Source organism: Vicia villosa, linkage group LG7 (assembly GCF_029867415.1).
Source record: "Vicia villosa cultivar HV-30 ecotype Madison, WI linkage group LG7, Vvil1.0, whole genome shotgun sequence".
Lineage (NCBI taxonomy): Eukaryota > Viridiplantae > Streptophyta > Magnoliopsida > Fabales > Fabaceae > Vicia > Vicia villosa.
Genome location: NC_081186.1, coordinates 21,162,015 through 21,234,103, shown reverse-complemented (window position 1 = coordinate 21,234,103; position 72,089 = coordinate 21,162,015). Strand labels below are relative to the sequence as shown.

The 72,089-nt window shown below is 36.7% G+C and overlaps 2 protein-coding genes, 1 non-coding gene and 1 pseudogene across 3 annotated transcripts; 1 reads left to right on the top strand and 3 right to left on the bottom strand.

Moving 5' to 3' along the window:
* Positions 1 to 19,740: 19,740 nt before the first annotated feature.
* LOC131620374 (malate dehydrogenase, mitochondrial) lies at positions 19,741 to 23,083 on the bottom strand. The gene is made up of 7 exons (XM_058891431.1): positions 22,692 to 23,083; positions 22,295 to 22,468; positions 21,179 to 21,347; positions 20,857 to 20,918; positions 20,622 to 20,743; positions 20,347 to 20,467; positions 19,741 to 20,191 (listed from the first exon to the last, which is right to left on the bottom strand). The coding sequence occupies exons 1-7, from the start codon at positions 22,941 to 22,943 to the stop codon at positions 20,054 to 20,056; spliced, it is 1,038 nt and encodes a 345-aa protein (XP_058747414.1). The 5' UTR covers positions 22,944 to 23,083; the 3' UTR covers positions 19,741 to 20,053.
* Positions 23,084 to 24,756: 1,673 nt separating this feature from the next.
* Positions 24,757 to 24,863, top strand: LOC131621150 (small nucleolar RNA R71). The gene has a single exon (XR_009289479.1). It is a non-coding gene; the product is annotated as a small nucleolar RNA R71 (small nucleolar RNA).
* A 7,794-nt stretch (positions 24,864 to 32,657) lies between these two features.
* On the bottom strand, positions 32,658 to 48,525 carry LOC131618750 (uncharacterized; annotated as a pseudogene).
* A 19,687-nt stretch (positions 48,526 to 68,212) lies between these two features.
* LOC131618748 (uncharacterized) lies at positions 68,213 to 69,101 on the bottom strand. The gene is made up of 3 exons (XM_058889913.1): positions 68,919 to 69,101; positions 68,306 to 68,759; positions 68,213 to 68,220 (listed from the first exon to the last, which is right to left on the bottom strand). Exons 1-3 carry the CDS (start codon positions 69,099 to 69,101, stop codon positions 68,213 to 68,215), a joined length of 645 nt encoding a protein of 214 aa, XP_058745896.1.
* Between the last annotated feature and the right edge of the window lie 2,988 nt (positions 69,102 to 72,089).

Here is a 72,089-nt window from a genome sequence, read left to right as displayed (position 1 = left end):
TAACCCCTTTTGAGCCTAAAAGTAGGAATTTCTTTTTTATACGAAAAAACCCTCACATTTACCTAGGGGCAGGATAGATGTGAGCTAATTTGATCGAGCATTCAAATTTCAAAAGGAATATCCCATCATAGGACCATTACACTTTATCCCTCGCATCAAGAGGTCGAAAATCAAAACCACAATGGTTGTCCCTCGCATCAAGAGGTCGAAAATCAAAACCACAATGGTTGTCCCTCGCATCAGGAGGTCGAGACCGACGTCAAAACCACAATGGTTATTCCTCACATAAGGAGTTCGCGAAAAACGTGCAACCACAATGGTTATACCCTCGTCAACAAAGGAGTGAAGCTGTCACTACCATTTCAACAAGTCAAAAGACTCAGGATCACACGATTTGTTCAAAAAAGAAAAGGATGAATCAAAAAAAGAAGAAAAAAAAGCCCGCTAAGTCGAAAGCTTGAAAACAAGTGACTTTGGCAAAAGTTAGGGCATCCCGCTAGACTTCCAAATCAAAATTCAAAAGAATTTGTCCAGGAAAAAAGTTAGGGAAACAAAAAAGAATGAAAATCCTGAAAAGGAGAGATTGCAAAATGAAATCCACATCAAAAGAACAAAGTCCTGTGATCAGACACCAAAAACGAAAGGTAAAGTGACTACCATGTCCAGAAAACCTCGTTGATTCCTTAATCATTCCAAATTCCTTTGGAGAGATGAATTCTCGCGTCAAGTTAACTAAACTTAGGACCGGAGAACACCACGGAGAATGGGTCGACACCAATAAAATTTTGAGCCTAAAAATCTTTTTTTTCTAAAAAACCGTGAACTTGACCACATTACAACCCTAAAAAGTCCTAATTGAAGCATGAGTTAACTCGAAAGCATACTATAAACGAGATACGGTAAACTGACTCCAAGGAGATTTGCTAAAATTGTTGAGTTGGTGTCACACCACCTTTCTTACAAAAAAAAAACGATGTTACGGCATCCTTTCAATAAAAAGTTTATTTTAACTTCAAAACAAACATGAACTTTGCATTAGAATTATATTTCTCATAATAAATATTCATTACATATGAACAAGTGGTTGACATCAAGAAAGTTTTCATCATGATTAATATCGCAGAACCTCCACTTATGGAATTGCAACGCTTTGCTGAGGAGGTGGGAGTAGAGGTGGTTGATTGCCCGCTGCTTGAGCTACAAAAGTGGTGGCAGCTTCTCAAGCAGCAACAGAACGAGTATATTCAGATTTAGCCATCACTTGGAAGTGTAAGAATTAGAGATTTGGAAATTCCGGAAATCAAAGTTGAAGCGATGCTTGATTGGATCAAACGCGATGTCGTGTTCGATTTTGAGTATTCTCATTTCGATGATCTGAGATAGTATTGAAATGATGAATCAGAAAATGATCATGAAATCGTAGAAAATGCAAAAATTAGAAGTCGATTCGCACAAACGAAGTCACAGTTCTGTTTCTTTAATCATAAATGGAGTGAAGATCGGAAGTGATGGTGGATATGTGCTTCGAGAGCGGTGAAAGGGGACCTACAAGGTTAGTACTTTAACGCTCAAGTGAATATATGAGAAAGAAGAGTGGATTGAGATTGAATTTAAAACCTCATACCTAAATTTGATGTCATCTCTATATATAGTATCGAGGGAATAACAAACTTGTTATTTGTTAGGAGTAAATTATAGATAGCCGTTGAATGTGCATGCAATTAAGATCATTAGGAGGAGAGTCCTCGTGTACAGAATTTTTTTTGAAAGGATTATAATTCCTTCAGAGTGGCCGACCGTGGTCGCTCTAGTCGGTTTATATATATATATATATATATATATATATATATATATATATATATATATATATATATATATATATATATATATATATATATATATATATATATATATAACAATTTTAATAAGAGCTAATACTTATATAAACCAAATGCTGAAAGAGATATTGTGAAAGGAGCCTATTGAAATGTGCACTAAAGTAAAAGTAGGCATTTCAGCTAAAAATAGTGATGATATTAGTGTGGAGAAAGCATAAAAACTTTTCATGACATAGCACATTGACGATACTCGAAATATTATTGATGGATTTGTAAAGATGGACCAAAATGTAAAGGGTTATTTGTCGTAACTTGTGTTATCTTAATCTATTTAAGAAGAAAGACAAATTAAGGTGAATAGGTTGGGTGGGGTTATGTTAGAGTAAAGCACCCAAATTTGCTAAATCCATAAAAGGGTCATATCATTCAACATTTGTCATTTATGAGGTCAAGTTGAATTTGAAACCGAAAGAGCATAAGACAAGGTTTGTTTGGATTATAGTTATGTCTGCTTACACGACTTTCCAATAGAACTTTTGTAATACAAATCCTTAAATTAAATTCATTCATTCCATTGAAACAATCCTCAACGTGTTTATATAAAGTCCAAGCTACTTCACTCATTGAAATACTAATAACTAAGCTAGTTACTTGTTTTCTTTGCAAGAGCATGGCTACTTCAACTAATTCAAGAGAGATTGTTATCTTGATTATTGTTCTGACATTGCTTGTAGTGAAACCAGAAGCAAGACTGGAGCCTATGTTGTTCTCATCAAAGAACAAAGTTGTTCATGTCAAGTTTGGATTGCGTGAAGCAATTAACGATGTCAAAAATAGTGAGTGGCTACGGAAGAGGGCAATGCTAAGTGGAAAGCCTGAGAGAGTGTCGCCTGGAGGGCCAGATGCTCAACATCACTAGATATGTCAAATTAGTGTTTGTGTATAGGCATAGCTTTTTCACTATATGAGATCAGATCAGTGATAATAAAATCAATAAAACGATGTCATTAGAAAATGGTAAGGTGCTAATAGTAATCACATTTGTGGTTTCTCTATGTCTGAATAAATGAGTCAATGTAGTGGTAAGTTTTGCTCATTTAGTGGATTTTATTTTCATTTCCCTTAACAATTGTTGATTGTCTTTGTACCCCAAAATAAAAGTTGATGATCTTGAAATACATATCTCTTACTATGTGATGGTTATAGAGCACTTCTAGGTTTCTTTCCAAGTTCTTAACACAATAAAGCATGTTCTTCAACTATTGTCCCAATCTGTAAGACAGTAATCCGTTACAATCTAGTTTATTTGACCCCTAAATCTATAATATAAGAAAATTAATTGTTTTAGAAAATATATTTTTACTCTTTTTATTTAGTCTGCCACCTCATCATTTTAGGAGTATTTTGTGTTAAAAATTTACTTTGTGCAACCAAACTATCAAATTAAACAAAATAGTTTGATTTTGCCTTCCACTTTTGTATATGATGCCCACTTTTTACATTCAATGATTCAAAACAAACTACCCATTTTCAAATTCTACAACTTTTTTCATTTTCCAAACTATCCACTTTTCACTTTTCTTTTTTAACTTTTCTTCCCTCTTTTCTCTCACTTTTCACATCTCCCGAAACTTCTCTCTTCTCTTACTTTTGTCAGTACCGAAAAATCTTTCTATTCTTCTTTATTTTCCTATCCCTCTTCTTTCTTCTTTCTTTTTTCTATTTCAAAATCAAAATATAAATCGAAACGAAAATAGAAAAGTGGAGGGATACTCATCAAAATTAGAGGACAAATTCGTGAGGTATTTTCATATTTGGTGCATGTTTATAGTTTCTCTTTTTAGTATATTTTGATTTTATTTTTCAAATCTATATTTTCGTTATTTTGTTTGTGAATGTCCAGATTTGTATTATTTTCTACATTTTTCCAGTTTTCATTTTTCTAAATCTGTCTTTATCTGGTTTTCTTTTCTCTTTTTCTCTGTTTCTGATTGGGCGCTACGTGAAGCGAGGGACCCAGTTTGACCGGTGCTTTGAAATCTCCAATTGACTCGTTTGTTTTTTTTATATATTTATTAGAGTGTGAGATAATAGCAAGTGAAGCATGTGGTTCTGTTGGCAGCGATGCAAAGAGGTATTACTAGAAAAGTCTGGGCTCGATCCCCAGGGACTAAACGGTTATGCTTTTTTTTACTAACCCCTTGGATTACCAAGCTTGTGATCCAGCGCTCTTTGCCCTTGCGCGCTCACGATGCGCCATCAGCCACCAGCCACTGGAATCAATGTGAGACCAATCCAAGGACCCAAAATGAAGGCGCACCATAGACCTTCTTTTACTAACCCCTTGGATTACCAAGCTTGTGATCCAGCGCTCTTTGCCCTTGCGCGGCCACGATGCGCCATCAGCCACTGGATTCGATGTGAGACCAATCCAAGGACCCAAAAGGAAGGCGCACCATAGACCTTCACAAATTAAACGCACCCAATCCAACTCCCCGGGTTCTTTTTCCTTTTTTTCAGTTTTTATTATTTCGTTTCTCTTTTCTTCCTTGTTTTTTTTAGTTTTATTTATTTTGTAATTAATAAGTTAATTAACTGATAACTAGGTTTTAATGATTAGAATTAGGATTAATTCATTATACACTTAGGATAATTTAAATAAACAATTAGGATTAACCTTTTTAATTAATATTAACCCTTTAATTTTTAAATATTAATTAGGATTAGGTTTACATTAATTTAATTAGAAAATGCCATTTTTATTAGGCTAATATTAATTCAACAATTTAGTTTAGTAATTAGGTTTTAATTTTAAAATAATAATTTTAATTATAATTAGATTTTAAGGTTTAGCCTTTAATCAAAAACCATAGATAACTAAAGAAAATCTTTATGAAGGTGTTACCCATTAACCTAGGCTTAGGTTTTTAAGCCTGTAGATTTATTTTACCCATTAGGTTTTTTAGCCTTTAAAGGTTTAGGTACCCTTTTGTAACCAAACATTGAATTTCTTCAAGCACGATTCCCTTCTCACCTCATATTCCCTTGTTTGTCGCATGCCTTTAATTTTTAATTGTTTATTTTATTTAAATTTCGCTTTTTTTATTTATTTAAATTATTTGCCTTTATTTTAATTTATTAATTTTATTATTATTTAAATTCTAGGAACTATGTATAGGTCGCAAAGTTTTTTGATGTAATAGTAATTAGGACCTTTTATTTTCCGCATTTATTTTCCGCACATTATAACTATGTTATTTTGTTTACTATTAACTGTGTGGTTAGTAATCCTAGGGAGTGCAAGCCTTGTTAAAATGAATTAGACCACTTATTTATAAGATAAATATCTGAACTTAACCACATGATTGTGCCACACACACACCTTTAGGGTAACCTCTTTTGTTGCTTGTTGCCTGTTGCCTTTCAATATTTAAAATAGTCAAGTCCCTCGAATACGAAGATACCTTAGCAATGTTGCCCTTAGTTCATTATCATCATCAATTTTGTCCCTCGATGTTGCCTCGAATAAAATGATGATCGCCCCTTCGAATGCTAAGGTATCCTCATTTGTTGCCTAAAATGACTATTATATCTTTCCCTAAAGACTACCTGCCCTGTTTATGGTAGGGACAGTCTTATAGAGAACGATAATTCCGATGACCCTTTTCAAATCCAATGAAAGGACTACGCCCTCTTTATGGTATGGATAGCCCTTTCAAACAAAAGTCTTAAAGAACAAGAAAGACGAACTTAGGGTAGATGCTCTTAAATGCTTACTCATCATTCAATTTCAAATACTTTTTCCACTTCTTTTCAAAGAATATTTTCAAAAAGGCTACACTCATTTACGAGTTAAAGTCCTTATTCAAAAATCTTTTCTAATCACACACTACACTTCAAACTTTTCAAACAATTCAAACAAAGTGAGCTAAGCAATTTAGAGCCCATGGATAACCATGTATACAAAGGGTGCTTACACCTTCCCTTTGTATAACTTACCCCCCGAACTCAATCTCTTTTAAAAGGTCTTTTTCTGTTCTTTTAGCCTTTCTAAAATTGGATAAAATAAAAGTCGGTGGCGACTCTTGCTATCCGCAACATTTCTAAAAGTCAGTTCTCCCACCATATTACACTTGGACACGTGATTTCGAAGAATGGTATAGATGTTGATCCTACGAAGATAGAAGCAGTATCTCAGTGGGAAGCTCCGAAATCAGTGTAGAAAATTCGTAGTTTTCTTGGTCTCGCAGGTTATTACAGGAAGTTTATAGAAGGCTTTTCAAAGTTAGCATTGTCGTTAACTAAATTGACCAGGAAGGGACAGGCTTTTATTTGGGATGCGAAATGTGAAGAGGGATTCCAATAGTTGAAGAAGAGGTTGACAAGTGCTCCTATCTTGATTTTGCCGAACCCGACAGAATCGTTTGTGGTATATTGTGACGCATCACTGATGGATTTAGGTGGTGTATTGATGCAGAACCAATAAGTGGTCGCGTATGCGTCGAGACAACTCAAAATGCATGAAAGGAATTATCTAACTCATGATTTAGAGTTAGCAGCTGTGGTTTTTGTTTTGAAGTTGTGGCGACATTATTTGTATGGTTCAAGGTTCAAAGTGTTTAGTGACCATAAGAGTCTGAAGTATCTTTTCAATCAGAAAGAGCTTAATATGAGGCAGAGGAGGTGGCTGGAATTCCTTAAAGACTATGATTTTAGTTTGAATTACCATCCATGCAAGGCAAACGTAGTTGCTGATGCATTGAGTAGGAAGACCTTGCATATGTCTATGCTAATGGTGAAAGAGTTAGATTTGATTGAACAGTTTAGAGATTTGAGTTTAGTATGTGAAGGCACACCTAATAGTGTTAAATTAGGTATGCTACAGCTGACTAGCGGCATTCTTGAAGAGATCAGAGAGGGTCAGAAGGCTGATGTTGAGTTGATCGATAAGTTGACTTTGATTAATCAAGGCAAAGGCGGTGAATTCAGAGTTGACGAGAATGGTATATTGAGGTTTGGTGACAGAGTTTGTGTTCCTAATGTTGCTGAACTCCGAAAGAATATTTTGGAAGAAGGACACCGTAGTGGATTAAGCATTCATCCTGGTGCTACCAAGATGTATCATGACTTGAAAAAGTTGTTCTGATGGCCTAGAATGAAGAAGGAAATTGCAGAGTTTGTTTATTCTTGTTTGACATGTCAGAAGTCAAAAATTGAGCATCAGAAGCCATCTGGGTTTATGCAACCAATGTTCGATCCTGAATGGAAGTGGGACAGCATATCGATGGATTTCGTTTCTGGTTTGCCGAGGACGGTTAAAAATTGCGAGGCTATCTGGGTTGTTGTAGACAGATTGACGAAGTCTGCACATTTTATACCGGTAAGAATGGATTATTCGATGGAGAAGTTGGCTCAATTATATATCAAGAAGATAGTTAGTCTACATGGTATTCCTTCAAGTATCGTGTCTGACAAAGATCCGAGATTTACGTCTAAGTTATGGGAAGGTTTGCAGAAGGCTTTGGGTACTAAGCTGAGGTTGAGTTCTGCTTATCATCCGCAGACTGATGGACAGACTAAAAGGACGATTCAATCGTTAGAAGATTTGTTATGTGCTTTTGTGCTAGAAAAAGGAGGTGCTTGGGATAGTTATCTGCCTTTGATTGAGTTTACCTACCATAATAGTTATCATTCGAGTATTGGTATGGCTCCGTTTGAGGCTTTGTATGGTAGAAGATGTCGAACGCTGTTATGTTGGTATGAATCAAGTTAGAGTGTTGTGATCGGGCCAGAAATCGTACAACAAACTGCGGAAAAGATTAAAATGATTCAGGAGAAGATGAAAGCTTCTCAAAGTCATCAGAAGAGTTATCACGACAAGAGGAGGAAGACACTTGAGTTTTAAGAAGGAGATCATGTGTTTATGAGAGTTACTCCTATGACGGGTATTGGTCGGGCGCTAAAGTCAAAGAAGTTGACACCGCATTTCATCGGTCCATTTCAGATTTCTGAAAAAGTGGGAGAAGTAGCCTATCGTATTGCTTTATCACCGATGCTTGCAAATTTTCACGATGTATTTCATGTGTATCAGTTGAGAAAATACATTGCGGACCCGTCCCATATGATCCAAGTAGATGATGTCCAGGTGAAAGACAATTTAACAGTTGAAGCTTTACTTGTGAGAATTGAAGATCGGAAACTGAAGCAGTTATGTGGCAAAGAGATAGCCTTGGTCAGAGTAGCTTGAGAGGACTGGCTGATGGGAATGTTACCTGGGAGCTTGAAAGTCAGATGAAAGATTCCTATCCGGAACTCTTTACTTAAGGTATGTTTTCGAGGACGAAAACTCTTTAGTGGGGGAGACTTGTAACACCCCGAAAATTATTATTTATTAATTTAATTAAGTTTTAAATTAATTATTTGGAGTTAGCATTTTATTGGAATTATTGGGAAATTATAAAATGTTAGTCGTTGGGCCAAATGGTGGTGTTAGTAATGTGGGGGTGCTAAGTGAGTGAGCTCATTACTAATTTATTTTATGTTTCATAAAACAAAGGGGAAATAAGAAAAAAAAGAGTTAGAACGTGAAAAGAAGAGAAGCTGAAGGAGAGAACTGAAGAACGTGAAAGAGGAACCAAAGAGGAAGATGACCAAATCAAGAACTTGGCTAAGGTAAAGGGGGATTTATCTGGTTAACTTCTATTATCGTGTTATAGGATGATAGTACAGAATAGGTGTACAATTTGTATCAATTGGGTCATACAATAGATTTAGGGATTTGGAATGTTTGGATGATAATTGTTCATTTTGATGAAAACTAAGATGTTAGTGATGTTATGATGTTAATTGATGCTTGATATGTGTATGATAATGTGTATCATGTGTTGTATGTGAATTCTGATCTCTTAGAATCGTTCTGGTATGATTAGAGTGGAATTGAAATGTTTGGATTGCTGTAAATCTGCATTTTTGGGGTTGTAGGTACGCAGTAATCGGTTACCGAGGGTGGGGTAACAGATTACCACTGTGTGAAAAGGTAGGGATTGCTGCCTGGGAGGCAGTAATCGGTTACTGAAAGAGGGGTAACCGATTACCCATACAAAAAACAGAATTATGAGTTTCGTGAAACACGGTGACCGGTTACTGGCCTTTGGGTAACCGATTACCACTGATGGTTTTTGAAAAATGAAAAATCTTATAAAACTCAAAACTTTTGAACCGTTGGCCTGTTTTGTGTGTCGTTTCGAGCAGAGCAAACCTTGTGAAATAATCTTTGTGATGATTGATGATGTGATTGTATTTGAATGATGCATATGTATGTATGTATATATATATATATATATATATATATAAACATGCTTGATGATGATGATGATGATGAAATGAGTATTAGACGATGTTGCTCATATATTTGACGATGGTATAAGTATGTTTCATATGTGTTGCATGCATTAATAATCATTGTGAGGTTGTGTCCATGACGATGTGTTGGAACAGTGAAGGGCATGATTCCCATTGTGTGGAATTTGTGCTGGTAGGGCCGTATCTTGACGATGTTGGATCGGTCGGTGGGTTATTCCCATTGCTGATGTTGGTACCACATGCATAGAGTCAGTTCATTCATATGCATGATTTTTATAACATGATTGGATGTTTTCCAGTGTTATGAATATTGATGATGTGTTGGTTGTTTGTGATGATGAAACTTGTCATAATATCTATTTATGATGCAATTGGGTGAATAATGCGACTATGATGTGTTATTGTTCATAACTCTATAAAATTTGTTAATTATGATGAGACTCACCCTTACATGTTGTCATTTTCAGATTGAGGATAGCGGCTTTTTGACTCGGTGAGGATTAGCTCATGAGTCAGTGCGTTTAGTTTAGTGTCAGGTGTCATGCTCTGATATTGTAGCACTGGGGACGCAATGTTTTGAGTTTATGTTTTATACTCTAGTTGTTATTTGATGTTTGAAGGATAAAGTTTCAGATATGTTAAACTTATCCGGGTGATTTAATTTCCGCTGTGTTAACATGAAGTGTTCTAATTTTATGATGATTCCCTCAGTGAATGCATGACATGACATATGATGATTTATTAATTATTGAATTGTGGCACCCTTATTTTCATGTACTCTGAAATAATCTACTTAATTGCTGCGGGGTTTTAGAAGGGTGTTACATGAACCACCTAGATTGTGAGATGGTCACTGATTTGTGCCTCGAAGCCTATAGGCAAGAGGTTTATTTTACTCACTCAGAAGCTGTGAAGCAATGAGTGCAGTTTTGTTCTTGGAGAAAGCTTGTAAGTAACTCCAAGTTATGTTTGTTTGTGTGTTTAGAATGTTGGTAATTAGGTCGTTGTTACAGTTCCTAGGATTGGAGGATTGTACAACATCACTGAGGTGATTGGGAGTGGAATGGAGATATTCCATATCTAGGAAGAACCTAGGTAGAGATTGCATTGGATAGGGTTTAAGTGAGAAGTTGTGAATGGAGAAGTTCAACTTCAAATTAAGACTATTGGTAATGAATCTCATTCCTGGCTTGGTAGCCCCCAGAGTAGGTATTGTTGTATACCAAACTGGGTAAACAATTTTGTTGTGTTTTTATTGCTTTCCTGCACTGTTATTTTTATTCCTACCTTGTCTATTTTTATAATGTCAGATTAGATGTCAAGACATACATATATGACATTTGAGTCTGCTATAACCAGAATTTCAATGAGTATGCGTAACAGAAAGAATAAAAGCATAATATAAATAACACATGAATGGGTAACCTATTTCGGTGCAAAATCACCTACGTCTGAAGAGCGTTAACCCAATTAAAGGAAATTCACTCTTAATAGTAAAAAGAAAAAAATTAGGATGATTTTCACTATCTCATTTCAATGCCTCTTTTTCTACGACTACCCGTAAACTTTGATCCAGACTCTCACTAAATCTGAGATCCCTCTCACTTCCACTCAAACACTCTCCCAAGTATTTGGACGGTTACAAAAGTATATGAATGATAAACTAATGATACAACCCAAATACTTTATTCTCCTAACTTGTAAATATGAAACAGGAATAGAGTATTACAAAAATAGACAAAGACTCAATATAATAAAACACATCAAGCTTAGTAGTACAAGGTCTGAGTCTTCAAAAAGGCGAAAGACTCCTTAAATAGCAACAAAAGTCCAACTAGGTTTTTTTGGTATGAGATTTGGTTGAACTTCAAAAAGAGCATAGGATCAATCTTCATAAAGTTGATTGCAAAAAAATGTTGAATAAATATGAATCTCTAGAAAATATGAAATTTAATCTTGCTCAAAAAGACTCAAATTAAATCTTTCTTAAACCAAAACGTATAACATAAAAGAAAACAAATCTCCAAAAGTGCAGGAAATACTTCAATCTTCTATGCACGCCAAGCAAACAGAGCGAGACAGGATATCTCCCACAATACAAGACATTCTTGTAACATGTTGTTTTCTACTAAAGCATCTTGATCACTTTGAGACATGATGTCTCACAACTTGACAGAATATCTTTCTACACATATTACCTACAAAATATTTCCAATCACATGTAATGACAGTATTTTATGGGCTACCTTTTCCTGTGTGTTGTTCATTGTTGAATAAGTGATCGTGTATTTTTGTTGTTGAACAAGTGACTCTAAGCACAAGACATGGGTAAATTGTGGTATTCAAAAATTGTGATTAAGTTAAAGTTAATTAATTTAAACATCAATTTGTGTTAGTATAGTTAAAAATCCAGAGACAAGAAACGAAAAATGGAAGGATGGAAATATCAAGGAAAGTAAATACCTTAAAGTAGAGAGTTTAGAGAGATAGAACTAGAATTTATAGAGGTTCATCCGATCTCTTGGCCTACTCCTCTCCTCAAGAAATTCATCTTAAGAGTTCCACTAAAATAATATCTTTGAGATTTTATCAGGTTATGCTCAAGAACCTTCTTACAAGAAACTAAGAGATTTTAATAGGTTTATACCTCAAACAAAAAAGGAGCATTTAAAAAGTTAAACTCACAAACAAAAAACAAGATTTTAACCAACTGATCTCAAAAACCAAACAGAGGTTTTACCAAGATAACTTCAACAAGTATATTCCCTCACAAAGGTAATAAGGCAACTTTTAGTTAAAGAAAAATGAGAGAGAGAGAGAGAGAGAGAGAGAAAGAGAGAGACAGAGAGAGACAGAGAGGGAGAGAGAGAGAGGTGGGTTAGATGAGAAAAGGATTATTGAAATTCGAAATAGGGTGAGGATAAAATTGAGGAGGCGCCCTCCTTATATAGGAGAAAGTATAACTCAAAAAGGAAAATGATTCATGAGCTTTTTAATGCTCATAACAGATTATGCACATCACATAATCGATTATGTAGTATAAATATGGAAATTTTTGAAATGGCACCGTCACTAATCGATTATAAGCCCTAATAATCAATTATGAGGCGTTACAAAAGAGGTAATTGACTAAACTTAATTTTTAATCGATTATCTGGTGTAAACCTCACACATAAAGGATTATTTGAGCTAGTGACCAACTAACAAATTACGTAAATTAAATCACATATTTTTTGTGGTTTTAACAAAATTATAGGATCCTCAAAAACATTTGGTAAGTGTGTGAGATTTGCCTTAGTAACTTATAAGTTACTCTAACACTTTTACAATACTACAGTCACTCAGATAATGATCTAAGCGCACGCCTGACCAGGAAAGCTTTCACATTTCCTCTCTTTCACAATCTTGAAGCTTCAAGTTCCTGGACAAAGAGATGTGATTCCTTTGTGGATGATTGAAAATGTGCTTAGAGACATACAACAAACATAGTATCAAGATAATACTCGGCGAGATAAAGGAGAGAGTTAATTATACCTCAGTACCTACTTTCCTTAATTGGCTTTCCTACTTAATCCTTGTCCAAATTACATGATGTAGCCATTGGATTATCGATTACTTTTTACTTCTCCATACCGAACCTCTTTAGAATTTCCTTGTAGTACTTGGCTTGACTTATGAATGTCCCTTCTTTTAATTGATAGATTTGCACTCTTACTAAATAATGAATTTCCCCCATCATGGACATCTCGAACTCGTACTACACCATATAAGAGAAATCCTTGCACAAGGATCTGTTAGTAGAATCAAATATATATCATCCACATAAATTTGAACAAGTAAAATTTTATGCTTAAATTTTTTGATAAAAAAACTTTTATCAACTTCCCATATCTAAAACTTGTTCTCTGGTAAAAATTTGCTTAGATAGTCGTATCATGCTCTAGGAGCTTGTTTCAGATCATATAAATCCTTTTTAAGCTTAAGGACATAATCATAAAAGGTTGAGTTGGAAAAACTTTGAGGTTGATCAACAAACACTTCCTCTTGGATTTAACTATTTAAGAACGCGCTCTTTACATCCATTTGAAAGAGTTTAAAAGTCATGACCATGAATAAGCTAGAAGCATCCTTATGGCCTCTAATCAAGCTACATGAGGATCATAATTGCATAAGTATGCAATAGACATGCGTTTCATTTTATGTTCATGATGCTTTCTACAAAAAAAATATGGTATTATGATCATTTTTACTTTCATGAATTTTCATGATAAATTATAAAAAAGCAATGTGATCGTTTCTATTGCAATGGCTGCATTTAGGAGTTTTTCATTTGGGAATTTTATGATCATGGCAAATTTTATGAAATTTCATAACATTATTTGAAGATTCATAACCTAAATTGGCTTTATAATATGATGCTCTTTGATTTCCAAGAAAGAGGTTCAATTTGTCTCTTCCATTAGTGAATCTTTCAAGTGTTTTTTTTAAAAATTCATTTTTAATTTTTCAAAACGTCGCATTAATTACACTTGTCAGATTCAACAAAAACTTCATGAGAATGGGAAGAGACTTAAGTCAAAATACTTTGCCTTTCTCTAAGAGTTTCCACTTTTTTCATAAGGTTTTGATTTTCAATTTCAAGGAAGGATAAGGTCTCTTTAGAATTTGAAACAATTTGTTTCACCTTAGTTGTTTCTTTTTTAACTTCTTGTAATAACAAAACTTGTCATGATAAGAAAAGTGGGAAGTTACCTCGTTATCTTCGTGGTTTGTCATGAGACATATATTGGCTTCTTCGTTTGAGGAGTCCATATCATTATCGTTCCAGTAGATGTAAGATTTTCTTTCTTCCTTCTGAATTTTATTTGCCTTTTTTATTTTAATTTTTCTTCTGATTTTGAGTTAAGTTTGGTCTTATATGCCCTTTCTTCCCACATTGAAAGCATATGGGAGTGAATGACGATTTTCCTTCATTTTTGCTTTGTCCTTCTTCTTGTCTTTCACACTTCATGAATCTCTTGAATGTTTTCACTATCAGTGTCATCTCCTCATTGTAGTCAGAATCCTTCTCTTCTTAAGCCTCAAGAGATAGACTTTTGTTCTTCTTGTCTCCTTCTTCATCATTAGCGAGTCTTTAGTTCCATCTCATGTTCCTGCAATTTTCCAAATAAAGTTGTCATGCCCATGGTTGATATCCTAACTTCCTTAAAGTCGATGTTAGCACACTCCTTCAAAATATTTTCCCTGATTAGGGGGGTGTAAGATAAGAATCTGAGTTGGGGCCCTTGGTTTCCCTTATCCTAGCAACGAATGAGGTTTGTCTCCGTCGGTCAGCTATTCATTGCTTCTTGATCCTAGGCTCGTTTCCTCTTCTTAAATTAGGAGTTGCTTTTCATAGTTAATATAGGGTTGGTCCCTAGTCAAGAGGTTGTTCAAACTTCGAGCCTCTTCTAACCCTAACATTTCGCAAAACATATAGCCTATCCTCAATCCTTTCTTGAATATCCATCACTTCAACCCATCATTTGTTACTCTTACCTCTACAACTACTTTGGTGAATTAGTCTATGTATTCCCATAGAACTTCCTTTTTCTTTTGTTGGACTATGTGAGAACGATTATTGTTGTGGATTCACTCATACGAATAAGTGATTTTACCTTGGCTAGAAAAGGAGTTTTATCTAACAATAGCATTTTTATATCATGGGGTTTGCTAAGTTAGCCTTACCATTGACAAAGCTTACGCGAAAGGAGGTTGCTTTTGAATGGGATTCCGAGTGTGAACAAAGTTTCCAGAAACTTAAGAAGAAGTTGACTACTGCACCCGTGTTAGTGATTCCGGATCCAAACCGATCCTATGAGGTGTTCTGTGACGCTTCTAAGAAAGGTTTAGGTGGAGTATTGATGCAAGATGGTCAGGTGGTAGCCTATGCCTCTCGGCAGTTGAGATCTCATGAAGAGAATTACCCGGCCCATGATCTTGAGCTTGCTGCAATAGTTTTTGCACTTAAAGTGTGGCGACATTACCTGTATGGCGTTCACTTTGAAATGTTTAGTGACCACAAAAGCTTGAGATATCTCTTTGACCAGAAGGAGTTGGGTATGCGACAAAGGAGATGGATGGAGTACCTCAAGGATTATGACTTTGAATTGAAGTATCATCCAGGAAAGGCCAACAAAGTGGCAGATGCATTAAGTAGGAAGGAATTTCGAGTTGCTGAGTTGATGATGTTAGAACATGGATTGTTGGAAAGGTTTCGAAATCTTAACCTTCAGTTTGAATGGACACCCAATGGTGTGTTGATCAGTAATTTGAGCATTCAGAATGAGCTACGAGAAAGAATTCGGATATCCCAAGGGTATGATGAGCAATTGCAAGCGAGCGAAGGCATGCCTGATTTTGTTAGAGCACCTGATGGGGTAATCTTGTTTCAGCAACGGATGTGTGTACCAAATGATTCTGAGTTGAAGCGTCTGATTCTGGATGAAGCACACAAGAGTAGATTTTCTATTCATCCTGGATCGACTAAGATGTATCAAGATTTGAGGAAAGACTTTTGGTGGCCAGGGATGAAGAAGGAGATTGCAGAGTATGTGGCACAATGTCCCATTTGTCAACAGGTTAAGATTGAACACCAGAGGCCAGGAGGAATGTTGCAACCACTGGAGGTACCAACGTGGAAATGGGATTCTATCTCTATGGATTTCATTGTGGGATTACCTCGTACTCGAGGCGGACATGATTCTATATGGGTAATAGTGGACAGGTTAACTACGTCTGCTCACTTTTTACCTGTAAAGACCACTCACAAAGTGATTCATCTCGCAAGGCTTTCATAGCAGAGATTGTACGGTTGCATGGAGTGCCGTCCAGTATAGTGACTGATCGTGATCCAAAATTCACTTCGAGATTTTGGAAGATGTTTCATAAGGAATTGGGAACTAGATTGGATATGAGCACGTCTAACCATCCTCAGTCTGATGGGCAGACGGAGAGGACAATCCAGACAATTGAAGATATGTTGAGAGCTTGCATTTTAGAAGAAGGTGGGAGTTGGAAAGATCATTTGCCGTTGGTAGAGTTCGCTTACAACAACAGTTACCATGCTAGTTTGGGTATGGCTCCCTATGAAGCTCTATATGGGAGAAAATGTCGATCACCACTATGTTGGGCCGAAGTAGGGGAGAAGAGTATTCTTGGACCAGAGATTATACAAGAAACTACCGAGAAAGTTAAGATGATCCGGGATAATCTCAAGAAGGCCCAAGACCGACAAAAGAACTATGCGGACAAGCGAAGGAGACCTTTAGAATTTGAAGTTGGTGACCATGTGTATTTGAAGGTCACTCCAAGATTGAGATTGGGAGGACCGTTCAAAACGCGTAAACTCAGTCCGAGATATGTAGGACCGTACCAGATTATGAGACGGGTAGGTGAAGTGGCTTATCAGTTGGCATTACCACCTTCACTATCCGGGCTGCATGACGTATTCCACGTATCTCAGCTCCGAAAGTTCGTGCCCGATACCTTTCATCCTATCCTTCCGGATTCTGTTGAAGTAGAACCAGATCTTTCCTATGATCCTCAACCTTGCTGTATCATGGAGCGTGCTAGCAAGTCCCTCCGGAGTAAGGAGATACCTATCGTGAAAGTGATGTGGGATGAGACGCGTCCTGAGGAAGCTACTTGGGAACTTGAGTCAGAGATGCGGGAATCTTATCCTCACTTGTTTTGGTAAGTTTCCTTTGAATTCGAGGACGAATTCTATTTAAGGGGGGGAGAATGTAATACCCGATATTATATTTATTCAATCTTTATATTTGCTAATATGATTAGTATGAAATAAGGTGGATAAATATGGTATATATATTTCTACTAATTGGTTTATGGGACTAGCTTAACCTATTAGTAGCAATAAGAGGGGCATATTAGTAATTTCACCCTTAAATAGAAATGGGGCATGTTTGGTTGCTCATCTTCTTTCTTTCTAAAAAAACCAGAATTTTCGGTTAGAGAAGAAAAGGGAGAGAAGTGTGGAAAGAAAGGAAGAGGAGGAGGAGTCCCATCTTGGTCCAAGCTTCAACTCTGCATGTACCAGAATTCTGTCCCATACTTGTTCTCATCATCATCATCATCTTGCTTTCAGCTCTGTCATCATCATCTTCTCCAACTCTAAGGTGAGTCCATAGTTAGTAACCTTGGGGGTTTTGCATGTAAGGGTTCAATTGGGGTTTAGGGATTATGAGTGAAGTGTTAATCAATGATGCTAAATCTGTTTGTTTTGCCCTATTCTCTGCATGCTAATGCTTCTATTTGCAATTAAGTGATGCAATTTCGTTTGGACTGTTATACAAGTGTAGGGGATCATCTATAGGTTGTTTGGGACTGGTTTAGGGCTTCTAAAACGCAGAAAATTGATTCTGCATCAGAGTAATCGGTTACTGGGACCTGGGTAACCGATTACCCTGTGTAATTTGGCGTGGATGGGCATTTTTGAAGCCAGTAATCGGTTACTCTGGGACCAGTAACCGATTACCCTGGGCGCAGAGGGAAAAACAGCAAACTTCGGAAATTCATAACTTTCGGCTCGGGTATCGGAATTGCGCAAACTTTATATCGTTGGAAAGCTAGCGATGTGTACTTTCTAATAAAATTGGTCCCCAAACCAGAATGCTTGATTTAATTATATTTGAACCCCACTTAGTGTGTCTTGTCGAGTGAAATTGTATGTTGCTATTTCCCCCGAGAACAGTTTCGTTCCGTAAAGGGAACCGGATGTCTCCTTAGTCATGTGAGACTTGTTTAATTGGTATTTAAACATGCTAATGTCATATATGATCATGGATGTGGTAATTTTAATATGTGAATTATGCATGATTAGAATGAATTAATCTCATTGCACTTAATTGCTATATTATGTTTAAATGTGAATGCTATATTGTGATGAGACATGAATATATTGTTGATGCCCGTTGTTTCGGTTAAACAATTGGGATTGTGTGCTTGTGTGATTGGCGATTGATGTGTGTGTATGCTTGAATCGAAACGGGCCGGGGGCTAGGTTGCGTTATGTCCCGGGCTTTGTGACCAATGGGACAGCCACGATCGTGTGATCTTGGGCTCACACCTGAGCTACCGTTGCAGTGTGCTTGTGAGGGTCTTGAGGCATTTCCCACTTGGCATTAACACACTTGCGTGCTCGGTATGGTGGCGTTATGCGGCCAAGTAGGCCTACGCATGACAGGTAAACCATCTCTAGTGGTGCCATGTAGGCTACATCACTAGGCTTTCGCCCGATGGACCCATGTGTCAAGATGGCGTATTGTACTCGGCGTTAACACATGTGCGTGAAGATGGTTAACGGGACAATGACGCCAATTAGGCTAAGGTCATCTCGCGGCCATTTAGGCTTGTGCGAGCCCGTCTAATCATCTTGCGGTGTGCTTGTACAAGTCTCTTGACAATAGGCATGGGCGTGATTCATCGAGGGTGTGTTTTTATAACCTAGTCGAGGCATTAACGCGTTTCTGGATTCCCCGTATATGGATGCGGGTTTTGCATACTTGGTTTCTTATATAATTGTACATTTGCATTATTCGTCCAATGGCGGATGAATTGATTATTTGCTCCGTATTTGTACCGGAAGTAAGAATAACCCCGAATCAATGGTGGATTCGTTCATTTATAGTATGTTCCCTTTAGATCCGAGTGGACTAGTAGGATAGGCGGACTCACTGAGATTTAGTAATTTCATCCCATTCCAATTATATTTTTTTTTTCAGGTGGTTCGAGACAAGATCGCGGTAAGGGAAAGATGGATTAGATCTCTTGGTGATGCTTGAATGTTTCTTTTAGTTCTTATCGTGCTTGCTAGTTTATGTATTTTGGACATGTACTATTATGATGTACTTGTATTTTGGCCATGATACATTCGGCTTTTGTATTCGTACACTTCTACTTTCCGCTGCGAAACATTATGTATTTGTCGTCTTATGAACCATTTATAATACTTTATGCATATTATTCTAGACAAATATGTGTGAGGTGTTACAGTTGCAATTACAAATATTAAATGTCATTTATATCATTTAGTTAATGAAATTTGTAATATTTAATAAAGTTACTAGTTAAATTAAATTACAAATATTAAATGTCATAAAAAATAGATTTAGTTTATTTTAACTTTTTTTAAATTAAATAATTTACGTATATTGAGATACCTTTTTTTAGTTAAGATACCTAAGGTAAAATTGAGAAACAATTCTTTTTTGAACTGGAATTATATTAACTTATAAACCCTGAGACATGACAATGAAACTGAGACATTAAGCTATAAACAGTTCCTTAGTTTCTTCCGCTAAGTCAATCCTTGATGGTAAAGTCAAGTAGATTGTATGATATTAGGCCAGGTAATTTTTCATCTCATTCAAACCCCCCCTTCCCAAATAAATGTGTATATAGGTGAAGAAAAGAAACAGTTATGAGCTTTAAAAAGCCTAGCAAATTATCTTGGTAAAAAAAAACTTGAAAGAAAATTAAATGAGAGAAAAAGGGTGCATCACTCTTCAATTGCACATAATGAATGGAAAGGCCATACATTGGTGAAGAAGGGCCATTATGAATGGAAACGCCAAAATCTAAAACTGGTTTTAACTTCAATTCATGCTGAGCTATAAACCGCTCTCACAGATTTAATTATTTATCTAAAAGTATACCTGCTCTATAATTAAAACAACAAAGCCACCACCTATGCAGGCAGCATTACAAACAATGGTTCAGAATTTGCAAAATTTGATTGGTTTTAAATGGGAGGAAAAAACCAGCAACCTGCTGGAAATGTATGACATGTTTGATTACTGGGAGGCAAATTTGATTCCCTTTTCAATAGATGATTTGAGTTCAGACTTGAGCTTTTCGAGACCTTCTTGCTCGAAATCTGAGAGTGAGCCTAAGCCCAGAATTTCCTCAACACCATTCTTTCCAATCCTCACCTGTAAAGTATTTTAATATTTTAATCAATGTAAAAAGTAAACTGCTGGTGAACATGGATCAGCATTTCTACGAACACATGTTAAAAGAAAATAAGCCCTGTGCCTAGGCAAACAACAAAACATAAAAGAGTACAGTTTGTTGCAGTTTAGATCACCTTGGAAGCAAAGAAAGGAAGTTCACTGATGATATTGGATTGCACATATGAGCACTCAACAACATCTGGAACTCCGTTAAGACCTTTGAGGCAAGCATCAGCAAATATGGCTCCAGCATACCTGCGAGAAACATGCAAATTCTTTACATATCAATCATATGAAAAGTCACCAATGAATCATTATCCATGTATTGCAGTATTACTACCAAGATTTACCATAATAAACTGTTTCTAGAGAATGACAATACTGTATACATGACTAAACTAAAACTTACGCCATTGACAAAGTTGCAGAACCCTTTCCAGCCTTGGCAGTCACGACTTCTGTTCCTCCATCTTGTGTCCTCTTTGTTAGAGCCTCAATGACATCAGCATCCAGATTGGCGGAAGGTGTTGCCTATACAAGGAGAAAAAGTCAATAGACTATATACATATGAAGCATACCAACACTAGGAAGCCAATATATATGTTAGCAGTATGAAAGTGTCATGTTAAAGAGCAGGAAATTACCTGAGAAAATAGTGGGAGAATAGTAACTCCTGCATGGCCTCCTATAACAGGTACATTGACATCTGCAGAAAAATCAAATGTTATGTACAATAAAAAGTAAATTAATTTGCAGTTGAAAGAAACGCAAATTCAATCTTTTCCCAATCCACCACCCTCTTCTTCGAGAAAAAACACTTTGATTATGTTGGACTTTCTTTGCAAAATTTGAAGCTTAAATAAGACTCAATACTCTAATTCTCATTTGTTTCATCTTAATGCAAATTGAAAAAAAAAAAAAGAGTAAGATATCAGTCTAATTGTGAGACAGTTACACTTTACATACCGGCAACTGGAACTCTAGCTTTCCCAGCATAGAAAGTTTTTGCCCTAACCACATCAAGGGTTGTAACTCCAAACAATCTCTTTTCGTCATATGTCCCTGCCTTCTTGAAAACCTCTGCAGCAATGGGAACTGTGGAGTTCACAGGGTTGCTTATCATGTTAACAAGGGCCTGATTCCAAATGTAAAAATGATCAGCTTCAAATAAATATTATACATGAACTGCAAAAACTAAAATTCCACCATGCTTAATATAAAACAGTGAGTGTATATTTACTCAGTTCAATTTATTAAATACACTTGATTGCTTTCCAAATTTCCAACGTATAAATTTTATACTTTCAATGGACGTAACAAAATCAATATGCCAATCAATTCTAATTATTATTGGTCATCAAATTAAATTTTGAAATCAATGCAATACCCATAATATGTTGACTAGAAAAATAGACTACCATGTCTAAAAGTAAGTTTATGTTTTGTTTTCACTTTGGAAGAGGCAAACTCAAATCTAGAAATGTAGAACTGATTTTTAAGTATTTCGTTCATCAAAAGTAGAATTGAATATGACTTTCAGAATTGATTCCATCTGAAGGTAGGATTTGTAACTTAAGAGTCTAAACGTGATTTGTATACTGAAAATTCACTTTTCAACTCACTTTTGCATGAATGTAATGAAACATAAATCACTTAATATTTAACTTACTTGTAGTTGGAATCAATTTTATAGAATCAATTCTTTTGGAATAAATTTCACTTTACATTTAACTCACTTTAAGTCGAAATCAATTTTATAGAATCAGTTCTTTTGGAATAAATTTCACTTTTACATTTAACTCACTTTTAGTCAAAATCAATTTTACAGAATCAATTCTTTTAGAATAAATTTCAGTCACGGCAAAATCAAAAAACACCCTAAGTCCGGAATAACTTAAACTAAAAAAAAAATTAATAACTGATTATTATACAAAACCAATTGCAATGAAATTCTCTCAGTGGCCCAAGCTAGTATAAGAGTTTTCCCAGAGAAAACCAACGCAAAACACTAAAGAGTCAAGCAACACAACAAACAGCCATAGAAGAACAACAAATAGAAACTCAAGGAAAACAATCACTCACATGGGGACAGTACTTAGCAATAGCAGTGGCAAGTGACTTGACAATGCCAGCATTAATGTTGAAAAGATCATCACGAGTCATTCCAGGCTTTCTCGGCACACCAGCAGGAATAATAACAACATCAGCACCCTCCAAAGCTTTACCGAGCTCTTCCTCACCAGCATACCCAGAAACCTGCAAGCAAAACCAAAAAAGAATAAAAAAAACTCAATTCATATCCCATCAACATCACACTACAGTAAAATCAGCATGCAATTACAGAAGGTACAACAGTAGAATCTACAATGGCATCAAAAATAGAAGTTGCATCAGATCTAGATTTATACGTAGAAAAATCAATTGAATATAGCAGAAAACCATCAAAATCGATTGAATATAGGTAGAAAATGTACGGTACCTCAGATCTGGAGTTGATGTGGCTAACATCAGCGGCAACACCGGGAGTTCCAGCGATATCGTAAAGAGATAGGGTGGAAACGAGAGGGTTGAGCTTCATCAGAAGAGAGAGGGGCTGACCGATCCCGCCGGCAGCGCCAAGGATGGCCACCTTGCGTTCTGGGACCGGTTCGGTAGCATAGCCACGGCGGAGTAGCTGAGAGCGGCTGCGGGAGACGGCGGAGTGGATGGATCTGAAGATGGATGGCCTCATTATTCTCTCCGTTGTTGGATGCTTTTCTTTCTCTGCTTTTTGGTTGGGAAAGCTTTTCGAGAATAACGAGAGAGGTAAATGTTTGAAGTGACGATGATATCGATTCCAATTTCCAATTTATTGCGATTATTAGCGAGTGAGCACCTACAACTACAAGTTGCAACTATTTCGGGTCCGCACAAAATAATAAAAGTTGGGATGAAAAAATTAAAAAGATAATTCGTTGAAATTTAATTATACATACATAGTTCAAGACACTCTTTTTTAGTATTATTAATTTTGGAAATCAAATTGATAAACAATAAAAAAAAAAAGTTATGTTGAAATGTGTATATGGGTAATCTTTTGGTCAAGATTGGCTTACAACTCACTAAAATCTCGATAATCGACTATAAATGGGAGAGGGGTTCACAACAGACATTGAATTTAGAGGCGTCAAAGAATAAGATGACTCGACTTTTATAAATTGTCATATATCGAGATTGTATAACCACCTCATAAATGTCTTGAGAGACATGTGTCACTAGATGAAGTTTCTAGAGCCTTCAAATTCTATGGGAATTGGTATAAATTTAATGTCATATTCATTTTAGATACGGACTATTATAACCTAAAACCTCACACTTGCTTAAAACGTCACACTTACTTGAGCATCAAACTGTTTGCAAGTACCACTTCCAACGTCAGATTGAAGCAGCATGCTACTATAAATATCTACTTGATCTTCAACGAGTTCTTGAAGAAGAAGGGTTGTCAATATATCATTTAGTGTATATGTGGAAGACAACCTTTAACGTTTATGTTCTGTTCTGGAACAATTCACCTTTTCTTTATCCTTAATTCCTTCTTCTCTGTGTTTCTTCGGCTTTATGGTTTTTCTACTACTTGTTCTCCAGTTCTAGTTACAATATTTTCTTTAGGTGGCTCAGGCTTATTATTTCTTGGCAAATTGCTAGTCAACCTAGGATCTACATGTCCAATGTAAGTGGTTCCTCTTCGTAAAGCAATATTATTATCATGGCCTTTAGGGTTAGGTTGAGGTTGTCCAGGGAATGATCCTCCTGGCGTGGCCTGAGCTACTTGGGAGATTTGGGTTTCCAACATCTTGTTCTTGTTCTGGGTTACCATAGAATCGACTTTGTTGCCTAATTGGGTAATCAGCTCGTTTATGTGAATGTTCTTATTCATAAATTCCTTATTCTGTTGAGTTTGAGCTGTATTGAAATTTTCCATGATCATTTCTAGATTGGACTTTTGAGGTGCAGCTTGGTTAGGATGTGTTGGTCTTTGTTTTTTGTAGCCTTGTGGTCTTTGAGGTGCAGTATTTTGAGGAAACGTAGAGTTATTGTTCTTATAAGAAAAGTTTGGGTGATTCCTCCATCATGGGTTTTAGGTGTTCGAATAAGGATTTCCTTGGGCATAGTTGGCCTGATCTAGGCTAGGTTCAGCCAAAAGACTACACTCAGGAGTAATATGTCCGGGGGTTCCACAGATTTCGCATTCGGGTTGAGCTGCAGCTACAATAGTTGTAGGGTTAATAACTAAACTTTCAATTTTTTGTGCTAGGGCATCCATTTTTGCGTTCATATGGTATAGGCCATTAACTTCGTATATACCTCCTTTTATTTCTTTCTTCTCTACTGGTGTTCGTTCAGTCCCCCATTAATAATGGTTTTGTGCCATGTCTTTTATGAGGCCACGAGCCTTGGGATATGGTTTGTTCATTAATACACTGTCAGCGGTAGCGTCTATGGTCATCTTAGTGTTGTATAGAAGTCTGTTATAAAATGTATGAATGATTAGCCATTGTTCTAATCCATGGTGTGGGCAGGCTCTTAATAAATCTTTGTATCTTTCCCAAGCATCGAAAATGGATTCACTATCTTGTTGGGTGAATCTAGTTATTTGGTTTCGAAGGACGACGGTCTTACTTGGTGGAAAGTATCTAGCAAGGAATACTTTCTTCAGGTCATTCCAAGTGGTAATTGAGTTTGCTAGAAGGGAGTCTAACCATGATCTAGCTCTATCTCTAAGGGAAAAAGGAAATAATCATAATCGTATTGCCTCGGGAGGGACACCATTGGATTTCAATGAGTCGGCTAGTTGGATGAACACTTTTAAGTGTTAGTTGGGGGTCTCTGTTGCCAGACCAGAAAATTGGTTCTGTTGCACAATTTGTAACAGAGCGGGTTTAAATTCAAAGTTATGAGCTGCTATTGCAGGGTTCACAATACCTGTATGAGGTTCTTCATTGGAAGGCAAGGCAAAATCCTTAAGCGGCTTACGGTCTTGTTCTTCTACCATTGCTATCTTAATTCGTCAAAACAAATTTTGTGCATGTATGTATCTCTCTGGTTCAGCTATTAGGTCTACTAAAGCTCAAGTACTACAAAATCTTCACATTTACCTGAAAAAGTGTGCCTTAATCTAAACGGTGTAACAACAGGGTTACGATATTTGACATAATTGGTCTCCGACAACGGCGCCAAAAACTTGATCGCGTGTATCCGCAAGTATACAGATTGTATCAGGGTCGGCCTTGGGCCAGGGCAACCAGGCCCAGGGCCTCAAAAAATCGAGTGAAGAGTAAAAAATTATAATAAATATTAAGTAATAAATAACATTTTCGCTAATAATTTAACAACTTTGCAGCCATAGTCCAGCGATAGTGGTCACTGTCATGCATTTTGTAGGTCTTAAGTTCGAGACCTATCAGGAGTATATTTTACAATTCTATCTCTTTTTAATGCTAACTAGTCTGTTGTGGCCGTGTTATTTTGTTCAATATAGATATTATTGCAGAGGTAATGTCCTAAAAATAGATGTGTAAAATTAGAAATTTCTATAGGTTGAGTCAAAGTTTGGGATATATCGATCAGTAACTTCATGTTCCCGTTAATATTCAATATTTTGATCAGTAATTCATGTTCCCGTTAATATTGAATATTTTATTCAATAACTCTTGAATTTTTCAGAAAATGTGAATAACCCTAGAATTTCAAATTCAAATTAAATGGCTAACATGAATAATCAATCTTGTATACCTTAGGGCTTTCATTCAGCACATCAAAATAAACAATCTAGTATCAAGAAATGCAACAATAGGTGTCTAAACCATGGAGTTCAAAGTTGAGTTTTATACCTTTGAAACTGGAGATCAAAACCTGGATTAATGGAGGTCTGGAAGTGTTGTAATGATCTTGTTAGCTTCACTAAACTCCAAGGAAGTTATTGCAATGCTTGGTTTGGACTGGAAGCACCTAGATTCCTCTATGGACCTCGACCTGCAATGATAAACAAGTGGGATATGTAGGTTTAGATTCAAGTGTTTCAGTTGGATTCTAATGCATACATAAGTGTCTATCTGATATATAAAGGTGTTTGGATGGTTAATTTGCCAAGAGTTTGCTAGAGAGGAGAGATCCGAAGTTATGGACTTCAAAGCTTAAAAATGGAGAAATTTTGCCAACTCTGATTTGAGAGAGTTTTAGAGAGGCTTGAGGGGGATTTCTGGTGTGTTTTGAAGCTTAGAAATGGTCTCTATTTATAGAGAAACATTAGGGTATGAGTATGACCTCATCGAGCCTCAAGGTTTCATAACTTTATTTTGAAGCAATGTTGCAAGATATGGTTCCAATGCATAGTACAAGCATGCTTGGAGTGGATGGATACTTTAAACATGTTGTGTATGAGCTTTAGGTTGAGTGTGTGCAGAAGGAAAAAAGTTGGGAGCTCAAGAAGAGTGGACTTTGTGATTAAAGTTGGCTTTTTCAAAATGGAAGTCTTGCCTTTAGTCTTGAAATGGAATGAATTCTTGGAAAATGCTTAAAACACTTGGATAATGGATCAAAAGCAAGTGAAATCATTTGATTATGGTGTCTTGAAAAAGTTATAGGGTCTGCAAGCAAGGATTATGCAGATTTGATTCAAAGTTTGAAACTTGGTTCTTCATGAAATGGCTTAAAATTCAAGTGCTATGGTGCCTTCTTCTTTAATTCGATTCTCCCAAACTACACATTCTATGGAGGTGTTTGAGTAATCTTTAGAAAGATCTCACAATGCTCTTCAACTTTTGTATTTTGTTCCCCTTCATATTTGTAACACCCCGATTTTTAACAACAAGAGTGAATTTAAAAAAATGGATTGTTTCCACATCTAAATCAGTTAATGGTTTTCCTTGTGAGAAATAGTGTCCCTTTTTTTTATTATTATTTTTATTTAAGAATTATATTGAATTTTATATTTAGATTGGTTTTAAGAATTCAACTAGATTTTATAAATGGAAATTAGTTAAACTAGATTAAAACTTAATAACCATACTAAGCATAAACTCGACATAGCGTCACAAGATATAAGTACGAATAGTGTTAGGAAATACAACCCATAAAGTGATAGAATAAAAGTCCCCGGCAGACACTCACGCAGGAGAACTGCCTCAGGGAGAAAATCTCAAGCCACTCATATAGAAACCCGCCATCTAGTACTAAGTGCTACTACCGTCTAGTCCCTAACTACGCTGATCTGAATCTATCGACATCCGCAATACTCCCCTGCCCCAGCTCCATAGAATCCCCTACAGGCGCTCGACAAGGTATGATCAGAGCCATCCTCGTCGTAGTCATGCTCGAAGGGATCATAATCGTCATCATCCTCTGCTCCATCTATATCATCCTCCAAGGATGGCGCATGTGTCGGATCAAGATGAGGTAACTCGCCCATGGGAAAAATGTCACGAGGAATCATTGAGGGTAGCCCTAACAACATCTCTAAGTCTAAGGGAGGCATAGGTATATCGTGAAAGAATGGCCCCCCTCCCATGATTGGGGTATATGCGGGTCCAAGTGGGGATGGAGGGGGAATCAACAATCCATAGTGGTCAATCACTCCAGAGAGGAAGCTAGTAATGACCAAGGAAGCTGTCCTACGATGGTAGTAGTCTCTAACACGTTCCCGGAGAACGTGAGTCGTCCTGAGGCTGGGTCAAATCCCCAGGACGTGTCTGTCCAAGCTTCAGGGAAAGTAAGTTTCGTCGTCCTCGACGGCGGCATCTCGTTGTATCCTGGGAGTGACATGATCTATTGGCATATTGCCCACACAAACACTGAAAGGGTCATCAATCCAAAAATAACAAATATACAAGAGCGGAGCAACAAGCAAAAACAGAGGATACATTATACATGGCTAGAGATCTCATTCTAACACATGTATATACACATTTATAACAATAATACACATAGCATAATTAAGACTCATTTCTAATGCAATGTCTATATGTCGATGCATATGATTCCGGAATATCAATCCCTTCGCAAAGGGTCGTGGTATCGCTTCAGGATTTAGCACCACTAAGGTGATAGGTATCTACCCATCAATCATACTCAATGATCCACTACGGGATAAGGTGGTTCCTTCTTGGACACGCACCCCGTGCCACCTCTCCGGTGTGCACCTCGTGACTCCTCTCCGGTAGCCACGTAATCATGAAATGTATGAGCATACAATTCCCCATATATGTTTTTCAATCATATGGGTAACATCACCATATATAAACACTTATCTCATGCATCAGAATTTATACAAATATATTTATATTACATTTACTCACCTTCACAATTAGTCACCTTCAAAATAAACACGTAAGAAGATACAGAGTATATATATATATATATATAATTTTATTTTTGAGAGAAGTATATAAAAATAGAGAGATGCCCTTACAGCTACGAGAGTTGTGGAATTGATGGTTTGTTTGAAATTGGTTGGCGGGTCGTGCACCTTTATCCAAAACGAACTAAATTAGAATGACTAATATAGAATAATTCGTTCGTTTGTATATTCCGTAATTATCCGATTTAATATTTTATTTATGTATTTAGTATGACCATGGTCTTATCTATAACATGTAATATTTGGAAAAAGACTTTAAAAATTAAAAGTATAATTGTAGTAAAAAGAACATACCAACAGTTCTACCATTATTATATAATTGAAAACCAAATATCTTGGTTGGTTCTAATTGTTTAATAGTAACAATAATATAACATAATCCGTATACATATATTTAAACAAGATTAGTAAACTCTTTCTAAAAATTTAATCTTATAAAAATTAATCAATAGTTTAATATAAATTTAAATATGAAAGTCATAATTTTTTTTTTATATAACTTAATGCTTGTTGTACGTTAGCGTAACCAAGGACTATCTTAACATAAGATTTGGAGGACTAAAAATATTTTTATTATTATTTAATAAGAGAATCATGTTGAGAAATTTTAACTGATAAAAATTATATTACTAAAATTGATCATAATCTATCTTAAGTCATCTTCATACTAGTTTTTCTTCCTATAAAAATTATTACTTAACTATACCCCACTATGCTTTACAATATTCTTATAAGGTCCATTTTAATTTATTTAAAAGACAATATACTCTATCCAAATTTGTTTGTAAAAAGAGGAAAAAGAAACAATTAATTTCTATCAAAACACTACTTGCAAATAGATAACTTATAAACATGGTAGTTCTAGTCTTTTAGAGAAGAGATTTATTTACCTTGGCCAAAGTAGTGTAGAGATTTGAAAACACAGGATGCATGTATTGTATGAGGTAGTAGTATTTAAATACTACTGTGTGAATGGTAATATCAGTAGCATTACGGCTCCACGTTTCATAAAATAGCCTTGCCGACGTAAAACCATCATTAACCATCACTTCAATTTAATTACCCTCATCATCAATATTCACCCCTAGAAGTAGATAGCAGTAGATATCCTTCCCGGTAATATATATTTTTTGTTTTACATTATAAGTGCAATTTCCGGTGTTACGTGACACTGATAAAAATGACCGAAATAATTTTTGCCGATAATAAAATTCTTTTTCGGGTTATTCTATACTGCGTTATATAAAATATCGGTCGAGAGAAATAAAATTTATTACTTTTATTATTAACTTTTTATTAATCTACTAAAAATAATTTATGTTTTCACTGATAAACTTTTGTTATGACCAGAGATTATTTTAAAATTTTAAGCGGGTAAAACTATCATTTATTGGAGAGACCGGAAATTAATTTCAAGAGAAACTTTTTTTTTTTGTTTTAACTTTTTCATAAATAATTTTGTTATTCTATTACTAGAATCTCCTTATCAAACAGGGGTTGTTTTAAAAATTAAGGCGGTTAATTTTATCGAACATTAAAGAGACTGAAAACAAGAATTTTTAAGAAACTTATGTCTTGAACTACTAATAAAAATTCTAAGATTTTATTAGTATAAATACTATTTAACTATATATTTGATCAAAAATATATCATAGAGGTGAGAATATACTAAAATTTTAAAATATTAATTTATTTATAAAATTACGGGTCTTAATATACTCCCCCCCTAAAAGAGTTTCGTCCTCGAAACTACGCGTCTGCAAACAATTCTGGGTATTTCTCTCGGATTGCACTTTCAAGTTCCCAAGTTGCATCACCAGTGGCTTGGTTCCAAATTATTTTTACTAACAGAATTTCCTTATTCCTTAGCAGCTTCATTTTCCTATCCTCGATCCTGACGGGTATTGCTTCGAATGATAAGTTGTCTTTAAGCTGAATGGTGTCTGGTTTGATTACGTGAGAAGGGTCTGGAATGTACTTCCGTAGTCGTGAGACATGAAACACATCATGTATTCCAGATAAAAAGGGCGGTAATGCAATTCGGTAAGCCACGGGTCCAATTTTTGAAGTTATTTGATAGGGCCCAATAAACTTTAGAGTTAACTTACGTGTTTTGATTGCTCTCCCCACTCCCGTGGTAGGTGTGACACTGAGGAACACATGGTCTCCCTCTTCAAAATCCAACGGCCTATGTCTTTTGTCGGCGTAGCTTTTTTGACGGTCTTGTGAAGCTTTCATCTTTTCCTTAATGTTCTTAACCTTTTCTGTAGTCTGATGAACCATTTCTGGACCTACAATCATACTTTCACCATCTTGATACCAACATAATGGCGTCTGACATTTTCGCCCATATAGAGCTTCAAATGGAGCCATTCCGATGCTAGTATGAAAACTGTTGTTGTAGGTGAATTCAATTAGAGGTAGTATATCATCCCAACTCCCTCTATCATCCAGTACACATGCCCGCAGTAAATCCTCTAATGACTGATTCGTTCGTTCTGTTTGTCCATCTGTTTGTGGGTGATATGCCGAACTTAATCGTAGCTTTGTTCCAAGCGCCTCATGTAAAGCACCCCAAAAATGTGACGTGAACTTTGGGTCTCGATCTGACACGATGCTAGAAGGTACCCCATGTAGTTTAACAATCTCAGAAATGTAAATTTCTGTTAACTTGGCTACGTTATAGGTTGTTCTCACCGATAGGAAATGAGAAGACTTGGTCAAACGGTCGACAATTACCCAAATAGAGTCATGCATCCTTCGAGTTTTTGGCAATCCAGTGATAAAATCCATTGAAATGCTATCCCACTTCCACTCAGGAACATCTAAAGATTGCAACATTCCCGCTGGTCTTTGGTGTTCCACTTTTGCTTTTTGGCAAGTCAAGCATGACGCTACATAATCTGCCACCTCCTTCATCTTTATACATCTTTGTTGCTCCAGGGTGAATGCTAAGTTTGCTCTTGTGAGCTTCCTCTAAAATTAGCTTCCTTATCCCCGCAACATTGGGTACACAGATTCTTTCGTTGCACCTTAAGATGTTATCGGGTCCTACTTTGAAACCGGGTGCTTTTCCTTGTACCATCAATTCTCTTTTCTCTTCCAATAGTGGATTGTTCTGATAGTTCCGAATATCTTCTAAAAGTCCATTAGAGATTTTAATCATCCCATAGTGAAGTGTTCCTTGGCCCAATTTTATGTCTAGGTGCATGTCTCTGAATGTTTCCCACAGTTCTTGTTGTTTGGCCATCAATGATGTTGTTGCAAGGACACCTTTTCTACTCAATGCATCTGCCACCATGTTTGCTTTTCCTGGATGATATTGTAATGTGAAATCATAGTCTTTCAAGGTTTCCATCCACCTCCTTTGTCTCATGTTTAATTCCTTCTGATCAAACAAATACTTCAAACTCTTATGATCGCTGAATACTGTGAACGTGCACCCATAGAGATAATGACGCCAAATCTTTAGCGCAAAAACCACAGCCGCAAGCTCCAAATCATGAGTGGGATAATTTCTTTCGTGAGTCTTCAATTGTCTCGAAGCATATGCTACCGCCTTTCGGTTTTGCATCAGCACACACCCCAATCCTTGATGAGATGCATCGTAATAAACTTCGTATAGCTCCTCAGGTTGCGGCAGGACCAGAATAGGCGACGTTATAAGTTTCTTCTTTAACAATTGAAAGTTGGCTTCACACTTCTCAGTCCAGGCAAAAGGTTGATCCTTTCTAGTTAGTTGAGTCAATGGAGCTGCTATCTTTGCGAATCCCTCAATGAATCGTCGGTAGTATCCGGCCAATCCTACGAAACTCCTCATATCAGTGACTGTCTGAGGCTGTTTCCATGCGAGCACGGTTTCAATCTTCGCTGGATCTACAGCAATTCCTTCCTTTGATATGACGTGTCCTAAGAAATTTACCTTTTCTAGCCAGAATTCACATTTGGACGGATTAGTATATAACTTCTTTTCACGCAGGATTTGTAACACTTGACATAGATGCTCTTCATGTTCCTTTTTTACTTCGAGAGTAAACAAGGATATCATCAATGAATACAACAACGAATTTGTCTAGAAATGGGTGGAAAAATCGGTTCATGTAATCCATAAAAATAGCAGGTGCATTAGTCACTCCAAACGGCATGACTAGGTACTCATAATGTCCATAACGAGTCCTGAATGCAGTCTTTGGTATGTCTTCTTCTCTTACTTTAATTTGATGATAGCCGGACTTCAAATCAATCTTAGAAAATACAGATGCTCCTTTAAGTTGATCCATCAAGTGGTCAATGCGAGGTAAGGGGTATCGATTCTTCATAGTCACTTTGTTAAGTTGCCTGTAGTCCACACATAGTCGGGAACGCCCGTCCTTTTTCTTTACCAAAAGTACTGGAGCTCCCCATGGGGAAACACTTTGCCTGATTAGTCCTTTCTCCATCAAGTCTTCCAATTGTTCTTTAAGTTCTTGGAGTTCCTTTGGTGTCATTCGATATGGTGCAATGGAAATGGGTCCAGTTCCCGGGTGTAAGTCAATGAAGAATTCAATGTCTCTTACAGGTGGTAAACCGAGAATCTCGTTGGGAAACACATCAAGAAAGTCTTGAGTAACTAACATGTCTTCAATCTTGAATTCGGAAATCACTTTCGTATTAGAAAGTATTGAAAGGTCAAAAGATCCATTCTTTAGAGAACCCTTGAGTTGGTTAGCTGATAGGTATTTGATAACCCTGGGCTCTGGCAAAATAACCAACTTCCGAGCACAATCTAACATAACATAATGAAATGACATCCAATCCATTCCGAGAATAATCTCGAGAGATTGTAGGGGTAAACATATTAGGTTAACTAGGAATTCTCTCTCTTGAACCACTACTTTACATAATAAACATGCAGTGTTCACAGTTAGAACCTTAGCAAGGGTAGACACTACCAAGTCGAAAGGTAATGGGGTTACTATCATTTTCAATCGATCAACGCAATCTTGGGATATGAATGAATGCGTTGCCCCAGAATCAAAAAGTGCAGTTAAAATGGTACCTTCAATTTCGCAATTCCCCTGGATCAAGTTGTTGGTCAGAGATTTTCCCTCTTCACCCATGCAATACACTCTCCCTTAAGCAGTTGGTCGGGCGGTTCTAACAGCATTAACAGCTAACTCTGCTTTTGGAGTTCTGCAATCCTTCGCCATATGACCCCGTTTGTTACATTTGAAGCAGGTAGGACCCCTATTAGGGCATTCATTCGCATAATGCCCACCTTCACCACACTGGTAACAACGTACCCCTGGGGCAGCTTGAGTTCCTCCTCCTTTCGTGTTATGATTTTCTGTTTGTTGAGGTCCTCGGTTATTATAGTATGGTCGTTGGTATGGCCGCATCTGTTGTTTATTACGTCCTTGATTATGAAAATTTTGACGATTAGGTCCTCCAGAGTTCTGGACCGCCCCGCGATTTGTCCTCTTATTCTTCATTTCCTCCACTTCTCTGCATTTCTCCACCAATGGTTGAAAACGTTGTATCCCTAAGGGTACCACTGAGTCTTGTAGTTCGTACTTGAGTCCTTCTTGGAAACGATGACACATGTAGACTTCATCCACTCCTTCCCTGAAGAATCGAAAATATCTGGATAAGGTCTCAAACTTGGCGGCATATTCTCCTACAGTCATACCCCCTTGTCGAAGTTTCAGAAAATCGTCTCCCAATTTGGTCCTCGCACTTATGGGAAAGTATTTGTCTAGTAACTTTGTCTTAAAGGCTTCCCAATTCACTTCTTCATGTGCGCCCTCCATCATCAATCTAGTGTTTCTCCACCAATACTCTGCATCGCCTAAGAGAAGATACGTGGCATACAACACCCTTGCCCCTGAAGGACAATTGATTACCTCGAAGATCTTTTCAATTTCTTGTAACCATAAGTCAGCCTTCTCGGGAGTAACATCTCCTTGGAATTTAGGTGGATCGTGGCGGCGAAACTCGGTTAATCCTCTTGATTCTGCGGCTCTTATCTCTCTGTCCCGCTTCTCCAAATCTCGAAGGTTCTTAAGCAGTTTGAACGGTGACAGCGGCTGCCATATTGGCCATAACTTGGGCCATTTGATCCAACTGATGGTTGTTAGTATTGTCACGTCGTGGAGGCATTGTTTTCCTACAACACCAACACCCAATTAGAATTCTCCTTACCTGTTTCAAGAGAACTTCCAATATCTTACTCCTAAATAATGAGTGGATGTCAATTCTTAACTACCCTAAAAATGTGGATATAAGTTCTAAATTTTCCCAAGCATGTAATTATTTTAGAGTACTAAACTCTCGGTCCTCAGATAACCTAAGCTCTGATACCACAATGTAACACCCCGATTTTTAACAACAAGAGTGAATTTAAAAAAATGGATTGTTTCCACATCTAAATCAGTTAATGGTTTTCCTTGTGAGAAATAGTGTCCCTTTTTTTTATTATTATTTTTATTTAAGAATTATATTGAATTTTATATTTAGATTGGTTTTAAGAATTCAACTAGATTTTATAAATGGAAATTAGTTAAACTAGATTAAAACTTAATAACCATACTAAGCATAAACTCGACATAGCGTCACAAGATATAAGTACGAATAGTGTTAGGAAATACAACCCATAAAGTGATAGAATAAAAGTCCCCGACAGACACTCACGCAGGAGAACTGCCCCAGGGAGAAAATCTCGAGCCACTCATATAGAAACCCGCCATCTAGTACTAAGTGCTACTACCGTCTAGTGTTAAGAAACTTATGTCTTGAACTACTAATAAAAATTCTAAGATTTTATTAGTATAAATACTATTTAACTATATATTTGATCAAAAATATATCATAGAGATGAGAATATACTAAAATTTTAAAATATTAATTTATTTATAAAATTACGGGTCTTAAAATATTCATCTTGGATCTTGGTGAAAAATGTCCATAAAGTTAAGGAAAAACTAGGTTAAAACACTTAGAATTTTTCGAAGTCTTTTTCATGATCCCATAATTCTCAAATGATTCATTTTTTGGGAAAAAGTTATATTTGACAAAGTTGTTGTATGATTCAAGATATACAACTTTCATGTTGGAAGATTTTTCAGTTTCTACTTGAATTTTGAAGTTGCTTACACATGAAGTTATGACTAAAAGACTTGAAAAATTCTAAAATTTCTAAGTGTTTTTGAATCTTCCAACTTTGACTTTTTTTGAATTTTTATTCATGATTGACTTTCTTGATTTTTCTTGATAAAATGAGTCCAATAACCATATGTTAATGATTTTTATCTTCAAAAGTCCATAGTTGACCAAATTTCCCAAAAGTCAAATGCAGTCTTAAACAATTGACTTTTTCCAAATGAATTGCATCCTTATGAATTTCAATTGAATCAAGCTCTCCTTTTCAAATGAATGACATGAGTGGATTATAATGATGCATTGGAGAGGCTCACCATTCATTGGGAAAGAACAAACTTCAATATAAACTGTCTCGGGCGCTGGAGAGACTAACTGTAATGCCCGGAAAAATAATTATTTTCTTAATTTAGTCATTTGTGATGTTTATTGAAAATTTCGCTTTTTGGGATGATTTAGTCGGTATTAGTTCGGGATAGCGGGTCGATATTTAATCGAAAATTTTAATATTTTTAGTATTAGAAATATTAATGAGTTAATATTTAGCGTTTTGGGAATTTTCCGAGTAACTAAGATTTGACCGGAAATATGAGACATTGAGTTATTAGAGGATTTTAACAGTATTTATTTTATTATTTATTTAATTAATTTGGTGTGTTAATTATTTATTTAATTAATTGGTGTGTTAATTGATATATTAATTAACTTGGGGTGTATATTTGTGTCTATTTAATTATTGGTGTTATTTTATTTAGTAACTAAAATAGAAATAATAAATAGTATATATATTTTATTGGGCTTAATTATTGATGTTAGGAGTAAATAGAGGGTGTTATATTTAGGCCCATTAGGCATAGTTAGTAAAGGTTTGGTTAGTGAGAGGTGACATTTTCTCTCATTTTCTCATGGATTGCAACAAGAGAGGCTGAGAAAGAAAGAAAAGAGAAAATAGAAAGGAGAAAGGGGAAGAACAAGAACAAGCTAGGGTTGAAGAAATTGAAGAGGTAAGGGGGAGAATCCTTATTATTATGGGCTAGTATAATGGGAATAATGGGTAGATTAACATGTTTATATTTGTTCTTAGTTGAAATCCATGAAAATGCTAATTTGAATGTGTTATGGTATACTGAGTAGTGTTAAATGGAACCTGGAAATTAATTTGATGCTATAATGTTAAATGCTATGAAGAACAGTCTGTGCGTATGAATTAACACTAATTAGAAACAGAAAAAAAATTTAAGAAGAAAATTGGGAAAGGAGTCTTGCGGTTTGGCAAGAGGCCTTGACGGCCGGCGGAGCCCCCTTGAAGGGTGGCGTATTACTTGGGGGAAGGGGTGTCGTTCGGCAACCCCACTTGCAACCCCTTGTATCTCATTTTTTTTAATATTTTTATTGTTTCATGTTTGTTTCTTATTATACCTTCTGGTAATATCAATTTGGTGGAACTCTCAGATGTATTTGTAGTAAAATAATACTATTGTTTAAAGTCATGATATGCTTGTTGACATATGAATCTTTTGTACTTAAATTGTATTTTGTTTTCCATATAGTTTTAACAAATAGTTTTTGAATAGTTGTAGCTATGGTCATCTTATAACACTACTTTATCAACATATACATATATATATATATATATATATATATATATATATATATATAAAAGATATGTATGATGGAATGTGAAAAGGTAAAAGAAACACCACTTACTGTTCATTTTCTTGTAAGACCATAAATTATGATATGAAATTAATAGAAACCGTAGGATGCTAGTAGGAAAAATTAGAAACAGTCCCGTTTGACCGAATAGCGGAATTAAGCGGTATAATTAGTTATCCGGAATTTGATGAAAATTTACGTAGTAGCTAAGTTTAATTAGTAGATTAACTTGGTAGTGTTATTTTGTTGAAAATGTAGTATTTACGCACCGACCGAAATAGTGTGAATTTGAATATCTTTTATATTAAATATTGGTTTTGGAATAGAAAATGAATTAGAAACTTGGAACTAATGTAGAGTAATTATTAATTGGTTAATTTAATTAATAGTTGAATTAATTTCAATGAGTCTAATTGATTGAATATATACTTGGAATTGGATCAATTATTCGGTTTATCGGTAAATTACGGTATCTTGAAAATTTAACTGTAATTGTATTTTTGGCCAAATACTAATGAATTAATACTTGGTTTGGAAGTATATTCTTATGTTTTGTTGGCAATATGAATTAACATGAGATAGTATGATTTACTAGTGTTAATTGTGTTTTGTGAATCATAATTGAATATTGTTTCTATTATGTGGATTGATATCAATGCGTTGTGAATGTTGTGTACAATTTGATATATAATTCATAGAGTTGAATTATTGTTTGTATGCGGTAAGTTAAGATTGATGAGATAACCTTAATTGCATAGTTGGTTGGTAATTGTACATTCATTCATGGCATAGTCGGCTTTATTGTGGAAGCGGTGAAACTGTGGGTTCACATGGTAATAGACGGTGATCCTTGAATGGAAATAGACGTAGAATACGTTGATCCTTAATTGGAAACATACGTGGTGGCTTTGATCTTGTCCGGATCGGAAGCGTGACTTGGATTCTAGATATTGAATCGGAAAGCGGTGAAACGTTGGGTTCACATTGCGGTACCACATGCATAGCGTAACATATCTTGCATTGAGTCACATTAGAGTTATGCGGTAATTGAAAATGTGAAATTGATGTAGTTGTGATATGTGTATGAGTTTGATAATGGAAATGAGTGATGTTTGGATACATACTTGGTTAAATGTGTGAATATGTGATAATTATGGTTATGTGCATAATTGGAAATCGAGTTTTGGAATTAGAATAGTATACTCTTTATACTTGTTGAATGCTTAATATATGTGAATATATTGATTCATATTATGTTACATGATTAGGCAAGGTGTAATGAATTCTTCTAATTGTTGATCTTAACCATTGTATCTTATTATACTTTCTTCATAATGATTTGTATTCTCACCCTTTTGTTTTAACGTTGCCCTCGTTTGGCGACATGCAGGTTCTGGAGTTTAGTAGCCCGTGCGCGATCTAGCCGGAGTTTTTTTTCGTATTTTGTTGGAGATTAGGTAGTGAGTCGATGCTCTGGTCATGTAACACTGGGTAGACTAGGCGTGTTGAACTCATGTTTCTAATTGGTTATGTATTATGTTTATGACTTGAGAACTTGTTATTTTGCTACTTGTTGTTTGAGAGGCTTTCAAGCCAAATATTCTGATTATGGTTTATTTTATGTTGAGATGATTATTGAGATATGATCATGGTATGGGACATGAATCATTTTATGAAATACATGAGTATTTTAGTATTTTCCGCTGTGAATGCATATTCTATGTGAATTGTAATTAAATGTTTAGGTGTTATTTGAAATGACCAGGTGTATTGTATATTGTAGATAAATGCTGTCGGTTTTTAAAAGCTTTTAGTTTTTGAAAACGTCGATGTGACGCCCTTTTGAATTATATGCATGCTTATTCTCTGATTATATGCTTATTTATTTTGGGGGTATAAAAGGGGTGTTACATTAGTGGTATCAGAGCATGGTCGACCAGTTTGTCAATAGTCGTTAATGTTTTCTAATCATGTTGTATTTGATTCGTGTATCTGACACGATCAATACTGTTTGTCTGGTTGTTTGGGTGTTTAGGACGATTGTTGCAGGAAGGAATGCTGACATTAATGTCAGAGCAGTAACGAGGTGGATTGGTGCCATTGGACAAGCGCCGCACGAGAGTGTAGGTAATGGAGGACAGGATAAGTTATGTGTTTTTGAAGACTTTTGAAAGTGCAATCCGCCGATCTTTGAAGGAAAGTATGGACCGGACAAAGCACATGCATGGATGAGAGAAATGGAGAAGATCTTTCAATTCATGAGTTGTACTGATGTACAGAAGGTACGGTTTGGTACTCACATGCTGACGGAAGGAGCTGAGGATTGGTGGAGTAATATTGTGCGGAGATTTGATGAGGAAGGTATTAAAGTTACTTGGAATCTTTTCCGTGATGCATTTTTTGAAAACTATTTTCTAGAAGATGTGCGTGGAAAGAAAGAAGTGAGAGTTCTGGAATTGAAGCAAGGAAGAGAACAATTCCGTGGGAAACCGTATGATGACGTGAGGAAACAATCTGGTTTTAGCAAGAAGCCAAGTGGAGGAGGAGATTCTACATCGATTAAGTGCTATAGGTGCGGCGATACGGGTCACAAAACTGTTGATTGTGGAGTTGGTTCGAGTAGGATTTGCTATAGTTGTGGTGAGCAAGGACACAATTGTGCCATGTGTGACAAGCCAAACAAGGAGCGAGCAGAAGGGAAAGTGATTGCGCTGTCTAGTGCTGAGACCATTGCTAAGGATGAGCTAATCTGAGGTACGTGGTTTATTATTGATAATGATGCGATGCATTCTTTCATTTCTTTGGATTATGCTACGAGTTTGGATCTTGCTTTATCTGTATATGTAGAAGTATGGTTATTGATACACTTGCTATGAGTTTTGTCCTACTTCTTTGTGTGTTGAATTATCCGTTGAGCATCTTTGGTAGAGATTTTGGAATTGATTTAGTACAAGTTCTGAAGGGACGATATTGTAGTTTAGTGATGGAGGTTTATGTTTCATTATGATTGTCGACTGTCTATTGACAAATTGAGGACTTGATCACCCTTAATCTATTGTTGATAGGAGACGAGATCGTATTGGACGAGATAGACTTGTCTTACTAATTTGGTAGTGTTTAAAACGACTAGGAAGAAGTTGAAGGGTCAAGTTGAGGAGTTATATGAGAAGAGGTTCAATTGTCTGAGTGTATAGTCATAAATTCGTGCATGTTTTGTCGAGTAAGAAGAAAATAAGGTTCTATGAGGTAATGTTTTTGAGGATGTTTTGATTCTAAGAGTGACGATGAACATGTTGAACATTAAGAATTGTGTTATCGATGTTGAAAGAGAAGAGGTTATATGCGAAGTTTTCTGAATGTGAACTTTGGTTAAAGGAAGAGAGTTTCTTTAGATTTGTGATTTCGAGCTGAGGTGTATTAATGCAGAATCGACAAGTTGTGGCTTATGCTTCAAGGTATCTGAGAATTCGTGAGAGGAATTATTTGATGTATGAATGGATGTCATCCGCCGTTGGGTTGTTTTGAAACTTAAGAGGCATTATTGTTTGGATCGAGATTTGAGGTGTGTAGTGACTACAAGAGTTGAATATGAAGTAAACAAGATGAGTAGACTTTTGAAGGATTATGATTTTGGTTGAACTACCATCCTGGAAAAGCGAATGTTGTAGCCGATGCATTGAATAGGAAGTCATTGCACATGTCTATGTTGATGGTTCGAGAGTTTGAATTGTTGGAACAATTTAGAGACTTGAGTTTGTTATGTGAAAAGACTTCTAGTGGTGTGAAGCTTGGTATGTTGAAGCTTACTAGTGGTATTTTGGATGAGATTCGAGAAGGACAGAAATCTGATTTGGGTTTGGTTGATCGATTTACATTGATTAATCAAGGTAAAGGTGGTGACTTTCGGATTGATGAGAATGGTATCACAAGGTGTCGTGATAGAGTTTGTATTCCTGATGTTATGGACTTGAAAAGAAGGATTTTTGATGAAGGACATAGAAGTAGTTTGAGTATTCATCTTGGTGCTACTAAAATGTATCAAGATTTGAGGAAAATGTTTTGGGTGGCAAGGTATGAAGAAGGACATAGCGGAATTTGTGTATTCTTGTTTAACTTGTCAAAAGTCAAAGATCGAACATCAAAAACCGTCTGGTTTGATGCAACCGTTATCTATTCCCGAGTGGAAGTGGGATAGTATTTATATGGATTTTGTTCCGGGTTTGCCGAGAACATCGGGTAATTGTGAGGCAATTTGGGTTGTTGTGGATAGGTTGACGAAATGTGCTTATTTTATTCCGATGAGGATGGATTATTCGATGTAGAGGCTTGCTAAGTTGTACATTGAGAAGATTGTGTGTTTGCATGGTACTCCGTCGAGCATTCTTTCGGATAGAGATCCGAGGTTCACTTCGAGATTTTGGGAAGGTTTGCAAAGTGCTTTAGGTACGAAGTTGCGTTTGAGTTCGGCGTATCATCCGCAAACTGATGGTCAAACGGAGAGGACTATTCAGTCGCTTGAAGATCTTTTAAGTTCGTGTGTTTTGGAACAAGGAGGGAATTGGGATAATTTCTTGCCTTTGATCGAGTTTACGTATAACAACAGTTTCCATTCGAGTATTGGAATGGCACCTTTTGAGGCTCTTTATGGTAGGAGATGTAGAACTCCTTTGTGTTGGTATGAATCGGGAGAGAGTGTTGTGGTTGGATCCAAATTGATTCAAGAGACTACGGATAAGATTAAGATGATTCAAGAGAAGATGAAGGCTTCTCAGAGTCGTCAAAAGAGTTATCATGATAAGAGGAGGAAGGCTTTCGAGTTTGGGAAGGATGATCATGTGTTTCTTCAAGTTACGCCAATGACGGGTGTTGGTAGAGCTTTGAAGTCGCGTAAGTTGACGTCGCGTTTCATTGGTCCTTATCAGATTTAGGAAAGGATAGGTGAAGTGGTATACCGGATTGCATTGCCACCATCTCTTTCTAATCTTCATGACGTGTTCCATGTGTCTCAGTTGAGGAGGTACATTGCGGATCCGTCTTATGTTGTTCAGTTAGACGATGTTCAAGTAAGAGACAATTTAACGGTTGAAACATCGCCTATGAGGATCGAGGATCGGAAAGTTAAAAAGCTTCATGGAAAAGAGATTGTTTTGGTGAAAGTGATATGGGGTGGAGTCGCCGATGGCAATATCACTTGGGAACTCGAGGATAAGATGAAGGAATCGTATCCGGAGTTGTTCGTTTGAGGTAATTTTTGAGGCCGAAAATCTATTAAGTGGGGGAGAGTTGTAATTCCCGGAAAAATAATTATTTTCTTAATTTAGTCATTTGTGATGTTTATTGAAAATTTTGCTTTTTGGGACGATTTAGTCGGTATTAGTTCGGGATAGCGGGTCAATATTTAATCGGAAATTTTAATATTTTTAGTATTAGAAATATTAATGAGTTAATATTTAGCGTTTTGGAAATTTTTCGAGTAACTAAGATTTGACCGGAAATACGAGACATTGAGTTATTAGAGGATTTTAACAGTATTTATTTTATTATTTATTTGATTAATTTGGTGTGTTAATTATTTATTTAATTAGTTGGTGTGTTAATTGATATATATTAATTAACTTGGGGTGTATATTTGTGTCTATTTAATTATTGGTGTTATTTTATTTAGTAACTAAAATAGAAATAATAAATAGTATATATTTTATTGGGCTTAATTATTGATGTTAGGAGTAAATAGAGGGTGTTATATTTAGGCCCATTAGGCATAGTTAGTAAAGGTTTGGTTAGTGAGAGGTGACATTTTCTCTCATTTTCTCACGGATTGCAACAAGAGAGGCTGAGAAAGAAAGAAAAGAGAAAATAGAAAGGAGAAAGGGGAAGAACAAGAACAAGCTAGGGTTGAAGAAATTGAAGAGGTAAGGGGGAGAATCCCTATTATTATGGGCTAGTATAATGGGAATAATGGGTAGATTAACATGTTTATATTTTTTCTTAGTTGAAATCCATGAAAATGCTAATTTGAATGTGTTATGGTATACTGAGTAGTGTTAAATGGAACCTGGAAATTAATTTGATGCTATAATGTTAAATGCTATGAAGAACAGTCTGTGCGTATGAATTAACACTGATTAGAAACAGAAAAAAAATTTAAGAAGAAAATTGGGAAAGGAGTCTTGCGGTTTGGCAAGAGGCCTTGACGGCCGGCGGAGCCCCCTTGAAGGGCGGCGTATTACTTGGGGGAAGGGGTGTCGTTTGGCAACCCCACTTGCAACCCCTTGTATCTCATTTTTTTTATATTTTTATTGTTTCATGTTTGTTTCTTATTATACCTTCTGGTAATATCAATTTGGTGGAACTCTCAGATGTATTTGTAGTAAAATAATACTATTGTTTAAAGTCATGATATGCTTGTTGACATATGAATCTTTTGTACTTAAATTGTATTTTGTTTTCCATATAGTTTTAACAAATAGTTTTTGAATAGTTGTAGCTATGGTCATGTTATAACACTACTTTATCAACATATATATATATATATATATATATATATATATATATATATATATATATATATATATATATATATATATATATATATATATATATATATATATATATATATATATATATATATATAAAAGATATTTATGATGGAATGTGAAAAGGTAAAAGAAACACCACTTAGTGTTCATTTTCTTGTAAGACCATAAATTATGATTTGAAATTAATAGAAATCGTAGGATGCTAGTAGGAAAAATTCAAAACAGTCCCGTTTGACCGAATAGCGGAATTAAGCGGTATAATTAGTTATCCGGAATTTGATGAAAATTTACGTGGTAGCTAAGTTTAATTAGTAGATTAACTTGGTAGTGTTATTTTGTTGAAAATGTAGTATTTATGCACCGACCGAAATAGTGTGAATTTGAATATCTTTTATATTAAATATTGGTTTTGGAATAGAAAATGAATTAGAAACTTGGAACTAATGTAGTGTAATTATTAATTGGTTAATTTAATTAATAGTTGAATTAATTTCAATGAGTCTAATTGATTGAATATATACTTGGAATTGGATCAATTATTCGTTTTATCGGTAAATTACGGTATCTTGAAAATTTAACTGTAATTGTATTTTTGGCCAAATACTAATGAATTAATACTTGGTTTGGAAGTATATTCTTATGTTTTGTTGGCAATATGAATTAACATGAGATAGTATGATTTACTGGTGTTAATTGTGTTTTGTGAATCATAATTGAATATTGTTTCTATTATGTGGATTGATATCAATGCGTTGTGAATGTTGTGTACAATTTGATATATAATTCATAGAGTTGAATTATTGTTGGTATGCGGTCAGTTAAGATTGATGAGATAATCTTAATTGCATAGGTTGTTGGTAATTGTACATTCATTCATGGCATAGTCGGCTTTATTGTGGAAGCGGTGAAACTGTCGGTTCACATGGTAATAGACGGTGATCCTTGAATGGAAATAGACGTAGAATACATTGATCCTTAATTGGAAACATACGCGGTGACTTTGATCTTGTCTGGATCGGAAGCGTGGCTTGGATTCTAGATATTGAATCGGAAAGCGGTGAAACGTTGGGTTCACATTGCGGTACCACATGCATAGCATCACATATCTTGCATTGAGTCACATTAGAGTTATGCGGTAATTGAAAATGTGAAATTGATGTAGTTGTGATATGTGTATGAGTTTGATAATTGAAATGAGTGGTGTTTTGATACATACTTGGTTAAATGTGTGAATATGTGATAATTATGGTTATGTGCATAATTGGAAATAGAGTTTTGGAATTAGAATAGTATACTCTTTATACTTGTTGAATGCTTAATATATGTGAATATATTGATTCATATTATGTTACATGATTAGGCAAGGTGTAATGAATTCTTCTAATTGTTGATCTTAACCATTGTATCTTATTATACTTTCTTCATAATGATTTGTATTCTCACCCTTCTGTTTTAATGTTGCCCTCGTTTGGCGACATGCAGGTTTTGGAGTTTAGTAGCCCGTGCGCGATCTAGCCGGAGTTTTCTTCCATGTTTTATTGTAGATTAGGTAGTGAGTCGATGCTCTGGTCATGTAACACTGGGTAGACTAGGCGTGTTGAACTCATGTTTCTAATTGGTTATGTATTATGTTTATGACTTGAGAACTTGTTATTTTGCTACTTGTTGTTTGAGAGGATTTCAAGCCAAATATTCTGATTATGGTTTATTTTATGTTGAGATGATTATTGAGATATGATCATGGTATGGGACATGAATCATTTTATGAAATACATGAGTATTTTAGTATTTTCCGCTGTGAATGCATATTCTATGTGAATTGTAATTAAATGTTTAGGTGTTATTTGAAATGACCAGGTGTATTGTATATTGTAGATAAATGCTGTCGGTTTTTAAAAGCTTTTAGTTTTTGAAAACGTCGATGTGACGCCCTTTTGAATTATATGCATGCTTATTCTCTGATTATATGCTTATTTATTTTGGGGTATAAAAGGGGTGTTACACTAACCATTCATAAGGGATAACAACCATGTTCTTCAATAGTCTGTCTTCATCATCTTGAGAAGGCTAACCATCTATCGGAATTTTTTATCATGAACTGTCTCTGACGCTGAGAGACCAACTGTTCACAAGTTTCTTCACCAGAAATAATTTGATTGCTCCGTAGAGACTGTCATCTTCTTTCAAGAAGGGAATCTGGGATATACAAGTTACTCAAATAAAGAGATCATCTCTTGTTGTTGGGTAATAAATATGAAAGTAGCTTGACTTTCTGAGGAACCACAAATAGGTTCTTATTAAGAAGACCAAATCTTCAATTGTGAAAAATAAATGCACTTCCAATTCAGGATTCGCTGATCCATATAATCACATTTGTCAGAGACGAAGTTCAATCCAAGATGTAATTAGAAAGAGACATCCAAACAAGACACTTCTCAATGAGGAACAAGCTCAAATGAGGGTTTATCCTATCTTAAGATAGATGAATAATCTAAAATAAAATCTTCCCATGAGGAACAAACTCTTTGGGGAAACACAAGGATATGGGTCTTTCTGCCTAAAGCTGACGCTTTAAATGGAGAGAGAAAAGACATCACTTGTGGAATAATAATTTTCTCATATCAACAGGACGCAAAAATGTTAATGGATGAATGAATCTTATGCATATGCTAACGAAACAAACAGACACACACACACACACACGCGCGCGCACACACACACACACACACACACACACATATATATATATATATATATATATATATATATATATATATATATATATATATATGACCACATTGGGGAATGACAACATCGGGGTATAGAGCACCGGATACCCGACCGATCACCAGTAACATCTTCTGTGGAGGCAAAACTTGCTAGGGATAGAGCACTCTCAAATCATTCTTTATTATCAAAAGGATTCATTCCGAGAAGAAAACCCGTTGAAAAGGAACACATTCCGAGAAGAAAACCTGCACTTGGCTAGAGACGACTTGTGTCAAGACTCAGCTGCTTCACGGGGATAATCATCCGTTAGCGCTTAGTTTCTCACTTCGAGAATTAACTTCCTTGGGAACCAAGGTCAACATCTCCTTTCGTATCCACAAGTTTAAGAAAACGTTTTATCTTTTCATTTTTGAAAGCGTGATTTTAACTTTGTTTCAAATCTTTTTAATTTTAAAAGCATTTTTGTAATATAGAATAAAAGATAAGAATTCCAAGAAATGAGATAAGGCTCAAATTTTATTAATATAATGGTAGTCTGCGAACGGCATGACTCCATAGAGTATTACAAAGTTTAGAAATACAGTAGCTTAATGGGAAAGGTTGCATTAAAGTACAATGATCACTATTCTCCCTAACAACTTTGAATATCGGGCGTACACTGACGTCAGTTGGAAGTATTCAGAATGCATATTCAGGATGATCCAGTTATACCAGATGTGATTACTTTCCATGATCCCTAACTTTTGGATAGATTGCCTTTGCAGTTTTTCAATTCATCGGGATGATTATTTCTTCCGTCTCTAATTTTTTCCTGGACCGTCCTTTCAGGTCTTCAGTCCACCAAGACACTCATTTTTGCATAAGTCGCCTTTTTAGGTTTTCAACTTAGCGAGATTTCTTTTTCTTTTCTTTAGACAAAGTATTTCTTGACCATATCGGCATTCACAGGACGCGGGAATTCCTCATCATCCATAGTCGTAAGAGTCAAAACACCTCCTGAGAAGGCTTTCTTAACAACACGCAGGCCTTCATAATTGGGATTCCATTTGCCCCTGGGATCTAGTTGAAAAGATAGTATCTTCTTAAGCATGAGACCACCTTCTTTAAGTCTTCGAGGTCTGACCTTTTTGTCGGACGCTCTCTTCATTCTTTCTTGGTATAGCTGACCATGACACAAGGCGATCATTCTCTTTTCTTCAATGAGATTCAGCTGATCGTATATAGCTTGACACCATTCAGCTTCTGATAATTTGGCTTCCACTAGGATTCTCATGGAGGGAATTTAAGCCTCTATCAGGAGTACGACTTCCATGCCATATACCAAGGAGAAAGGAGTTGCCCCAATTGAAGTGCAAACTAAAGTATGATACCCATACAGAGCAAGTGGGAGCATTTCATGCCAGTCTTTGTAAGTCACAACCATATTCTGGATGATCTTCTTAATATTTTTGTTTTTCGCCTCTACTGCACCATTCATCTTTGGTTGATAGGGAGAAAATTTGTGATGCTCAATCTTGAATTCATCACACAACTCTTTCATCATCTTGTTGTTCAAGTTGGAACCATTATCAGTAATGATTCTGTTGGGCACGCCGTAGTGATATATAAGATTGTTCTTAATAAATCTCACCATTACTTGCCGAGTAACATTGGCGTAGGAAGTAACTTCGTACTAAGATGAAGCAATGTAAATTTGAAGCCTTTGGTTTAATCATACCAATCTTGTTTATTCCCCACCTAGAGAAAGGCCATGGGGATGATATAACATTGAGAAGCGCCAGAGGCACATGGATCTTGTCAGCATAGATTTGGCACTTGTGACACTTCTTCACATATTTGTAGCATTCAAATTCCATTGTTATCCAATAGTAACCCGCTCACATCTTTCTTCTCATTGCATGTCCATTGGCGTGAGTGTCAAAAGATCCTTCATGAATTTCTTGCATTAACAGGTTTGCTTAGTGTCTATCCACACATCTGAGCAACAACGTGTCAAAGTTTCTTTTGTAGAGCACATCCCCAGTTAGGAAGAAATTACCAGACAATCTTCTCAAAGTTCTCCTGTCTTTGCTAGATGCCCCAGGTGGGTACTCTTGTCTTTGGAGAAAGATTTGATGTCATAAAACCACGGCTTGTCGTCTTTGACTTCTTCAACAAGGAATATATGAGTCGGTCTGTCTAGACGCGTGATTGTAATTTTGGGCGCTTCATTTGGGAACTTCACCTAATACATGGAATCCAAAGTAGCCAATGCATCTACCATTTGATTTTCCTCACGAGGTATGTGATAAAATTTAACTTTGTTGAAGAAGGTCAACAATCTTCGGGCATAATCTCTGTAAGGAATTAAACCAGGATGACGAGTCTCCCATTCTCCTATAATCTGATTAACAACTAGAGCAGAATCTCTATACACATCCAAAATCTTGATTCTAAGATCAATGGCTTCCTCTAGTCCCATGATATAAGCTTTGTACTATACCATATTGTTGGTGCAGTAGGACATCAGTCTTGCAGTAAATGGTATATGAGAACCTTGTGGCATAATAATGATTGCCCGAATTCCATGACCATAAGTGTTAACAGCTCCATCAAATATCAAACACCGTCGGGATTCAGGATCTGGTCCTTCTTCTGGTAAAGGCTCTTCATACTCTTTTGATTTCAAATACATAATCTCTTCATTTGGGAAGTTATATTGCAAGGATTGATCATCATCAATGGGTTGATAAGCCAAATGATCAACCAGAACACTTCCTTTGACGACTTTTTGGGCACGATATTGGATGTCGTACTCTAATAATAACATCTACAAGCAGGCAATCCTTCTAGTTAAAACAGGCTTCTCAAATAGGTACTTGATTGGATCCATTTTAGATATAAGATATGTCGTATGGGTCAACATGTACCGCCTTATTCGGCGAGCAGCCCATACAAGAGTGCATCAAGTTTTCTCGAGCAGTGAATATCTTATTTCACAATCGGTATACTTTTTGCTCAAGTAATAAATGCCATACTCTTTTCGACTTGACTCGTCTTACTGACCCAGGACACATCCCATAGAATCTTCAAGCACGGTCAAATACATGATCAACGGTCTTCCTTCTATTAGAGGGATGAAAATTGGAGGTTCAAGCATGTACTCTTTAATTTTATCAAAAGATTTTTTACATTCTTCTATCCATTTACATTCTTAGTCCTTACTGAGAAGTTTGAAGATTGGTCCACAAGTTGCAGTCATGTGAGAGATAAATCTGGAGATGTAATTTAACCGTCCAAGAAATCCTTTATCTTGTTCCTCTTTTCTTGGTGGAGGCATTTCTTGAATAAACTTGACTTTGTCGGGATCAACTTCAATACCTCTTTGGCTAACGATGAAACCCAAAATCTTTCTAGAGCGGACGCCAAAGGTGCACCTACTAGGATTCAGACGAAGCTTGTACTTTATCAAACATTGGAACAACTTAAGTAGGTGCCCCACATGTTCTTCTTCAAATGCAGACTTTCCAATCATGTCGTCCACATAAACTTCAATTTCTTTGTGTCTCATATCATGAAAGAGAGTTGTCATGGCTCTTTGATAAGGTACCTCAGCATTTTTCAAACCGAATGGCATCACACGGTAACAAAATGTGCCCCAAGGTGTGATAAAAACTGTTTTCTCCATGTCTTCGGGCGCCATCATGATTTGATTATAGCCAGAAAATCCATCCATGAATGAGAAGACGTTGAACTTAACAGTGCTATCAACCAACATATTAATATGCGGTAATGGTAACTTTCTTTCCATGCACAAAATTGACAATTTCCAATGCTTGGAACTGAGTCCCAATTGAAGGAGTGAAAAACACTTAGAAATGGGAGGATTGAATAAGGGTTGTTTCTACAAATGGCAGATAAAAAATAATCACACAGTTATTTTTATCCTGGTTCGTTGTTAATCAAACTACTCCAGTCCACCCCTGACAGAGTGATTTACCTCCACTGAGGATTTAATCCACTAATCAATCTTGATTACAATGGTTTTCCACTTAGACAACTTCTAAGTCTTCTAGAGTATACATATCACAACTTGATCACTCTAGGTATTCCTTTTACAAAGATGTAAATAATATTACAAGAGTTTAATGTGCTTCTTAATAAGCTATAATCACCAAGTGAATTTCTCTCAAAATTAAGTTTTAACACTCACTAAGATATTACAATATTTGTGAGGTTGAAGATGAAGTTGTTAGTTGTTTGTGTAATAACGTTGAGAATCAATTTGGCAGCGTAAGATTACTTCAGCGTGTGTTCTCTAGTTCTTCAGCATCCAGAGCATCACTTATATAGGCAATGAGAAAAGTGACCGTTGAGGAGCATTTAATGCTTTATATGAATAGTACACTGCTGCATTTAATGCTTTATATGAATAGTACACTGATATAGCGTAAAAGCATATTAATCAGAATGTGTGAATATGTCTCCCCCTAGGATTAACAATCTCCCCCTGAAATTAATACTAGAAGAGTTTATAAATAAAAGACTTCCCTGAGTATTTTCCATTTCAGAAGAGACTTTCACGTTGAACTTTATCTTCAGATGATTCAGAGCTTCCATTGGACAGCTTCAGAGCTTTGAATTTTTCTTAGCTTATCAGAGCATCAAAGTAGCTTGCTTCAGATCTTATATCAGATCTTTAAATTCTTGTATCAGAGCGTAGCTTGCTTCGGATCTTGTAATTTCTTGTATCAGAGCATTAAGCTTTGTTTACTTCAGATCTTTGGAAGATTTTCTCAAGATACGTTTCTCCCCTTTTTGAGCTTTTTCAGATTATCTCATTTCTGCAAAACTATCAGAGGCAAAAACTTTGCAATATTTGTTAGGAATATTGAGACTTAAGCCCATCAACTAATATAATAAATCAATTCAAGTCATACGTTTCTCCCCCCTTTTGTCATAACATAAAAAAGCATATAAATAAAAGATTCAGATGAAAGACATAACAGATGAAGGAAGAAATTTTCATTGATTAGCCAGAATGTGTACAAGCAGATGCAATGGATAAAGAAAACAAATGAAAGAAACAAAGAAGACCCTAAACAAAGACTCAAAACTCAGACTAAGACTGGGTAAGCTTAGAAGCTAAGGCTGCCAGAAGATTTTTGATCTCAGCACTGTCTGCAGCTTGTTTCTTGGAAGCTTCTTCAGATCTTTGCATCCAGGTCTTGGATTCAGCATTTGTTTCATCTTGCTTTTCCAGACGACTGAACACAGTTGCTTGATTTTGCTGAAGCTCCTTCAGAGTTTCCAACACTGCAGAGGTTGAAGGGACAACAATAGGAACAACAAGGTTTTCCTCAACAATAGTAAGGACAGCTGATCGGTCACCAATTTTACATACTTTCCATCGATTATTTGGTAAGAAATCGCTCATTCCGGTAACACCATGGTTTAGTTTTCTATCGTTTTAGTTAATTTACTTCATGTTTTGCAAATCGGTTCTTGTTTTAATTATATTTCTAATTAGATGTTTTTGAGACGTTGTTTTGGTAGTGTTTATTGATTTCAGGAAAAAGGAAAGTTTCTAGAAGAATTAGAACAAGAGCAGAAGAAAATACAGGCTGCCAGTGTCGTTTGACACGACCAGTGTCGTTTGACACAGGCTGCCAGTGTTGTTTGACACAGCCAGTGTCGTTTGACACAGGCTGCCAGTGTCGTTTGACACGACCAATGTCACGGAATCAGAAGAAGAATGGCGTGGGCAGAAGCTGACACGGGTAGCCCGTGTCGTTTGACACGGCCGTGTCAGCGTGAACGTGAAGATTTTTTCAATTTTTGCTGATTGTTCAGTTTGGACTCATTAAGGGAAATTTTGTCATTCTGCACCAGATGGAAACATAGTATCACTACTTAAACCTATTTTTCATGAGAAGAGGGTATCTTTTTGGAATTGAATTTTAATTTTCACGTACAATTTGGGGGAAGAGCAGAGACATGCGATTGTTGGGAAAACGGAGATCTCTCAACCGCGGAAGCTATTGAAGATCAAAGTCATCCTAATTCTATTGTAATGAGTTTCTCTTTCACTATGTTTGTTTTTAATTTTATGAACATGATAGGCTAAACCCCCCAATGCTAGGGGGGTGTCCCTGATTTCCTATTGTAATGACAATTTGCTCGTATTATTAGTAATTTCATAACTTTTTCACTATCATATTTTTATATAGTATTCTTAATGCAAACCATTATTGGAAAATAAGGTTTTGATTTATGGTTAACGTTAGGTCGGAAAAACCAAGGTTAATGCTTTTATATAAAAATATAAATCACTATCATCAAGGAATTGAGATATAGATTTGTAAACGTAACTCTTCTGCTGAAACAAAGAGATTAGTATTCTTATTATACAACGAAGGAATTTGGGTATAAAGGAAATATTATATGATTTTCCCTAAAGGAAATTTGGAAAGTCACACTCAAAATTGGTGATGATATGAATTAGTAGTGATCTGGTTAATTTTAAGAGTATTGTTATTATAAGGAATTTCATACACCATCCCCTAGCATTACTTTACAATTTATCTCATACAAGTTTATTTAGTTATTAATCTTTTAATTCTTATTTTATAATTTTGCATACAACATTGAAACAAACCAAGGAGTTTTTGTTCAATTGAATGTGTTAAGACACTTAAGTTTCTGCGCAGTCCTCAAGAGATCGACACTGGGGATACCCCCAATTACTACTACATCGAGAAAATAGTACACTTGCTATAATTTTCCGATCAAGTTTTTGGCGCCGTTGCCGGGGATTGCCAACATATAAGTGATTAATTATTCAATTGAAATTTTGTTGCTCTGCAACCAAAATTTTATTTTCTGCATTCCTATTTGTTGAATTTTTGTTCCCAACTAACTATCGTCTAATCTTTTTATGCGAGGTAAGGCCTCAACTGAATTTCTTTTTGACGCAGAACCTGAAAGATCATTATGAGCAAGACTTCGAAAGGCTAGACAAGAAAGACTAGCGGCAAACGAAGAAATACCCATAGTTTCGGAATCTGAAAACGAAGAGACACAATCTATTCCTTCTGAGCAGTCAGATTCAGAATCTGAAACTATGGCAGCTAATCCACCTCCCGTTGAAAGACTTTTAGGTGATTATGGAGGAGTGAATGCACCACTTGGCCGGATGACAATATTTAATCAACCGGTCAATGTCGACCACTTTCAGTTGCACCCCTCAACTATCAGACAACTCGAAAGAAGACCTTTCTCTGGAAAAATCAATGAAGATGCAAATAAGCATCTACAAAGATTTCTGACCATGACTACGTCACTAAAAATTGAGGGGCATTCTGAAGAAGCCAAAAAGTTAGTGATGTTTCCATTTACACTATCAGAGGACGCTGAAGAGTGGTTCTACCTTTACTTGCTGGAAGCATTACTACTTGGCAACAAATGGAGACCACTTTCCTCAACGAGTATTTTCCCGCTTCTGTGTACATCCGCAAGAGGTATGACATAGTTAATTTTAAACAGAAGGAAAGGGAGTCACTTGGGGACGCTTATAAAAGGTACAAAAGATTGTTGGTTGCATGTCCTACACACAATATGGATGCAACTGAACAAATGAAAAATTTCGTGAATGGCCTAAGAATCAAGACTAAGCAACTCATCGACACAGCTGCCGGTGGCTCAACAAATTTTACAACAGCCACTGGTATCAAGAAGATTATAGAAGCCATTGCTGCAAATGAACACTTGGAGTTATATGACCGTAGTGTGAGCCAACCAGAAGGAATCATCGATCTAAAGTTGGCAAATCAAGTGGTTAAGATGGAGGATCAAATTACAGCTGAAGTAGAAAGAAGACTGAAGAAGATAGCCCTGGATACTCAAACGGTAGCACAGGTTCAGCCAGTTCAACGGGTTCAAGCAGTAAATTGTGAAATTTGTGGGGGACCTCATTTTGCTATACATTGTGTTGCAACCGCACAACAAGTAGAAGAGATCAACTTTCAGAAGCAAAATAATCCCTACTCAAATACTTACAATCTGGGATGGAAAAATCACCCGAATTTCTCTTGGAAAGATCAACAAGGGAATGCTCAAAAACAAGGGACCATACCATACCAACAACAGTATCGGCCACCACAACAACAACCATATCAGCAACCATATCAACAACCACCACAACAACAATTCCAACAACAGGTACCCAGAAAAGCAGATTGGGAAATTGCCATTGAAAATATGGCCGCCCAAAGTTCCCAATTCCAAGAAGAGACAACAAGTAACTTAAGGAATACAGGTGCTTCTATTAAAAATCTCGAGATTCAGATGAGTCAAATCGTGCAATAACTTGCCGGTTCTCAACCACAAGGTGCCTTGCCAAGTGCTACAGTTACCAATCCAAGAGATAATAATCATGTTAATGTTGTGACTACGAGAACTGGAAAAACAAAAGAAGTACCTGAGTCTGAAGAAGAAGACCAATTGATTGAAGTTGATTTGGAGATAAAAGAAACCGACATTGCAAGTGAAGAAGTTGTTGTATCCGAAAGAGTAGTTGCAGAGAAGTCCCATAATCCTAAACCAGCGGTTAAGCTTCCTTTCCCCACAAGGAACAAGAAGAAGGGTCAGCATGAGAAGAATTTCGAAAAATTCCTAGAAATGTTCAAAAAGCTCGAAATCAACATCCTTCTCTTGGAGGCACTTGAGCAAATGCCTATCTATGCGAAGTTCATGAAAGACATCATCTCGAAGAAGCGAACCATAGAGACTGACCCGATTATTCTAACTGAAACTTGTAGTGCCATTTTGCAGGGTATGAAGATTCCAGTGAAAAAGAAAGATCGAGGTTCCGTGACTATTCCGTGTACCATTGGGGATAGGTCATTCAAGAAAGCTCTTATTGATTTGGGAGCCAGTGTGAGTCTCATGCCACTGTCCATTTATAAGAGATTGGGGATAGGGAATGTGCAAGATACAAGGATGACACTCCAATTTGCTGACCACTCTGTGAAAAGACCCTACGGGATAGTAGAAAATGTACTAGTAAAGATCGACAAGTTTGTGTTCCCGGTAGATTTTGTCATTTTAGAGATGTCGGAAGATGAAGAGATACCAATCATCTTGGGGAGACCATTTTTAGAGACCGGGAGATGCTTGATCGACATAGAGGAAGGTATTATGACCTTGAAAGTTTATGATGAAGAGTTAAAAATTGATGTGCGAAACACCATGAAGTACAGGGATGATGTGGCCACGAGTCAACATATTGAGGTGATTGATCAAGTAAGTGAAAATGAAAATTCCTTTACAACACTTAAATTACCTTTGGAAAGAGTGTTGAGTTTATCAATTTTTGACAAAGAAGAAGTAGTTAATGAAGAGGATACGGAAGTAGTAGCCATGATGGAAGCTTTGCCACCTTTTAAGGGTTATCGACACAACCGGTGGGAAGACCTTAGGCAACCTTTAGTGGAGGAGGAGAAAGATGAACAAAAGAAAGGGGCTGAACATAAACAATTATCGGAGAACCTCAAATATGTCTTCTTAGACACTGAGAGTAAGTGCCCGACCATTATAAGTTCCCACCTTGAATTCCTTCAAGAAGATAAGCTTGTCAAAGTTCTTAAAAAGCATAAGAGTGCTCTTGGATGGTCCATTGAAGATTTGAAAGGAATAAGTCCAACAATTTGCATGCCCAAAATCCTAATGGAAGATGATCAGAAACCGGTTGTCCAACCGTAACGACGACTCAATCCAGCAATGAAGGAAGTGGTTAGAAAAGAGGTGGTAAAACTCTTGGACGCAGGGATGATCTATCCCATATCTGACAGTTCATGGGTGAGTCCGGTTCATGTGGTGCCAAAGAAAGGTGGAACTACTGTGATTAAGAATGAAAAGAATGAGTTGATTCCCACGAGGACAGTTACAGGGTGGAGAGTATGCATCGACTACCGAAGATTAAATCTGGCAACAAAAAAAGATCACTTCCCGTTGCCTTTCATCGACCAGATGTTAGAAAGGTTAGCGGAACATGACTACTATTGTTTCCTCGACGGCTATTCGGGGTATAATCAGATAGCTGTTGCACCAGAAGATCAGGAGAAGACCGCGTTTACATGCCCTTTTGGTATTTTTGCCTACAGAAGAATGCCATTCGGGCTATGTAATGCTCCGGCCACATTTCAAAGATGCATGCAATCTATTTTTGCCGATATGCTTGAGAAGCATATGGAAGTATTCATGGATGACTTCTCGGTTTTTGGTAAGTCTTTTGATAATTGTTTAACTAACCTTGCTCTTGTTTTAGAAAGATGCCAACAGACCAACTTAATCCTCAACTGGGAGAAGTGCCACTTCATGGTGCGTGAAGGTATATTTTTGGGTCACAAAATTTCCCATAAAGGAATAGAAGTTGACCAAGCGAAGATAGAAGTCATAGCAAAGTTGCCTCCTCCCATGAATGAAAAAGGTATTCGAAGTTTCTTAGGGCATGCGGGTTTTTACCGTAGGTTCATAAGAGATTTCTCTAAAATAGCAAAACCATTAACTACGCTTTTAGTTAAGGACAAAGCCTTTATTTTCGATAAAGAGTGTGCCGTAGCATTTGATACAATAAAGCAAAAATTAGTGTCGGCACCAATAGTTGTAGCCCCGGATTGGTCTCTACCTTTTGAGATCATGTGTGATGCAAGTGATATTGCAGTAGGGGCGGTTCTAGGACAACGTAGAGAAAAATTATTACATGTTATTTACTACGCTAGTCATGTGTTGAACCCTGCTCAGATGAACTATGCAACTACCGAAGAGGAGTTGTTAGCGGTTGTTTATGCCTTCGATAAATTCAGGCAATATCTGTTGGGTTCTAGAGTCATTGTTTATACTGACCATGCTGCCTTGAAGTATCTTTTTGCTAAACAGGACTCTAAACCAAGACTGCTAAGATGGATCTTACTCCTTCAGGAGTTTGATGTGGAAATTCGTGACAAGAAAGGGTCTGAAAACACTGTGGCCGATCACTTGTCTCGAATGTCACCTATTGAAGAAACAAAATATAAGCGCCCAATAAAGGACGAGTTCGCCGATGAACACATCCTCGCTGTTATTGGTGTGCCTTGGTTCGCCGACTACGCGAACTATCTGGTAGGTGGGGTAATCCCTGATGATTTCGATTATCACAAAAAGAAAAAGTTTTTGCATGATTGCAGGTTCTACTTGTGGGATGACCCATTCTTGTACAAGAGAGGAATAGATGGGTTGGTTAGAAGGTGTGTTCCAGAGGAGGAACAAAGGGATGTGCTAAAAGCATGCCATGACTCAGACTATGGAGGACACTTTAGTGGTGATAGAACTGCAGCAAAAGTCCTCCAATCGGGGTTATATTGGCCTTCTTTATTCAAAGATGCCCAAGGGATAATCAAAGAGTGCGACAAGTGTCAACGAACAGGTAACATTTCGAAAAGAAATCAGATGCCTCAAAATGCTATGTTGGAAGTTGAACTCTTTGATGTCTGGGGTATCGACTTTATGGGGCCATTCCCACCGTCTTTTGGGAAGAACTACATTTTAGTGGCGGTGGACTATGTATCAAAGTGGGTAGAAGCAGTTGCTTTACCAACAAATGATGCGAGAGTGGTGGTTAAGTTTTTAAAGGAGAATATTTTTGCTAGGTTTGGAGTACCGAGAGCTCTAATAAGTGATGAAGGAACACACTTTCTGAATCACCTAATGGAAAAGCTTCTCTTGAAATACAATGTGAAGCATAGAATAGCAACTCCGTACCACCCACAGACAAGTGGGCAAGTAGAAGTGTCAAATAGGCAGCTGAAGCAGATCCTAGAGAAGACAATTAACTCGTCTCGCAAGGATTGGGCAAGTAAGTTGGATGATGCGTTGTGGGCGTACCGCACCGCATTCGAAACGCCTATAGGTATGTCTCCTTACCAATTGGTTTATGGAAAAGCTTGTCACTTGCCTTTAGAACTTGAGCACAAAGCATTATGGGCTTCAAAATTCCTAAATTTGGATCTGGCTAAAGCGGGAGATTCCCGAGTTCTTCAACTCCATGAGCTAGAAGAATTTTAGAATCGAGCTTATGAAAATGCCAAGATTTATAAAGATCAAACCAAGAAATGGCATGATCGTCGGATCCAAAGGAAGGAATTTTGGGAAGGACAAATGGTTCTATTGTATAACTCCAGGTTGAAGTTGTTCCCTGGTAAGCTGAAGTCGAAGTGGTCCGGACCTTTTATTATTCACAAGGTTTTTTCCCATGGAGCAGTTGAGTTGAAAAATCAAGCAAATGGAGACACATTCAAAGTCAATGGGCAAAGACTAAAACCCTACTATAGAGGCCAAGAGAGTGGCCAAATCCATGTCGTTCGTTTCACCCGGTGAGACGGATGACCGTCGAGCCATGCGACGTTAAACGAAGCGCTTCGTGTGAGACAACCCACGCGTTTATTTCTAACGATGATTTGTGTTTTCATGTCTTTTTACAGGTTTTCTCATTAGTCGACTCAATAAGGAGAAGAAACCTCAGTTCAAAAAAAATAAATAAATAAAAAAAATAAAATAAAGGAAGCTCAAGAAAACTGACAGAATTGGACACGGGTGGGCCGTGTCAATTGACACGCCCGTGTCAATTCTACGAGGAAATAAAAAAAACAAGGGGGGAGCTAAAAACGGGCAGAGGCGGACACGGGCTGGCTGTGTCATTTGACACGCCCGTGTCGCGTCTTCAGAATATATTTTTTTTTTTCGGTTTTCTTTTTCTTTTACCATAGGGGGGCCCACGAAATTTTAACCCTTTTTTCTCTTTCTCTTCCCCTTCTTCTCTCTTTATTGCTATCTTCTTCCTCTTCTCTCTCTCCAAAAACCCCAAAACTCCATAACCATCTCCACATAAAGCTTCTAACTTTCCCCCTTTTACATCCTCCATTGCCAATCTTCCTTCACGAAAGTTGCTCCGAATTTCACCCTCTACCCGTCTACGGTAGCTTTTTCTGTTAACTCTCTATTTCAATTGTGTCAATTTTTTAGGTACCACCATGCCTCCTAAGACAAGTGTTGGACGAAAGCAACCCATGGGGGGGTCATCAAGATCGCGAGTACGTGCTAACACCGTATCGGTGGCTCAACAAAATGTCCATGTCATTGCCTTCACCAAACCGGTTCAAGAAGCACGCTACGAACACCATTTTCAGCGTAAGTTAATGCCCACCAGGTATATGTGTTCCGAAACTCTCTCTGCATTGGGTTTATCTAATGAAATAGATAGAATGTTACATGTTCTCGGTATTTTAGAATTCATGCACTGTGAAGCGCCAACCTACGCGCGTATAACACTTGAATTTTTGAGTACTTTGGAATTTAAGTTGCAGCCTCTTTGGGAGACTCCTACTTGGTGCCATTCGGGTACCCTGAAATTCAGGTTGTATAACACAAAGCATGAACTGACAGTTGAGACATTGGGGGAAATCCTTCACCTGCCCATCTATGGCCCCGGAGCTGTACTAGGAACTTTTAATCCTTCATCTTTCTGGGCAAAAATTACACAAGCAGGTCATTATGTAGCTAAGAACGCTAAGGCGTCCTGTATCCAAAACCCATGTTTTCGTTATGCACAGAAATTGTAACACCCCGATATCCGCTGCACGCATCAACCGTGTCGGCCAACCGAGTATGTTACCGGCTTAATCAATAATCCCCCCTAGGTCCGCTTATCGGCTGCCCAGGAAATATTGTTTTTGCCTCCCGCAGGAATCGAACCATGTACCTAGGGGTTAAGTACATATTCATAGCAATTCCTGCTACCAATTGAGCTAGTAGCTCAAGTGGTAGCAGAAATTGCTATGAATATGTACTTAACCCCTAGGTACATGGTTCGATTCCTGCGGGAGGCAAAAACAATATTTCCTGGGCAGCCGATAAGCGGACCTAGGGGGGATTATTGATTAAGCCGGTAACATGCTCGGTTGGCCGACACGGTTGATGCGTGCAGCGGATATCGGGGTGTTACAGAAATGCTTGGCTTTCTCATTGTTTGGAAGAGGGGACAATACGGGGGTGGCCTCGAAAGCAGAACTATATTTGTTACACGCCATGGCAAATAGGTATCCTGTGAATGTCGCCGCATTCGCGGCTAACCATTTAGGAAAGGTGAGTCGAGCAACCTCTGGTGCTATTTTGGTAGGCGGCATGATCACTCAGATTGCTAGGCATTTTAATTATAATCCTGCCGCCCTAAATGAGCGCCCTGTTGAAGGTATGACAAAATTTGACATGGTAGCACTTGTCAATCAAGGGATGATTCAGAGACAGGGGGAGTATTTTGGGTTGGTTTGTCAGAAGCAGGTTATTCTCTCCCTTCCGGATCCTGACCGAGTATCAATTTTGGAACATGATAATTGGACTTATGCGGGTGATTTATCGGATGACATGGAAGAGTATGATGAAGAGATGGTGGATGAGGAGGTTCCGATGGAAGAGGTACCTCACCATCAAGGACAAGATCAAGGAAATTTTGAAAATACTCAAGAGGTACCACCTCAAGTAGGTAACAGATTCTCAGCTTTGAACCAAGAAGAGTGGTTGTGGATACAGACGGAGTTTGGAGACCTCCGTGCTGAACAAACCCGACAAGGAGTGGAACAGGTTCGCCAAGGAAATGCGATAGCTCGCCAGGGAACTGAGATAGCTCGCCAGGGTGCATTGATGGATGACATGCACCGTATGATGCGACATATGATGTCGCATTTTCCTCCTCCGCCTCGCAAGTAGAGCATTGTGAGTCACTCTCGCTACCTTGCATTCAAACATTGCGGTCAATGTTTGGTTCAAGTGTGGGGGGGTTCTTTCTGTCTTTATTGTTTTTCAATTTAATCTTTATTGCTTTCAGTTCTCTAGTTCAAGTTATGTGTGTTTATTTCTAGTCTTTTGTTATGTTATCTTTACCATGTGTTACAGGATGATGATATACACTGAATGATTGATGGAGTGGTAGTAAAATGAGAAAGATGCACCCCAGGCACCCTTGAAAGTGATACAACTGAATTATTGTGGGACGCAACTTAACAACACCTGACCGAGATTGAAAGCTGGTACATACGAACCGGAAAAGAAGCGACATTACACAATAAGCACTCGGGATCCTGTAAGCTATGCCCAACACGGTGAGATCAGAAAAAGCCAGAAATTTATCATCATGAGAGAGTAGTCAGGTATGACTTTATCACTTTGAATTTGCGTAAGTTTTACTCATATGACACTACATGTAACACACACTGAGGCACGTTTTTTTTATTTCCCCTTGAGCCTTTCTAGCCGTCCCTTATTTATGTTTACTCATTGCAAACCCTTTTGAGCCTGTATCTGTAACACCCCTTTTCATACCCCAAAAATATTTAACATATAATCAGAGAATAGCATGCATATAAATCAGAAGGGCGTCACATCGATGCTTTTAGAAGAACAAAAATCCTTAAAAAAAAACTGACAGCATTTATCTACACAACACACCTGGTCATTTTAATAACACTCAATATAAAATCACAATTTAACCTGGATATGCATTCACAGCGGAAAATATGATACTCATGTGATTCATAATGATTCATGTCCCATACCATGATCATACATCGACTAATAGTCTCAATTTAACATAAAGTATAATCAAAGGGTTTGGCTTATAAGCCTTTCAAAATAACATGTAACCGATAAATAAGTTCACAAGTCATAGCATAATACATACGCAAATATAACATGAGTTCAATACACCTAGTCTACCCAGTGTTACATGACCAGAGCATCGACTCACTACCTAGTCTCCAATAACCAAGGAAGAACCTCCGGCTAAGTCCCGCACGAGCTACTAAACTCCAGAACCTGCATGTCGCCAAACGAGAGCAACATTAAAACAAAAGGGCGAGAATACGAACCATTATGAAGAAAGTATAACGGGATACAATGGTTAAATCAGCACTTCAAGTAATTAATCATACTATGTATAACCATATAGATAATAGTAATCCACCTATTTTCACATGTTATCGAGTATATAATAAGCTTAAATAGTATAGTCTTTTAATTCTACTATTATATTCTCAATCAAGTACACAATCATAATTATCACATATTCATACATTTAATCAAATACGTATTCAACTTCACTCGCTTTTCAATTATCAAACTCATACACATATCACAACTACATCAATTTCACATACTCAATTATCGCATAATTTTAATGTGACTCAATGCAAGATATGTGACGCTATGCATGTGGTACCGAATTGTGAACCCAAGGTTTCACCGCTTTCCGATTCAATATCTAGAATCCAAGCCACGCTTCCGATCCGGACAAGACCAAAGCCCACCAAATGTAAACATATAGTTTACTGCTTCCGATTCACTTTAGAATCTAAGCCTCGCCTTTGTTTCAAAGCAAACCACCTTTGTTTCAAGGCACACCATGATATGAATGTATGTACAACGTTAACAAGCATATGCAATTAAGATCATCTCTACCATCTTAATATTTCACATATCACAATAATCCACTCTATGAATTATCCACAATATTGTACACCATATTCTCATCACATAAGCATTATTCACATATAATAGTCGACACACAATTTCAAATCCACCATTTTAATTAATACTAGTAATTAATACTATCACATGCTAACCCATAAGTTATCAATTATATATGATTTACTCTTTTCATAATAACCTAAGAGTCATTTGGAGGGTACTATTTAACTACTCATAGAAGTTTCAACCTAAAATAATCAAAGAATATATCCATGTATTAGTTAATCTATATATTCATCACATTAATTAAACAAACTTGGTTCAGCCACACTCCTATTGTTAAAATGTATTTGCATTTAATGGCAGGGTGCTCACATTTCATTAAAAGCCAAAACCGAAACAGGGCATGAAAAAAAAAAGGTCTTAATTCATTCTTTATGTAAAATATGCTACAGTAAGTAAATCCACAATGTCATATATGAACATGTTAATGTTATATAACTTAAGGCCCACTACAGTAAGGGGCGCATTACATAACAAGTGCCATTCGTTTTCTTCTGTTATTCAATTAAGGTATCAACAGTAGCATTCCCATTTAATAATGTTATGTATTTTCACGTGTGTCAATTGGCCAATGGTATATCATTGCGCATGTTCATTCACAAGCAAGTGGGTCTTGCGTTTTTCTTCAATTTGCCACAAGCAATGAACAGTGAGCGAGTTTTTTTTTCAGTACGCAGAAGTCGTGTTTTAAGTGGTCATGTGACTCTAGCATAGGTACTGCAGCGATATGAAAAGAAATGGAACGACATTATACTAAACAGCAACATTCATTTCTGGCATTAAGCTTTGGTTTTCCAGATTTCAATTCATCAACAGATCTACTATACTAAACAGAAATCAACCACATATTTTATTAGGTTTAACTGTGGATAAATATAAATATGTTAACCTACCAATTACCCCATTATACTAACCCACAATGATTAGGGATTCTCCCTGTTACCTCTTGATTTCTCCTCCAAAACCCTAGCTTCCTCTTCTTGTTCCTCTCCTCCACTTCTATTCTTGAAAACCAGAAAAATGATAAATGATGTTTCTACTCCTCATTTCCTCTCTTACTATCTTTATTTATCATACTGGGCTTTAAAATTAATAACACCCCCTAATTGCTTATCACTCCAATAAATAGGCCCAATTAATCTAACTCTCTAATAACTTACTTTAATTCTATTAAACACAAATGCACTCAAGTTTAATTAATTAAATTAATAATTAAATCTCTTAACGATTAAATAATTAATTTAACACACCAAAAGTATAAAATATTATAATAAAATAAAGGGTTAATGAACTTTTTCGTCCCTTTAAATATTTCAAATTTCATTTTTAGTCCCTCCAAAATTTTCCTTCAAGAAATCGTCCCTTCAAAATTTTTCTTCCGAACTATTGGTCCCTAACGTTAAATTTCGTAGCTAATCGGTGGCTAAAGTCGTAGCTAATCTCTAGCAAATTTGACGTTAGGGACCAATAGTTTAGACGAAAAATTTTGAAGGGACGATTTCTTAAAGGAAAATTATGGAGGGACTAAAAACGAAATCTGCAATATTTATAAGGACCAAAAAGTTCATTAACCCTAAAATAAATACTTAAAAAAACGGGCTGTTACAGTATCCCTTGTTAGTTTTTAAACCGCATATACTACCCCCGGGCATTACAACTCTCCCCCACTTAATAGATTTTCGGCCTCGAAAATTACCTCAAACAAACAACTCCGGATATGATTCCTTCATCTTATCCTCGAGTTCCCAAGTGATGTTGCCATCAGCGACTCTGCCCCATATCACTTTCACCAAAGCGATCTCCTTACCACGAAGCTTCTTCACTTCACGATCTTCAATTCGCATAGGTGTTGTATCAACCGTCAAATTATCTCTTACTTGAACATCATCCAACTGAACAACATGCGATGGATCCGCAATATATCGCCTCAATTAAGACACATGGAACACATCTTGGAGATTAGAAAGAGCGGTGGCAACGCAATCCGATAAGCTACTTCACCCACTCTTTCCGAAATTTGGTAAGGGCCAATAAAACACGGTGTTAACTTACGTGACTTCAACGCCCTACCAACTCCCGTTATTGGCGTAACACGAAGAAACACATGACCATCCTTCTCAAATTCAAGAGTCTTCCTCCTCTTATCATGGTAACTCTTTTGGCGACTTTGAGAAGCCTTCATCTTCTCTTGAATCATCTTAATCTTATCCGTAGTCTCTTGAATCAATTCGGGTCCAACCACATCACTCTCTCCCGACTCATACCAACACAAAGGAGTTCTACACTTCCTACCATAGAGAGCCTTAAAAGGTGCCATTCCAATACTTGAATGGAAACTGTTGTTATAAGTAAACTCGATCAAAGGCAAGAAAATATCCCAATTTCCTCCTTGTTCCAAAACACAAGACCTTAAGAGATCCTCAAGTGACTGAATAGTCCTCTCCGTTTGACCATCAGTTTGCAGATGATACGCTGAACTCAAACGCAACTTCGTACCCAATGCGCTTTGCAAACTTTCCCAAAATCTCGAAGTGAACCTCGGATCTCTATCCGAAACAATACTCGATGGAATACCATGCAAGCACACAATTCTCTCGATGTATAACTTAGTAAGTCTCTCCATTGAATAATCCATCCTCATCGGAATAAAATGAGCACATTTAGTCAATCTATCCACAACGACCCAAATTGCCTCACAATTACTCGATGTCCTCGGCGAACCTGAAACAAAATCCATCGAGATACTATCCCACTTCCACTCGGGAATAGATAACAGTTGCATCAAACTAGACGGTTTTTGATGTTCAATCTTTGACTTTTGACAAGTCAAACAAGAATACACAAATTCCGCTATGTCCTTCTTCATACCTTGCCACCAAAACATTTTCCTCAAATCTTGATACATTTTAGTAGCGCCAGGATGAATACTCAAACCACTTCTATGCCCCTCCTCAAGAATCCTCTTTCTCAAGTCCGCAACATCTGGAACACAAACCCGATCACGACACCTCATAATACCATTCTCATCAATCCGAAAGTCACCACCTCTTCCTTGATTAATCAATGTGAATCGATCAACCAAACCCAAATCAGATTTCTGTCCTTCTCGAATATCATCCAAAATACCACTAGTAAGCTTCAACATACCAAGCTTCACACCACTAGAAGTCTCTTCACATAACAAACTCAAGTCTCTAAATTGTTCCAACAATTCAAACTCTCGAACCATCAACATAGACATGTGCAATGACTTCCTACTCAATGCATCGGCTACAACATTCGCTTTTCCAGGATGATAGTTTAAACCAAAATCATAGTCTTTCAAGAACTCCAACCATCTTCTTTGTCTCATATTCAACTCTTTCTGATCGAACAAGTACTTCAAGCTCTTGTGATCACTAAACACATCAAACCTTGATCCAAACAAATAATGTCTCCAGAGTTTTAACACAAACACCACAGCTGCTAACCCTAGATCATGTGTAGGATAATTCATCTCATGAACTTTGAGTTGCCTTGAAGCATAAGCTACAACTTGTCCTTTTTGCATTAGAACACCTCCCAATCCCAACAAAGAAGCATCACAGTATACCACGAAAGGTTCTAACAGATCCGTTAAAATCAAAATGGGAGCAGAAGTCAATCTTCTCTTGAGTTCTTGGAAATTCTCTTCACATTGCGAAGTACAAATAAAGGCTTGCCCTTTTCTAGTCAACTGCGTCAACGGTAACGACAACTTAGAAAATCCCTCAATGAACTTCCTGTAATAACCAGCCAAACCAAGAAAACTTCTAATCTCAGCAACAGACTTAGGAGCTTCCCATTGAGATACAGCTTCTATCTTCGAAGGATCAACAGAAATGCCTCCACTTGAAATCACATGCCCAAGAAAGCTTACTTCACTTAACCAAAATTCACATTTAGATAGCTTAGCAAACAACTTCTTCTCTTTCAACACGGACAAAACAACCCTCAAGTGCTCAGCATGCCCTTCATCACTCTTAGAGTAAATCAAGATGTCATCAATGAATACTACAACAAACTTATCTAGGTAGTCATGAAAGATCCTATTCATATATTTCATGAACACGCCAGGTGCATTAGTCACACCAAACGGCATCACAGAATATTCGTAATGACCATACCTCGTCCGAAAAGCAGTTTTCTGAATATCCTCAGCTCTAACGCGAATCTGATGATAACTAGACCTCAAATCAATCTTACTAAACACACATGCTCCAAACAACTGATCCATCAAGTCATCAATTCTCGGAAGTGGATATCGGTTCTTAATCGTCACTTTGTTCAATTGTCTATAATCAACACATAATCTCATCGAACCTTCTTTCTTCTTGACCAATAGAAAAGGTGCACCCCACGGCGATACACTAGGACGAATAAATCTCTTCTCAAGCAATTCTTCTAGTTGACTCTTCAACTCTTTCAACTCTGAAGCGGACATCCTATATGGAGCCATCGATACAGGACTAGTTCCAGGAACTAAATCAATCGAAAACTCAACTTCTCGTTCTGGTGGTAAATCAATTATATCATCAGGAAATACCTCCGCAAATTCACAAACTATATGCAATTCCTCAATGGTTCTCTTCTCGTGCACATCTAAGGTTGCTAACAACATAAACAATTCAGCTCCACCTTGAATTGATTCGCCGACTTGCTTAGCGGACAAGAATAAATCTTCTTTAGTACAATTCTCAGGAAAGATGACCGTCTTATCAAAACAGTTGATATACACACGGTTAAATTCCAACCAATTCATGCCCAAAATCACATCAAGTTGTTCTAAAGGAAGACAAACTAAATCGATCCCGAAATCCCTACCAAAGATACTCAATGGACAATTCAGACATACATAAGAAGTAGAAACAGAACCCATAGCAGGTGTATCAATAACCATACTTCTACGCATATCAGATAATACAAGATTCAATCTCCTAGCACAATCCAAGAAAATGAAAGAATGTGTCACACCGGTATCAATAATAGCAATCAAAGGTGTACCATTTATGAAGCACGTACCTTGAATTAGCCTCTCATCAGTGGTGGCTCCCGCACCAGACAATGCGAACACTTTTCCTTTTGCTTGCTCCTTCTTTGGCTTGTCACATTTTGTACTAACGTGGCCTTTCTCTCCACAGTTGAAACAAGTCACATTCGAACCACCTCTACAATTAGTAGCTATGTGACCATACTTGCCACACTTGAAACAAGTAGTAACCTCCTTCTTGCACTCAGTAGCTTTATGACCCTCAACACCATATTTGAAGCACTTAAGTGGAGTAGAAGATCTTCCCCAACTTGGCTTCTTGCCAAAACCAGCTTGTTTCCTCTTGTCATCATACGGTTTCTCCCGATCCTGATTCTTTCCTTTCAAACTCTTGTAGAGAGAAGCACTCTCTCTACTATCCTCATCATAAATCCGACTCTTGTTAACTAACTCAGTAAAACGGGTAATCTGTTGGTAACCAATAGCCTTCTTGATATCATGCCTCAAACCATTCACAAACTTCAAACATTTAGATCTCTCAGCATTAGCAGTATTATAGTGAGGACAATACTTGATAAGCTCCTGAAACTTAGCAGCATAAACAGCAACAGTACCATTTCCTTGCTTCAACTCAAGGAACTCCACCTCTTTCTTCCCACGACAATCTTCAGGAAAATAGTTCTCTAAGAAGACATCACGGAAAAGATCCCAAGTAACCTCAATTCCATCTTCTTCAAACCTCTGAAGAGTATTGTTCCACCAATCTTCAGCCTCCTTTTCTAGCATATGAGTACCAAACTGCACTTTCTGAGCATCATTACAGTTCATAACTCTGAAGATCTTCTCAATCGCCTTCAGCCAAGCTTGAGCTTTATCTGGTTCATGTTCACCTTCAAAGACAGGAGGATTGTTCCTCTGGAATCTCCCTAAAGCACGGTACTCATCATCATCCCCGTTCCGGTTACCCGCATTCGCTGGAGGAATCTGACCAATAGCACCAGCCAACATCGCCAATGCTTCAGCAATAGCATCATCATTCCTGCCTGCAACCATCGTCCTAGTCAACCAAACAACCAGACAAACAGTATCGATCGTGTCAGATACACAAATCAAATACAACAAGATAAGGAAACATTAACGACTATTGACCAACTGGTCGACCAGGCTCTGATACCACTAATGTAACACCCCTTTTCATACCCCAATAATATTTAACATATAATCAGAGAATAGCATGCATATAAATCAGAAGGGCGCCACATCGATGCTTTTAGAAGAACTAAAAACCTTAAAAAAACTGACAGCATTTATCTACACAACACAACACACCTGGTCATTTTAATAACACTCAATATAAGATTACAATTTAACCTGGATATGCATTCATAGCGGAAAATATGATACTCATGTGATTCATAATGATTCATGTCCCATACCATGATCATACATCGACTAATAGTCTCAATTTAACATAAAGTATAATCAAAGGGTTTGGCTTATAAGCCTTTCAAAATAACATGTAACCGATAAATAAGTTCACAAGTCATAGCATAATACATACGCAAATATAACATGAGTTCAATACACCTAGTCTACCCAGTGTTACATGACCAGAGCATCGACTCACTACCTAGTCTCCAATAACCAAGGAAGAACCTCCGGCTAAGTCCCGCACGAGCTACTAAACTCCAGAACCTGCATGTCGCCAAACGAGAGCAACATTAAAACAGAAGGGTGAGAATACGAACCATTATGAAGAAAGTATAACGGGATACAATGGTTAAATCAGCACTTCAAGTAATTAATCATACTATGTATAACCATATATATAATAGTAATCCACCTATTTTCACATGTTATCGAGTATACAATAAGCTTAAATAGTATAGTCTTTTAATTCTACTATTATATTCTCAATCAAGTACACAATCATAATTATCACATATTCATACATTTAATCAAATACGTATTCAACTTCACTCGCTTTTCAATTATCAAACTCATACACATATCACAACTACATCAATTTCACATACTCAATTATCGCATAATTTTAACGTGACTCAATGCAAGATATGTGACGCTATGCATGTGGTACCGAATTGTGAACCCAAGGTTTCACCGCTTTCCGATTCAATATCTAGAATCCAAGCCACGCTTCCGATCCGGACAAGACCAAAGGCCACCAAACGTAAACATATAGTTTACCGCTTCCGATTCACTTTAGAATCTAAGCCTCGCCTTTGTTTCAAAGCAAACCACCTTTGTTTCAAGGCACACCATGATATGAATGTATGTACAACGTTAACAAGCATATGCAATTAAGATCATCTCTACCATCTTAATATTTCGCATATCACAATAATCCACTCTATGAATTATCCACAATATTGTACACCATATTCTCATCACTTAAGCATTATTCACATATAATAGTCGACACACAATTTCAAATCCACCATTTTAATTAATACTAGTAATTAATACTATCACATGCTAACCCCTAAGTTATCAATTATATATGATTTACTCTTTTCATAATAACCTAAGAGTCATTTGGAGGGTACTATTTAACTACTCATAGAAGTTTCAACCTAAAATAATCAAAGAATATATCCATGTATTAATTAATCTATATATTCATCACTTTAATTAAACAAACTTGGTTCAGCCACACTCCTATTGTTAAAATGTATTTGCATTTAATGGCAGGGTGCTCACATTTCATTAAAAGCCAAAACCGAAACAGGGCATGAAAAAAAAAAGGTCTTAATTCATTCTTTATGTAAAATATGCTACAGTAAGTAAATCCACAATGTCATATATGAACATGTTAATGTTATATAACTTAAGGCCCACTACAGTAAGGGGCGCATTACATAACAAGTGTCGTTCGTTTTCTTCTTTTATTCAATTAAGGTATCAACAGTAGCATTCCCATTTAATAATGTTATGTATTTTCACGTGTGTCAATTGGCCAATGGTATATCATTGCGCATGTTCATTCACAAGCAAGTGGGTCTTGCGTTTTTCTTCAATTTGCCACAAGCAATGAACAGTGATCGAGTTTTTTTTTTCAGTACGCAAAAGTAGTGTTTTAAGTGGTCATGTGACTCTAGCATAGGTACTGCAACGATATGAAAAGAAATGGAACGGCATTATACTAAACAACAACATTCATTTTCGGCATTAAGCTTTGGTTTTCCAGATTTCAATTCATCAACAGATCTAGTATACTAAACAGAAATCAACCACATATTTTATTAGGTTTAACTGTGGATAAATATAAATATGTTAACCTACCAATTACCCCATTATACTAACCCACAATGATTAGGGATTCTCCCCCTTACCTCTTGATTTCTCCTCCAAAACCCTAGCTTCCTCTTCTTGTTCCTCTCCTCCACTTCTATTCTTGAAAACCAGAAAAATGATAAATGATGTTTCTACTCCTCATTTCCTCTCTTACTATCTTTATTTATCATATTGGGCTTTAAAATTAATAACACCCTCTAATTGCTTATCACTCCAATAAATAGGCCCAATTAATCTAACTCTCTAATAACTTACTTTAATTCTATTAAACACAAATGAACTCAAGTTTAATTAATTAAATTAATAATTAAATCTCTTAGCGATTAAATAATTAATTTAACACACCAAAAGTATAAAATATTATAATAAAATAAATACTAAAAAAACGGGTTGTTACAGTATCCCTTGTTTGTTTTTAAACCGCATATACTACCCCTTGGCCAAAAAGAAAAAAAAATTTCCCTTTTACCCGTGCTCGGCATAAATGTTGTAGATGTAGAA

Excerpts from the sequence above, each read along its gene's own strand:
- LOC131620374 (XM_058891431.1), bottom strand. The coding sequence starts at position 22,943 with ATGAGGCCATCCATCTTCAGATCCATCCACTCCGCCGTCTCCCGCAGC. Across the intron at positions 21,348-22,294 it reads TTGCTAAGTACTGTCCCCAT|GCCCTTGTTAACATGATAAG; the intron begins GTGAGTGATTGT and ends ATTTGGAATCAG. Across the intron at positions 20,468-20,621 it reads TCTGCAACTTTGTCAATGGC|GTATGCTGGAGCCATATTTG; the intron begins GTAAGTTTTAGT and ends TGTTTCTCGCAG.
- LOC131618748 (XM_058889913.1), bottom strand. The coding sequence starts at position 69,101 with ATGAACTGTAATGATGCTCAGAAAGTGCAGTTTGGTACTCATATGCTA. Across the intron at positions 68,760-68,918 it reads ATTGTCGTGGGAAGAAAGAG|GCTATTGGTTACCAACAGAT; the intron begins GTGGAGTTCCTT and ends GATATCAAGAAG.